Source organism: Miscanthus floridulus, chromosome 14 (assembly GCF_019320115.1).
Source record: "Miscanthus floridulus cultivar M001 chromosome 14, ASM1932011v1, whole genome shotgun sequence".
In the NCBI taxonomy this organism is placed as follows: Eukaryota; Viridiplantae; Streptophyta; class Magnoliopsida; order Poales; family Poaceae; genus Miscanthus; species Miscanthus floridulus.
In genome coordinates, this window is record NC_089593.1 from 66,772,599 (window position 1) to 66,844,687 (window position 72,089).

At 43.3% G+C, this 72,089-nt stretch overlaps 2 protein-coding genes, 2 non-coding genes and 1 pseudogene across 4 annotated transcripts; 3 read left to right on the plus strand and 2 right to left on the minus strand.

Moving 5' to 3' along the window:
• The first annotated feature begins 9,507 nt into the window (after window positions 1-9,507).
• LOC136503625 (uncharacterized) lies at window positions 9,508-10,164 on the plus strand. The gene has a single exon (XM_066498641.1). The coding sequence runs from the start codon at window positions 9,508-9,510 to the stop codon at window positions 10,162-10,164; it is 657 nt and encodes a 218-aa protein (XP_066354738.1).
• Window positions 10,165-13,322: 3,158 nt separating this feature from the next.
• LOC136506208 (small nucleolar RNA R71) lies at window positions 13,323-13,429 on the minus strand. Its single transcript, XR_010771433.1, has one exon. It is a non-coding gene; the product is annotated as a small nucleolar RNA R71 (small nucleolar RNA).
• Window positions 13,430-42,672: 29,243 nt separating this feature from the next.
• On the plus strand, window positions 42,673-42,781 carry LOC136506207 (small nucleolar RNA R71). The gene has a single exon (XR_010771432.1). It is a non-coding gene; the product is annotated as a small nucleolar RNA R71 (small nucleolar RNA).
• A 10,189-nt stretch (window positions 42,782-52,970) lies between these two features.
• LOC136505918 (anthocyanidin 5,3-O-glucosyltransferase-like) lies at window positions 52,971-55,577 on the plus strand (annotated as a pseudogene).
• Window positions 55,403-58,764, minus strand: LOC136503626 (uncharacterized). Its single transcript, XM_066498642.1, has 5 exons — window positions 58,393-58,764; window positions 57,436-58,282; window positions 55,669-57,347; window positions 55,538-55,583; window positions 55,403-55,429 (listed from the first exon to the last, which is right to left on the minus strand). The coding sequence occupies exons 1-5, from the start codon at window positions 58,461-58,463 to the stop codon at window positions 55,403-55,405; spliced, it is 2,670 nt and encodes an 889-aa protein (XP_066354739.1). The 5' UTR covers window positions 58,464-58,764.
• Window positions 58,765-72,089: the final 13,325 nt, after the last annotated feature.

Consider the following 72,089-nt stretch of genomic DNA (forward strand, 5'->3'; position numbering starts at 1 on the left):
GAGACCTCGTTCACCGAGGCACGAGATGAAGCGGTTGAGCGCGGCGAGGCACCCTGCAACTCATTGTATCCCCTTTACATTCTGAATCAGGCCCATCCTTGTGATGGCCGAGATCTTCTCTGGGTTGGCTTCGATGCCTCGGAGATGATGAAGCCCAGCAGCATACCCCTCGGGACCCCAAAAACGCACTTCTCGGGGTTAAGCTTAATGCTGTTTGCTCAAAGTTTTGCGAAGGTCTGCTCTAGGTTGGCTATGACCTGGTCAACCCATTTGGACTTGACCACGATGTCATCCATGTAGACCTCAACAGTTTGCCCGATGAGGTCCTCGAAATACTTGAGCATACAACGCTGGTATGTAGCCTCGACGTTCTTCAGACCAAACAACATTGTGATGGTACCCAGAGTACGCATCAAGGAAGCAAAAGGTATCGCACCCTGAGGTTGAGTTGACTACTTGGTCTATGCATGGCAAAGAAAACAGATCCTTTGGATACGCTTTGTTGAGACCCATGTAGTCAACACACATTCTCCATTTCCTACTCTTCTTTCGTACAAGAACGGGATTGGCTAACCACTCGGGGTGGTATACTTCTTTGACGAACCCGGCCGCCAAAAGCATCGTGATCTCCTCGCCGATGGTCCTACGCTTCCCCTTGTCGAAGCGATGTAGGCGCTGCTTCACTGGCTTGAAGCCCAGCCTGATCTTCAAGGCATGCTCAGTGACTTCTCTTAGAATGCATGGCATGTCCGAGGGTTTTCACGTAAAGATATCTCTGTTGGCGCAAAGGAAGTCGATGAGCGCACTTTCCTATTCGGAGGAAAGCGTGGTGCCAATGCGCTCCGCTTTGCCCTTGGAGCCACTGGGGTCTATGAGGACCTCCTTGGCGCCCTCCATAGGCTTGAAAGACCTGGCCGACCACTTAGGGTCGGGCGCTTCTTCGGTGACCTCCTTCATGATGGCCGCAAGCTCCTTGGAGGCGACGATTGCTGCAATGTGTTCGCAACACTCGATGTCTCACTCGTAGGCGCGCCGAAAGGAGGTGCCAATGGTGATGATCCCACACGGTCCCAGCATCTTTAGCTTCAGATAGGTGTAGTTGGGGACGGCCATGAACTTCACATAGCATGGACGTCCCAGGATGGCATGGTAGGTTTCGTGGAACCCGACCACCTTGAAGGTAAGGGTCTCCATTCTGTAATTGGTTATATCCCCAAAGGTGACGGGTAGATCGATCTACCCAGGTGGCACGACCTATTTTCCAGGCACGATGCCCATGGCGTCAAGTGTTTCGGTGTACATGATGTTGAGGCCGCTGCCTCCATCCATCAGTACCTTGGTGAGCCACTTCTTGCTAATGATCAGATTGACCACGAGTAGATATCTCCCCGGTTGTGGGATGCTCTCTGGGTGGTCGGTCCAATCAAAGGTTATGGCAGACTCTGACCATTGGAGGAAGGCAGGCATGGCCGGCTCGGCCGTATAGACCTCGCAGCACGCAAGCTTCTGACGGTGCTTGGAGTCGTAGGCTACCGACCCTCCGAAGATCATGAGACAGCCATCTAGCGTTAGAAAGCCATTGTCATTCCCCTCGGCGTCGTCTATGACTAACTTGGGGTCCCCTGTGTGCTCCCCCTTGTTGGAGCCTTCGAACAAGTACCACTTTATGAGGCCACAGTCCTTGTAGAGATGCTTGATGGAGAAGGCATGGTTCGGGCATGGCCCTTTGAGCAGCTTCTCAAAATGGTTCAGGGTACCCTCTGTGGGCTTCCGACCCCCCTTGTAGTCAACGGTGGCCATGAGCAAGCCCTTGTGCCATTGCTTGTTCTTCTTGCTGGGGCGGTTGGAGGCGCCTTCGCCAGTGTCCTTGTCCTACTTCACCTTGCCCTTGAGGTGGTCGAATATCGCTCTAACCGCCTCCTCGCCCAAGGCATGGCTAGTGGTGATGTCGAGGAGCTCCTTGGTGGTTCATAGGCCCTTACGTCCTAGCTTATGGACCAGAGACTCATAGGTGGTCCCAAATAGAAAAGCTCCTATGACGTCGGCGTCGGCGGCGTTAGGCAGCTCATTGTACTACCGTTAGAAGCACCGGATGTACCCACAAAGGGTTTCCCCAGCCTTTTGTCGATAGTTTTTGAGATCCCATGGGTTCCTAGGATGCTTGTATGTGCCCTAGAAGTTTCCCACGAAGATCTCTTTCAGGTCTGCCCAACTTTGGATTTTGTTGGGCGGAAGGTGTTCCAACCATGTTCGTGCTGAATCGGCCAGGAATAATGGAAGGTTGCGGATAATGAAATCATCATTATCTGCTCCACTGGCCTGGCAAGCAAGCCGATAATCCTTGAGCCACGGTCCAAGGTTTGTTTCCCTAGAGTATTTTGGAATGTTGGTTGGTGGTCGGTACCATGGTGGGAAGGCGGCGTTGAGGATGTTTTGGCCGAAGGCCTGAGGTCCTAGCAAGTCAGGGCTCGGGCTTTGGTCCTTGCCACAGTCGTAGCGTCCACCATGACGAAGGTGGTAGACGTAGCTAGCCCCCTCCTTCGCATCGCCATGGGCACGCCTGCGGGTATCAAGGGTGTCACGCATGTCATGGTGGCGGCCGAGACGCTCATGCATTGGGACCGCGGTGCGTGGCCTACCACCTTGTGGCTCCTGGTGGACTGACGCATCCTTATTAGGTCGCTCTAAGGGCGTGTGCTAGCTGGCGTTGAGCTCACATCATCAAGATAGCGAGCTCTCGGCCTGCTGCACTGCCATAAGCTCGAGTAGCGTGCGAATCTCGTGATGGGCCCGATGATACTCGGGCGTCGCGGGCCCCGGAAGCCCCCGAAGCAAGGCCACCGCAGCGATGATGTTCTGACTCACCCAGGTGAAGTGTGGGAGGGCTTCATCATCCTCGATGATCCTCTGGTTCATGTCGTGGGCCATGGCACGCGCACGCCCACCGTCTCCATGGCGCTCGATCTCTCGATCAAGCTCCACGCGTTCTTGCTCAAGCTGGAGTCACGCTTCCTTGAGCTCTTGGTGCTGGGCCTTCAGCTGCTCCATCCGTAGGTGAGGTGGGGCCCCTGTGTCCCCCTTGACCTCATCGTCGAGGTCATTCATTAGGGTAGCCTCTTCCTCGTGGATGCTTTCAACATGTCCCTTGGGGGTACCTGTCATGAAACATTCATGAGAGGGGTGATGGCTCCCCCTCTTGAGTCAGAGGTGGAGGCCGACTCCATTCCTTCGATGAGGAGGTAATGGAAAGACTCCGCAACATATTCAGTCATCCCCACAAACTCGTCGTTCGTGAGGGATGGAGGCGTGCGTTGTGCCACAAGGTGGCCAATGGTCTCTGCGATGTTTTTGAGATCGGACAGGAGCGCTGTTGGAGCGCTCCAGATGAGGTATTCTAGGGAGAGCGGTTCACCCTAGGCAAGCTATGCCATTGTCGTAGAACCGACCAATTTATAAGAATACAAGTACAATGGCAATCCGCAAGCGGTCGCACTATTATACTTGAACCCATATAAACCCGGTAGTCCGTCGAGTACCACGACGGGTCTCGATAAACGATTTACAACAACCAAGATCGTACAGGATTCAACATACATGCCACATATTACATAAAGTTTACAGATACTTTTCATCAGCAGAGTACGAATAAAAGTTATTACAAACTGAGTTTGATAAATAAAGCGGAAGCAGATAAGTTTGCAGATAAAGTTTCCAACATAGTTTGATATAGTGCCAAGCCAGATCACGGTCCACAAAAGCAAGGATAGGAATTAATAAAGAAGCCTGCCCAAGGCTTACTCCTCATCCACAGCGGGATAGAAGCAACTCTTGCAATAACCATGATACACAGTGCCATCTGCAACAATGGGAAAATAAACCCTGAGTACGAGAAGGTACTCAGCTAGACTTACCCGTCATGAACCAGAAATAAAATGACTCCAAGGATTTTGCAAGGCTATATAAGTGGACGTAACTTGACAACATTTTGCGTAAAAGGCAATTGATCCGTTGTACAATTATGATTCCTTTATCAAGTTAATTATAACTATCCATTTCTAGATTAGCAACTATCCTGTGCCAAACATGTGGTATATCATTTAGAAGCATACAATAGTAACCATAGCAGGTATTGTAATTCCATTTTCATCCGAACCATCATGTTCCATAACACAGTTACTACGATGTTGGAGCTAGCCAAGTTTCTCACTATCCGGGAGAGATGGCGATTCGAATCGATTTCAACCAGCTGGGAATTTATTCCTAACACAAACCCAGGTCTACTAGCCACGATAGCCTTAGGTCACCTTTGGTACAACTCCGGTACACATTTCGCGGGTCCGTACTGCGCCGCACAATCTAGAACACCAGATGCCAGGATGCTCAGGCCAAGCCTACCCTTGGGCTCAGTCTGATCGTTCCCCGGAAGGAGCGCGCAACAGAACGATTCCCGGCCTGAGTTGAATTACTCGGCTTTGTGGTCGGAACGAGTTATCCGGCCAGCTAAGTGAGAGGCATGCGTTCAATCTTGTCAGAAGTTCCAACAACGGTACGGTCCTTGATCGACACAGACGGGGATAGATCCACACCCAAGACCTCCATGTCTTGTTGCTTCTCTATCGACCTCCCGTCTGGTCTTGATTTACTTTTACCTCATGGTTCTGTTCCACGATGGCAGATATAGCCAACCGTGCTCCGGTATCCACCTGTATCTCGCAGGTGATAGGACATCACCCGACTTCTACCGGTCTAAGCATGGCTAAGCATTTATTCGATCCTGGACCTATACCGGTTAAAGGTGTAATATCTGGACAAGGAATGTACATGCATCAAGTGGTTTCATTCAACTCTTATAACCTAATGCATCAACCATAAATACGTAAGTAAACATTTGTAAATTACTGGGAGACTTATAATGCTCCGGGGCTTGCCTCGCAGAAAGGAAGTAGGGCGGTGGTCAGGGCACTCCGGAAGCTCTTCAGGTTCTACTCCACGCCTTCGGGAGCTGCGGCTTGCGGATCCTCCTGCTGGTTCCCTTCCTCTGCTTCTTTGAATTCCAGCAACGTGATCTCTTCCTCCGATCCTAGATGCATGAGTATGGCATAAGTATTACGAATGCATATATGTTAACAAGTGCATCATGTTTATTGAGTAGGTGCATATCTCTTCTCGATTATTACTTAACTACTTCTACAATGCATCGACTATGCCACAAACAGTAGCTACTTGTTTCACTCATAACTGGAGTTCTACTAATCCAAAAACAGTGATCTTGGACTTTCTGGAAAGCTTATCAAATTCTCTACAACTTTGTTATTAACCATTTTTATAGTACACATCAGTTTCAACATGCAACTCATCAAACTCTAGAATCAGTCCGGAAACTATTTAATATGCAATATAAAGTAATAATACTTCTACTTCATGTAATCATTCAAAATTTGACAACATAGAATCTACCAACAGTTTAAGCATACCAAATACATTTAAGATAATATAATGGTGAAGCCCAAACTATTTATTTAATTGCCTTTATTATTTTATTTAGATATCTAGGTTAAATAATAAACATATATCAGATACACTTCATAAATTCTCAAAAATTTACAGTGCCTTACTAATGCTATCAAAGGACTACTATAAAAATTTCATGTCATTTTACCACGTAGAACATCCTATACAAAAATGATAAGGCAGCAAGGCTTGAAATAGCATAAATGGAAAACCCTATTGAAAAGTGTCAAGCAACATATTTCCTATTTTTCTTAGCATCCATATGGTACTAGGATTACCTCCAACAAATTTCATGAATTTTGGACTCATAATTAATTTATAAAAATTCATGTAAGGATTGACTATTCATAAAAGAAAAATCTATAACTATAAATCTACCCATGCACTGGTCCTCAAATTTTTACCAGAGTTCATATATGACAAGAATAGCTTACCACAAAAATTTCATAATTTTTGGAGCACAGGAACTCTAGATATAAAATAAACAAATTTGAATGCATTCAAAAGCACATTTCAAATCCCTATTTAAATCTCCAAAACTTTCTACTGTAAATGTTAACAACATATTTTTCCTAAATACTACACTTCCTAAGGAACACTACAAAATTTATTTCACAAATTTAGGAGCTACCAAACTGAAGATACAAAAATCACAAATCACACTTGAATCTAGAATTTTTGAACTAGCCCTCAACACTGCTGTCGCTGACCGGTGGGACCTACGCGTCAGTTGGACCCACACGTCATCGAGACGGAAACAGAGCAGCGGCGCTGCTTGGCACTGCGCGGCTACGGCTCGTCGACGGCGAGCTTCGCCGGCGGTGAGGTCTTCACGACGTGTTCTACATGACCTAGCGAATCTACTGAGCCACTTGGCCGGCCCTATTGTCGACTCTAGAGATGACGGCGGCGGCCATGGCGGAGCGGCGGGGCTGGACTACGGTGGTACGCTGGTAGAGGCCACGGCGAAGCGAAAAAGGGTGCGGACGAGTATCCCGGGGCTCAGGCGAATCTAACGCGCATGGCTACACGGTCTACGGTGGAAGGACGCGCCCCAGCCACAGTGACGGGCGCAGCGGTGGGGCTCCGGCGAGCTTGCGCACGACGCTAGCGCTTACCGAATGCTGTCAGCGGGCAAGGGAGGAGGTCGGGGGTTGCTGGGGTGGCGATGGAGTGCTGCGGTGGTGATGGAGTGGCTAGGCACAAGCTTGTGCACGGCTATGGCGACGGCGGAGCTGCGGGAGCTCGGCGGCTGCTGCTGGCGCTGCGAGACGACGAAGGAGGAGCGGGGAAATGCAAAATGGAGCACGGGAGGGGTCGGGCGGTCGCTGGCGATGTTAATGGCTCGCGTCGGCCTGCCTTGGCCGCGCTGGGCAGAGCGCTGGTGACGCGCGGCCGTCGCGGCCACCACGCGGCGCGCGGGTTCTGCCGGTGTCGGCCACTGACGACTGAACGATCGACCGATTTAGTTCATTTAGTCGCGACATGCCGAGCCTGACGACGGGTTTTCACGTTGATGCAACGGCTAATCCATGACTCCAATTCGTAACTGACCTAAACAACTTTTGTAGACCTAAGTACCAGCTACAAATCTTGTTCAAAGAACTTGTTCTAATTCGCAATAGAAACAAAGAAAAATCACGCACAAGGTTGGCTTGTCAGGCTGTCGGTGTTCATGACTTAGCAAAATTTGCTAAGTGTTGAAATTGTTGATTTCTCTGATTTTTGTGGGACCTATTCAAGCATGCTAGGAGCTAAATCAGTCCATGACCTAAAAATAAAAGTTGTTCCTTATGTCAAACACTACAACTTTGCTTTAGTGAACTCCTCCATGCAAGGTCTCTAGCACCTAGTTCAACTTTAGTCAAACATGTCACATTTAAAAGATGAAACACATCAAAGCATGGCTTAATGACCTATTTACCCCTAACCATGAATATCAAAGTTGTTCATAATGATACTCTAAACATGTTTAAGCAATTTGCAAGGTCATTTAATCATTTCATGTAGTAGTCACTCATAGAGCTATTTAAAGTAATCACATGAAATATGCCTTAAAGACTTGACCATGGAAAATGACATTCATGATCCATGTTCCATTTGTGAACCTAAGCATTGCCAAAATATTTTGGTGACTCAAATCTACCAAGTACATGTTTACATTCATGATCATTTGCATATGTACAAAGAAACATGCAATAACAAGCAACGTTGCATCTGTTTCAATTCAATGTTTCAAGTGTAAATGCTTGTTTATGAATGCGTGATGATCATGCTCATGTTATGCAAGGCTAACACCCGAGGTGTTACAGCCATGATGTCGACGAACGAGAGGGCAAGGTAGCGCGGGTCCTTCTAGGATGGTCGGGGTCCTTGGAAGGCACTGAGCTGACGCTCTAACCTCCCACAGTTGAAGCCAAGGAGCTAGTCGCTCCTAGGGGCACGTGCCTCTAGTGTGTGCAGCTACAGCTCCTCAAGTGCCTCAGTGATCGAGTCGAGGCCAGCAGAGTGGAGATGTTGGACGATGACGGGAGCCCGCACTAGCTCTCCCTCCATCATGACGATGAAGTCTAGGTCCCCAAGGTGCACGTGCGTGCCTAGGACCCAGTTGACGTGGTGACTAGCCATCCGAGGCCTGGTTTGGATGTCGAGATGCACAAAAGACCCCTACCTGGCACGCCAACTGTCGGTGTTTTGAGTTACCACCAATGAGTAAATTTCTAGTATTGTGCGTCTGGCTCGGATGGTGTGCTTAGAGGATACGAGGTTTATACTGGTTTGGGCAGAATATATCTATGTCTAGTTCATCATTGCTGCTCATGTTTCTAGTACTGAAAGTTTGTAGTAGGGGTTACAAATGGGCGAGAGAGGGACAGGTCCCAAGTCTCTGGTGGAAAGAGTAACGGGTGCCAAGAGCTCGGTTGCTGCTCCGCCGTGTGCTTGTGTTGTGTTCTGATCAGTTCGAGGTTAGATGGGTTCATGATGGTTTGATCGGATCTGGCCTGAATCAATAGTTCGATGAGTCAATCCCCTTCATGGGGCGCCCTGCTTTCTCTTTTATAGGCCAAGGGAAAGCATGGGTTACAGCGGAGGAAAAGGAGAAGAACGAGAGAGAGAGAGAGGAAGTCCTTTAGGATCATTGGGTCCTTCTTATCCTTCATGCAGGTCCTACCGACCCTGTAGATGTCAACAGGGATGGCTTCACGTCATGGCCCTGTCTGTCACTGGCGCCATGCGCATGCGTCGTCTACCGGACATGGCGCTCCACTCCATCCTGGCAGACATCGTGGTGAACTGACATGCCTGTCAGTGTTCGTACGAGGGTTAGGCAGAACAACACCGGTACGCCCAATGCTGTTCCTGATGTGAACCCTTGGGTATGGCTCATCATGGCTGCAGGTTACATTGGTGCATGTCGGTCTCTTCCCTAGTGTCAGAGTTTTGACCTAGGCCCATACGCCTGGACTTGGAGTGGTTGGTGGTGGTATGGGACCCCGTCGGGCAAGACAGAGCCTATACCCGAGGGTTTAGGCAAGGCAGAGCGTAAACCCAAGGGTCAGGCAAGGCAGAGCCCATGACCTTGGGGCCAGGCGAGGCAGAGCGCAAACCCAAGGGTCAGACGAGGTGGAGCCTACGGCCTTGGGGTCGGGCGAGTGTCAAGCTCTTTAGTGTAGCTAGTTGTGATAGCTTGTTAGTTTGGTTAGTGAGGCTCTTTAGTTAGCCTTTGAGAGCTCACTAGCTTAGTAAGTAGCAACCTAGGCTTTTGTGTGAATTAGTGATCATAGCAACTAGACTTGTTGGATAGGTGGCTTGTAACCCTTGTAGAGCTAGAGCAAAATTGCTTTTTGCCATTTAGTGTACTAACAAATTGTTCTAGTGATTTTGTAGAGTTTTTATAGGCTATTCACCCCCCTCTAGCCATATTAGGACCTTTCAAGTGGTATTAGAGCCGTGGTCACCGTTTGATTGAAGGCTTAACAACCTCGGTGTCAAAAGATGGCTCAAATTGTGTTTAGCCATGTTGGGGGTAAACCACCATATTTTGATAGCACATGCTATGATTATTGGAAGAGAAAGATGAGAATGTATTTGGGTTCAATCAATGACAAGGTGTGGGATGTGACCGAAAATGATTATGTGATTCTTGATCCCACCAATCCTACCCCAAGAGAGTTAGAGAACAAGCAATGCAACACAATGGCAATCAACATTGTCTACAATGCCATTGATTCAAGGGTGTTTGAGCAAATCAAGGATCTTGATAGAGCTAGTGAAGTGTGGAAGAGGTTGGAAGAGACCTATGAGGGCACACTGGCGGTCAAGAGTGACAAGCTATATATTCTCAAGGACAAGTTGACAAGCTTCAAGATAAAGGATAATGAGAGTATCCCAGAGATGTTTTATAGGCTCCAAGTGATTGTGAATTACTTGAAGGCATTGGGAGAGAAGATTAATGATGATGATGTCTCTCATCGGTTCTTGATGTGCTTGCCTCCAAGATTTGAGACATTGAGATTGATCATCATTAGAGGAGGATTGAAGCAACTATCCCTCAACAAAGTACTAGGTGATGTCATGACACAAGAGACATACCCTATGGAAAGGGAGGGGTTGATCAAGATGAGAAGAAGGATGAATACAAGAAGAAGATGAGTGTAGTATTCAAGGCTAGCAAGTTTGGCAAGTTCATGAAGAAGAAGGGCTATGGTGCAAGGAAGAGAAGAGACAACAACAAGAGCAAAGATTATGTGAGAAGATGATACAATTGCAAGAGCAAGGATCATATTGTAGCAGATTGTCCCTACAATAGTGACAATGATGAGGATGAGAAGAAGGAGAAGAAAGAAGAAAAGAGAAGGAGAAGAAGATGACATTTCAAAAGAAAAAGAAGGGTGAAGGCTATGTGGTGACATGGGATAGTGATGGGTCATCAGAGGATAGTGACTCTAGTGATGATGACAAGAAGTCCAAGAAGAAGGCACTTGCAAGCATTGCTATCAACAACAAGACTTCTCTCTTCGACACTCCATTATGCTTCATGGCTAAGTCCACTAAGGTATAAAAGGATGAGAGTGATAGTGATAGTGATGAGGAGGTAGATCTCATGGACATGCTAGAACAAGCTCATGAATGTCTTGAGATGAAGAGGAAGGAGTGCAAAGAGTTGCGAAAAGATCTTAAAGCTCTCAAGCAATCCTTTTATGAGCTCAATGCTTCTCATGAGAGTCTAAAGGAAGACCATAAGGAGCTTGGAAAGGCTCACACAAAGCTTGAAAAAGCTCACTCATCCCTCCTTGATCAAGGCAAGAAGGAGGTTGTTCTAACATGTGATCTAATTAATGAATCTTTCTATGAACCTATCATTGTTGCTCCCACTAACCCTTCTTGTAGCACTTCCACTTCTACTTCACCTTTGAGTGATGGTTTCACTTGTGATGCCTCACTAATGGTGGAAAATGTGACCCTCAAGAAGGAGGTGAATGAGCTCACTCGCGCCTTAGACAATGCCTATGGTGGAGATGCCCGCTTGCTAAAGTGCTTGGGTGGCCAAAGGTTTTCTCTCAACAAAGAGGGATTAGGCTATACCCCTATTGGCGGTCTTTAACGATCAAATACGATAGCCAACTAAGGTACAAAAGAGGAGAAATTGGCAATCTTAAACATATATGTATTTACTATTAATCAAGTTCCACATGTATTTGGAGAATATTGTTTTGCAGGACATAAACACAAATACATGGAAAATTCACTGAAAGACGCTTTCTGACGCTGATTCGGGCAAAGGAACAATGGAGACGCCCATCAACTTGACTCAACCGGGCAAAGTATCCACCAAGGAGTGATCCAGGTTAAGCCCACAGCCCACCACGCGAAGGTGGTGAAGAGGCGGCTTGGTCAGGGGGCGGCTGACCCTCCACTAGCTCCTCTCGGCCACCCCTTCGACAGGCGGTGGCATGTGGACATGCTAAGGCAGCGCAGCCCGGGACTTCACGCAAAGAATAACTATAGCACCGCCCTTACTCCTTGTATAAATAGAGGGGTACCCCCTCTACAACACGCACTATTTGGCATACTCACACACCACTTGAGTTCCCTCACACCTCACTTAGTTGTAGCTTTACTTTTAGTAGTTTAGAGCAAGGCAAAGCTACCATAGAGAGCTTGGCTCCTTAGAAGAAGAGACCTTTAGGTATGAATAGAAATATGAGTTCTTCCAAAGTTGTGCTCTCATATTATAATTATAGTCATACTTATGAACTAGAGTATAGTTATTGTGTTATAATCTTGATATATGAACTAGTCTATAGTTTGTGTATCATGAGAATAGCACACATGACTTTATGCTTAACTACTCATATAACTTATATAATTAGGATTAGAGCTAAGTTGAGGTGGTGGCTCATCGTGCTTTCGGGTGTGTCCAAGTCCTTTACCTACTGATCCGTAGGGTCAGGGACCCAAGGGGATTTGGGTAGTTTCTGTATACGCAAACATGGTGCTTGGGTATGGAGAGTTAGGTGAATGCATTGTCCCTCTCCACGGTCGAGGTGGTAGGCGGCAGGTGGTGATAGCCCTATCCGTCCCTTATAATCCCTCATGTTCGTTTGGGATGTAGGAGTCTAAATTACCACATGAGGTTGCTAGCAGACCAGTACTCGGTGGCCTCCTGACTTGCTTCACACTTAGCCCTAAAACTAATTATTTAACTTGTATTATCATTAACTAATCTTTATATGACTATACTAGACCAATGCCTGCTCGACTTAGGATTATTCTTTTATTCTTTCTTTTTATTTTATCCTTTGAGGAATGCCAAGTGTGTGTCCTCTATCTTGAAATCACCATTTTTATCCCTCCTATATACATTGGTGTGCTTGCAAGCATTATTATTCACGATCATATCCATGCTAGACTCTTAATCAATAAATGCCTTCCTGAAAATATAAATAATGGTACCCTGAATACTTTTGGGTGAAATGCTACAATGATAGCTCCGTGCGCTTGCGGATAAATATCTAAAATTGTTAAGGAACTATCAAGGCTATTTCTTAGTAGCATTGCTATATGCTAGTGATGTTGCTAAGAAATACCAACAAGGCACTTCTGGCGCCGTTGCTAGGGATACAAACCTAGTAGCTACGCTAAGAAGTGCCAACAAGTATTTTTGGCGTCGTTCCTAGGGAAGGCATAATTGATTAAAGAATCTGGTAGGACATGTTCATGATAATATGTATGTAAGGTAGCCATTGTTTATGCAAGCTTACTTTGCTTGTTTTCTCCTGTTGTGGATGAAAACAGGATAGTGTATGACCGGTTTTGTTCTACCAAACAACTACACCGCAAATTCAGAAGCAGTCCTAAGGAAGAACGTGTCTCGTGCTCCTTCTTCTTCTACCACTCCACCGATAGACAAACTAGTCACCCCCACATCATTCGCTACTCCAATCATGGCCAAGACACATTGTGACTATTCCATCCCCGCTGTTGCCAACGTGCCCATTGGGTCGACTATCAACACTAGGAATGGGAACTTCGAGCTCCGCACCGACTTCATCACGATGGTGCAGGCAAACCAGTTCTCTGGTTTGTCAAGCGAGGACGTGAATGCACATGTCCAACACTTCCTCGAGTTGTGCGACACCATCATCATCAAGGATGTCACACCGAAGAGCATCCAGCTTTGCTTGTTTCCCTTCTCCCTCTCGGGGAGGGTGAAACAGTGGTTCTACAAGGAATGGGAAGTTGTCAACTCGTGGGATAAGTGTTCCATGACGCTCCTCGCCAAATTCTTCCCCATGTGAAAAACCAATGCCCTGAGGGGACGAATCTCTAAGTTCCAGCAGAACACCATGGAATCCATTCTCGAGGCGTGGGAAAGGCTACAGGACTACATCCAACCATGCCCGCACCACGGGATTGACAATTGGTTAGTGCTTCAATATTTTTATGATGGATGAACATTCATGTCTAGGAGGCACATCGATGCGGCGGCTGGAGGCGCTTTCCTTTCCCTCACCATTGATGAAGCCACGACTCTCATCAATAAAATGGTGTCTAATCAAAGCTGGAGGAAAGAAAGAAAATCATAAAAAGGTATGCATACCGTGAAGGAGACGGATATGCTTGCTGCAAAAATAGATCTTTTGATGAAAAAATTGGAGGAACAGGCCCGAGACAAAGAAGCAATGAAGGGCACCGTCTAGGCCTTGGAATCACACATGACGTGTGAGGTCTGTGGAAACGTTGGCCATTCAGGGAATGATTGTCCCGAAACCCGCGATGAAGCTACCTTATCAATAATGGGTTTCGTCAACCACAAGGTAATAATGGGTGGAATAACCAATCTCGCCCGCAAGGTAATTCGAATTTCAATTCCAATTATAATTCGAATCAATCTTCTTTTAAGGACTTGATTTTAGGCCAAGTTAAAATTAATGAAAATATCGTTAAGAAGTTGATGTACAATGATAAAATGCTAGAGAACATCAACTCTAAAATAGAAAGTTTATCCTCCTCAGTGAAAAATCAATTAAGTTTCAACAAAATGATAGAAACTCAAATTTCATAAATAGCTGTCGCTATTCCTATCGATCATTCAGGGAAAACCTCGGGGCAACCCGAGAATTCCCTCGAAAATGTTAATGTAGCTACAGATCAATGAAGGAGGAGAGGTCTTGTCCGACGGACAAAAAATATCGAACACTTGCCGAAGGTAAATCAATAGTTATCTTTAAATTCAAAATATTCAAAATAAATATTTCTAAGATTAAAAATTTGAATTTTTATGTCAAAATAAAAATCTCAGAAAAATTCTATAAAAATCATTTTCTAAATAAAAATAATTTATTAATACTATTTATCATTTTTGCAATAATTATAAAAAATTAAAAATTCAATAAAATTTTGTTGGAAAATTAAAATTGAGCAGACCATTGGGAATCTGGGCGAAGTCCCAATGGCCACAAGTTTGAAATGGCCGTTGGCCACTACCTACCAAAGGATAGGCCGAGTGGGCCCACCAGGGGGCGAGCAACCCTAGGGGTTGGCCAGCCCCTGTAGGTGGCCATTGGCATCACCCTTTGGACAGGAGACGCATGATCGTTGCCTCTCCCCTCCTCTCGGGTTTTTGCTCTATAAATACCTAAGTGGCCGGGAGAAGCCCCTCGCCCCTCTCACACTCTCACATTTTCACTCTCTTACTCACTCACTTGCTCCCAAGTTTCTTTCAAGCATTTTTCCAACAAAGCTTAGTGCAAGAAAGCTCTACAAAAATTCCAAGCTCAAGCTAGTCCTTGGGTTCATATTTTATATTTTGTGCTAACCCTAACCCACGGCCAAGTTTTTGCTTGTTGTTGTGTTGTTTTTCACCATGGGTAAGCTCGGGAAGAGGCTTGCCGGCGCCCTCAAGAAGATCACGGGATCGAGCTCAAGTCGCTCCCGTGGAAGCTCAAGCACGCGCTACACCGAGCATGAAGAGAGTCCGATGCATGAAGATGAAGAGACCGTGCCGATTATAACACCCAAAATTCTACTACAAATTAACTATTAAATTCTTGCCCTATTTATACATTTTCTAGGTATTTCTAACATAGACCAAATAATAAATATTTGAATAAATAAAATAAACTATAAGTTTAGAAACTTGTTTGTTGCATTCATGCCGAGTCATATGGATTTTGATTGAGTGTAGGGCTAGATGATTTGAAGTTTGCATTCAAAACTTATTTGAATTTGGCTTAAAAATGAAAATGGAGAAAATAGAATTTGATAAACATTTGATTTGAAAAAATATATATATAAGAAAGTCACCTTCTGGCCCAATCCAGCCAGCCTAGCCTTCTTCTCCCTCCTCCTCCCGCGGCCTGCCTTGCCTGGCGCGGCCCACCGGCGATTGCTCCACGCTGACGCGCTGGCCCGCACCCCGCGCGGCCCAGTTTGCCACCCGCGCACGCGCAGTCAACTTGGCCGGCCTTCACCGCTGAGCCAGCCCACCAGCGCAGCCGGCTCGGCCGCGGCCTGCCTTGGCTTCACCCGCAAGCGCCTTGCCCTTCTCTCTCGCTGTGCGTCTGGACCCACTCGTCAGCCGCGTCGTCCACCTTCCTTCCCCGGCGCTCCCCTTCCTTCTTTTGCCCGGCCATGGCGCGGCACCGATGGAAAGCCACCGGCGCCCGTTTGGAAGGTGCCGAACCCCTCCCTGCTTCCCTTCCTTTCTTGCCGCAGCCGCCCACCTATAAAGGCCGAGCCTCCCCTCAGCCCTTCTCCATCTTTGCCCGCTACCGTGAGCTACCGCCGCCGGTGAGAACCCCCCCCCCTCCCGAGCGCGAACGCCGACGCCAAGGCCACCCGAAGCACCGCCGGACCTCCCCGCGCCCGTAGGTACTCCCCATTTCGCGTTTTGGCATTGTTTTGCCCGGCTACACCCTCACCCGCGTGCCTTTTCTCTCTCCAGCTCGCGGCCGCCGTCGACGACCAGCCTCGGAGCCTTCCCGGACACCGCGTTCCCCTCCAGGCGACTCACGGTGAGCCCCTCCGTCTTCCCGTGCCCTCAGACCTTGCTTTGGCGCCCTGGGAAGCCGTAGCCCAAGGTCCAGTTGCACCGGCCATGGCATCGCCGGCCTCTCTTTCTTCCCCGGTGAGCCACCGCCCGGTTTTCACCCTGCGCTGTTGGATCTAGCGTGGATGGCTAGGATTAGGTACCGGTTGGGTTTAAGTGGCCGGTCCACCGTAGACTCGTGGACCTGGTGCACCGTGCCGCGTCAGCGCACCCACGCCCGCGTGGTGCACCGCGCCCAATGAACAGCCACTGCGTGTCGATGAGTCAGCAGCCCCGGTCAGTCGTCGGGTCAAACCCCAGTCAACCGAGCGCGTTTTGTAGAAAAGCCCCCGCTTTTTCTAGTAATCAACCCGCGGTCCAGTCCAGTTCAAACTAATTTTTATTTAGTCATGTTTTTATTCGTTCAAGTCCCTAAAGTTTCCAGAAATAGTATGCCCGGTCCAGATTTCATTTAAATTCAGATTTTTAATTATTTTAATTTGAAAATAGGTTAGTTCATTTATAGAATTGCCATTACATCTTATTTCATGCATAACTTTCACGTTTTAAGTCCGATTTGAGTGATTCTTTCGCTCATGTGTTCGTAGAAATGCGTAGAACAGATCTGTAAGCTTTTCAACATATGTTTTCACTGTTTGGTGTACTATTCTAATAGAGTTCTATCTTGTATGCATGTAATGATTGGAATGATGCTTGATTGATGATTGGATCACGATTAGAGGGTGAGCCATTCGAGGTGACTGAGGACCCCCAGCAGGATCAGCAGTACTCCTAGGACGACTTTGAGGAAGGCAAGTGTACCAAAGGCCCCTTGTTACCTATGAACTACTACCACTTACATTCATGCATGAGTTTAACTTGAATTGCCTTTAAGGACTTTACCTAGATGATTCATTGTACCACATATCCTTGATACCTGGGTTTATTGGGTAGGCATTTTGGATAGATGCTGCAGCGCTTAACATGAAGTAATTGTTAAACATATTTAAAGACTATATGCAATGTGATAAAATGGAACTTTTTAGCAACAGATAGGGGGCTGGAGTATGGGGTTGAGTACTCTAGTGCCTCTCCATAAGGACTTAATCCTGAAGCGGCAACCCAGGAGGGACCGTACAACCCCGAGTGTCAAATGGCTCTGACTTTAACCTATTATCTAGTTTGTACTAGCTCGTCTGTAGCTCCAGTAAGGGGTAAGAGGGTATCTTTCCTTTTTCTGTTAGGGTGTGCACCGTGCTGCGATGCCCACGTGTGCCATTCCTTTGTAGCTACGATTTGTTAGTGCAACTAGCTAAGGGTTTCATAGTGAAACTCTGCCACACTTCCTGGGAAGAGGTGTAGTGGGTCTCGCGAACCCTGGTATTGGGAATCACGGCTCGGTGGGTAAAGATGTACAATTTCTGCAGAAATAATTAACCTGTTATAACAGCCGTGCTCACGGATATGAGCGGTCTGGATCCTTCGAGATTAGTGGTTACTGTGGATGATGGATGATTGGGAATTGAGACAAAGCTTGATGATACTTTAACACCACTTGGGAATTGGGACTGTTCATTAAAGTAGTAATTCAGGTTGCTAAAAATTGATCAACTAAAATTGCGAACCGCAGTCAAACAGTGTCAAGCCTATTTGAGCCTCATAGATCCCTTTGATATACTTGCTAAGCATGGTGAGCTTACACTTGCTTTACATCCAATGAAAATCCCGGATGGGTAACAGATAATGGATATGAAGAGTTTCTGGAGGATTTCTAGGACTACTAGGAAGACGTTCACCAGTTGGAGTCCCTGTGACAGTTGGGCTAGCTTTTCCGCTGTGTTTGTAATAATATTGCCTTCGAGCAAACTTTGTATTTAACTTTATGATGAGATATGCGATGTAATAAGTACTTTACTTTGATACTATTGCAATTTGTGTTATATGTGTGTGTTTGGACATCCTGGGCGCACATATATGAGTACTTGGTTTTGCTTTGCAAAATTGGGTGCGACAAATTGGTATCAAAGCTATAACTGACTATAGGACGAACAACCTAGATAGAAATGGACGTTTTTAGGATTTCATTATCTTTATTTTACTACTTTTACTTTGCTATAAAATTTTTGCTTATATTCTGTTCTTTATCTGTTGCCAAAATTATTTTGTTCTAATACTCAACCTTTTCATTCTTGTAGATGGCCCGTACCAAGCAGACCCCGCGCAAGAGGACCATTCTGATGCCCACTAGGAGGACCAGGTTCACTTTGGGCAAGCGTGTCCCGGCACACCTTGTGGAGGCTTTAAGGAACCAAGAGGAGGAACCGCCTGTGGAGGTACCCATGGGGGAACCTCTAGAGGACTTGTTGGAAGATCCGATGCATGAAGAAACAGAGGAGGGACCCATGTTCGAGGGACCCATTGAGATAGAGGAGTCTGAGGAAGATCCCGAGGAAAGGCAGGAACAAGGTGGCCAGGAGGGAGCTGGTGACCCCGATGATGGAGATGGTTCTGATGATTCTGATGCTGACGGTGGAGATGGTGGAGACGATGGAGACGGTGGAGACGATGGGGATGATGACAATGATGATGATCACAATGCACCGTTGGCTCAGGGATGGACTGCGAAGATCCACTACGACTTGGAGGGTGATGGCTACTACCACCCTCGGCTTCTCGCACTTGTGCATCGCTACCACCCTGGAGGCACTATTCAGTACAGGACGGAGCATTGGACCCACCCCGACTACACCGGCTTCTGGGAGACAGAAGTGTACATCCGAGAGGGGACTCGGGTGCGCTACATCCACCGCGCCACCACTGCACGGCTCACATGTGCGGCCGTCATCAGGGATGCAGCTCGACAGGCGTTGATGGTCAACCGCGACCGTCACTTCGACGACATCGCCTGGGAGGATGACCGCTATCTTCCCCGCCGTCAGAGCGGACAGTCTACGTGCAACATCGCTACACCACTTGGAGAGGCGAACCTGAGGCTGAGGCCTACCCTATTGTGCTTGGCTAAGACCCACACTGACTTGGATCAGGCCTTGGATGAGCTCGATGTCATGGGGAGGGCCTACATGCAGCTGGCTCGTGAGAACGCTACACTGAAGCAGCAGCTGGGAGGTCTAGATGTGGAAGATTCAGGAGTACCCGCTTAGTCACCCCCGAGGACCAGAGGAGAGTCTGGAGACCCCAGCACCAGCACCACCATCGACCCATACCCATAGGAGAGTCTTAAAAATATGTAATAAGCACGCGTAGCTACGCGAGAGAGTATTTAGTTTCTTTCTTTTAATGGTTGGACCAGTGTTAGTTGCATGGTTGGATGTTTATCATTATGAATAATGTTTGATTTGGATCTTTGATATGATTGTGATGACTTGTGGGCATGTCCACGGTCATTTAGTTAAGGTTAAGGTTTAAGGATATTATGAATAAATAGTTGGGTTTCGTTTTATCATGCTGTCCATTCTGTATCTTCCGGAACAGTCTGTTTTTATCAGTTCATATCTCGTAATCTAGATACTCAAAGGTCATGAAATTTTTATGGAGATAAGTAGACTTCAACATCTTTCTTCTGGCTCTGGAATCACCTCAATAGCTATTATAAATTGTGAGATACAGCTGTTGTAAGTTGAGGTTTCTGTGCTGTCAGGATCCCAGAACAGTACTTCTTATCGTATGAATTTGACTAAGTAAACGTTGGAATCTGAAAAAGTGTTCTAAACGAAAGTTGTAGAGAATTTCATAAGCTTTCCAGAAAGGTATGCTACGCAATCATATGATAAACATAGAGTGAGATATGCTCGTTTTACAGCACTGCTGCTATCCAACTCCCTGGAAAAGTTCAGAACAAATATCTTCTTACATACCCTACATATATCTCTTGTCTACACCTACTCTTGTTACACCAGTATCTTGTAAGAGTTATATGCTTGGACATGTGAGACTTATATGATGCCTCTATAGATGGTGAACACCAGGAGGAACAACCAGGGAGGCGAGGAACTGCCACCACCACCCCCAGTCTCCATGGAGCAGCTGATGATGATGCAGACCTAGTTGCTTCAGCAGATGGCCCAGAACATGCAGAACATGGGGCAAGGGAATGGGAATGCACCCCCTCATGTCAGGGATAAGAGGGGAGAGTTTCTGAAAGGACACCCACCTGTATTCAAGCACTCTGCCGATCCACTCCAAGCTGATGATTGGCTACGTGCCATTGAGAGGCAACTGGAGATTGCCCAATGTGATGATAGGGAGAAAGTTTTATATGCTTCTGGATAGTTGCAGGGAGCTGCACAGGATTGGTGGGACTCATTCCGCTTCGGCCGCACCGAAGTTAATCCCATCACTTGGGCTGAGTTCCGTAGTGCCTTTCACACTCACCACGTGCCTGCAGGACTGATGAAGCTGAAGAAGAAGGAGTTCTTGGCTCTCAAGTAGGGGGGCATGACTGTTGCTGAATATCGTGACAAGTTTATACAATTGTCATGGTATGCACCTACTGAGGTAGACGAGGATGGAAAGAGGCAGAAACTATTTATGGAGGGCTTGAATGATGGTCTCCAGTACCAGCTGTTGTCCCATACCTTTGCTAACTTCCAACAGCTGGTGGACAAAGCTTTAGTGATTGAGAACAAGCGCCGCCAGATGGAGGACAAGAAGAGAAAATTTCAAGGACAGTAATCTGGGAGCAACTCTCGCTTCCGTACCAACTCTCAACAAACTCAACCTCAGCAGCGCTATCAAGGTCAGACAGGTCCCAACCGCAACCAGCAGCAGCAGCGTGCACAACAGCAGCAACAACAGTACAAGGCACCAGCTCAGCGCCAGCAGCAACCCAACAATGTACCAGTGAGAAATAATGCCCCCAATGCTCCGCAGAGGAATGGCGCACCAAAAGCGCCAAATGCAGTTAATGACAACAAGTGCTTCAATTGTGAAGAGCCGGGACATTACTCCAATAGATGCCCCAAGAAGACTAACTCACAGTAGAACTACGTTCGGGGAAAGGTGAACCATGTTACTGCTGAAACAGCTCAGGAGGCACTGGATGTGGTGATCGGTATGTTTCCGGTCAACTCAAACTCAGCTACAGTACTTTTTGATTCTGGTGCTTCGCATTCCTTCATAACATATACATTCATAAAGAAGCATGGTATTCCAGTAAGTGTTATGAAGAAACACATGTTAGTAAGCTCACCTGGTGGGGTAATGAAAGCAGAGTGGATATGCTTAGCTGCTAGTCTCAGCATAAGGGGGGTAGAATTTCAAGCAAATCTTGTAGTCATAAATTCCACCGGTATCGATGTCATCTTGGGTATGGATTGGCTAAGGTTGCAGAAAGCAGTTATTAATTGTGGTAATAGCTCGGTGAATCTTACCACTTCAACTGGAGAAGAAGTGGTGTTTGTGGCAACTCAGTCTGCTGCAGAAATCTATCGGGTTAATCAGTTGGAGGGCACAACCTTAGAAGATATAAGGATAGCAAATGAGTACCCAGATATCTTTCCTGGGGAATTGCCAGGTATGCCACCTGACCGAGACATCGAGTTTATAATTGAACTTTTACCTAGAACTGCACCCATAGCTAAGAGACCCTATAGAATGGGAGTGAATGAATTAGCAGAACTTAAGAAACAACTAAGGGAATTGTTAGATAAGGGTTATGTTCAACCTAGTTCATCACCTTGGGGTGCACCAGTACTATTTGTAGAAAAGAAGGATGGTACACAAAGGATGTGCATAGACTACAGGTCACTTAATGAGGTCACAATTAAGAACAAGTACCCATTACCTAGGATTGATGACCTATTTGACCAATTGAAAGGGGCTTGTGTGTTTTCCAAGATTGATCTTCGATCTGGATACCATCAGTTGAGGATAAGGCGTACTGACATCCCCAAGACCGCCTTTGTGACCCGCTATGGACTGTATGAGTTCATAGTCATGTCTTTTGGTTTGACTAATGCACCTGCCTACTTCATGTATCTGATGAACAAAGTATTCATGGAGTACCTTGATAAGTTTGTCGTCGTGTTCATTGATGACATACTAGTGTATTCTAAGAATGAAGAAGAACATGAAGGACATTTGAGATTGGTGTTGCAAAAGCTTAGAGAACATCAACTTTATGCCAAGTTCAGCAAATGTGAGTTCTGGCTAAAAGAAGTATCTTTCCTTGGTCACATAATCTCTAATGGAGGAGTAGCAATAGATCCCAAGAAGGTTAGAGATGTGTTGAGTTGGAAGCCACCTAAAGATGTTAGTGAGATTCGGAGTTTTCTAGGTATGGCTGGGTATTATAGGAGATTCATCGAGGGATTCTCTAAGTTAGCCAAGCCCATGACTGCGTTGTTAGAGAAGAATGCCAAATTTGTATGGACTAAACAATGCCAGGATAGTTTTGAGGAGTTGAAGAAGAGACTGACTTCTGCTCCAGTGCTCATCTTACCTGATCTCACCAAAAGTTTCTCTATCTATTGTGATGCCTCACGGCAAGGTCTAGGAGGTGTTCTTATGCAAGAAGGCAGAGTTGTTGCCTACGCATCTAGACAGCTGAGAAAACATGAGCTAAATTATCCGACTCATGATCTAGAATTGGCAGCTGTGGTGCATGCTCTTAAGATTTGGAGGCACTACTTGATTGGTCATAAGTGCGAGATTTACACGGACCATAAGAGTCTGAAGTATATATTCACGCAGTCATATCTGAATCTGAGGCAGCGTAGATGGCTCGAGTTAATCAAGGATTATGATTTGGATATCCACTATCACCCGGGAAAGGCTAATGTTGTAGCAGATGCCTTGAGTAGAAGGAGTTATGTGAACGTGGCCTATACAACTCAACTACCTGAAGAGTTGTGTGAGGAGTTCAAATACTTGAATTTAGGTATTGTGGCCAACACCATGGAGTTAGAGGTGGAATCTACACTGGAACAAGAGATTCGTAAAGGACAGTTGGGTGATGAGAGGATCAAGGATATTGCAGAGCGTATAGTGATTGGTAAAGCCCTAGGATTCCATATGGATGATCAAGGGACAGTATGGTTCGGTAAAAGGATTTGTGTGCCAGAAGTAAAATCTATTAGGGAGTTTATCTTGAGGGAAGCTCATGACTCAGCCTATTCCATACACCTAGGAAGTACTAAAATGTATCTCGATCTTAAAGAGAGGTACTGGTGGTATGGACTAAAAAAGAGACGTAGCAGAACATGTGGCTATATGTGACACGTGCCAAAGAGTGAAAGCAGAACATCAGAGGCCAGCAATTTACTACAGCCTATGAAGATACCCGAGTGGAAATGGGAAGAAGTTGGAATAGACTTTATAGTTGGATTACCCCGTACACAGAGAGGATTTGACTCTATCTGGGTGATTGTTGATCGACTGACAAAAGTGACCCATTTCATTCCGGTCAAGGTAACTTATTCAAGTGCAAAGTTAGCAGAGTTATATATGGAAAGGATTGTATGTTTACATGGTGTACCAAAGAAGATCATTTCGGATAGGGGTACATAGTTCACATCACATTTTTGGCAGAAATTGCATGAGTCAATGGATACGAAGTTGAACTTTAGCTCAGCTTACCATCCTCAAACAGATGGACAGACCGAAAGGACAAATCAGATCTTAGAGGATATGCTAAGAGCTTGTGCTCTGCAGTATGGGACAAGTTGGGATAAGAGTTTACCTTATGCCGAATTCTCCTACAATAATAGCTACCAAAAGAGTCTTAAAATGGCACCGTTTGAGGCATTGTATGGCAGGAAGTGCAGAACACCATTGTTTTGGAATCAAACGGGGGAAAGCCAAGTCTTTGGACCAGATGTTTTGCAACTGGCAGAAAAACAAGCGCAAACAATAAGGCAAAACCTAAAGGTTGCACAGTCCCGACAGAAAAGCTATGCGGACACAAGGAGAAGAGATTTGGCATTTGAAATTGGTGATTTTGTCTATCTCAAAGTTTCACCTATGAAAGGAGTAAAGAGATTCCATACCAAGGGAAAGTTGTCCCCCAGGTATGTGGGACCATTCAAGATCATCAACAGGAGAGAAGTTGCTTACCAGTTAGAGTTACCGGAGCAGCTCTCAGGTGTTCATGATGTTTTCCATGTGTCACAACTTAAGAAATGTTTGAGAGTACCTGAGGAACAACTACCTTTGGAAGAACTGGATATCCGAGGGGATCTATCATACAAAGAATATCCAGTAAGAATCCTAGAAACAGCGGAGAGAATCACAAGGAGCAAAATAATAAGAATGTGCAAGGTTCAGTGGAACAGACACTCAGTGGATGAGGCAACGTGGGAAAGAGAGGAAGATCTGAGAACTGACTATCCCAATCTCTTTGAACCATCCGAATCTCGAGGACGAGATTCATCCTAAGGGGGGTAGGTTTGTAACACCCAAAATTCTACTGCAAATTAACTATTAAATTCTTGCCCTATTTATACATTTTCTAGGTATTTCTAACATAGACCAAATAATAAATATTTGAATAAATAAAATAAACTATAAGTTTAGAAACTTGTTTGTTGCATTCATGCCGAGTCATATGGATTTTGATTGAGTGTAGGGCTAGATGATTTGAAGTTTGCATTCAAAACTTATTTGAATTTGGCTTAAAAATGAAAATGGAGAAAATAGAATTTGATAAACATTTGATTTGAAAAAAAAAATATATAAGAAAGTCACCTTCTGGCCTAATCCAGCCAGCCTGGCCTTCTTCTCCCTCCTCCTCCCACGGCCTGCCTTGCCTGGCGCGGCCCACCGGCAATTGCTCCACGCTGACGCGCTGGCCCGCACCCCGCGCGGCCCAGTTTGCCACCCGCGCGTGCGCAGTCAACTCGGCCGGCCTTCATCGCTGAGCCAGCCCACCAGCGCAGCCGGCTCGGCCGCGGCCTGCCTCGGCTTCACCCGCAAGCGCCTTGCCCTTCTCTCTCGCTGCGTGTCTGGACCCACTCGTCAGCCGCGTCGTCCACCTTCCTTCCTCGGCGCTCCCCTTCCTTCTTTTGCCCGGCCATGGCGCGGCACCGATGGAAAGCCACCGGCGCCCGTTTGGAAGGTGCCGAACCCCTCCCTGCTTCCCTTCCTTTCTTACCGCAGCCGCCCACCTATAAAGGCCGAGCCTCCCCTCAGCCCTTCTCCATCTTTGCCCGCTACTGTGAGCTACCGCCGCCGGTGAGAACCCCCCCCCTCCCGAGCGCGAACGCCGATGCCAAGGCCACCCGAAGCACGGCCGGACCTCCCCGCGCCCGTAGGTACTCCCCATTTCGCGTTTTGGTGTTGTTTTGCCCGGCTACACCCTCACCCGCGCGCCTTTTCTCTCTCCAGCTCGCGGCCGCCGTCGACGACCAGCCTCGGAGCCTTCCCGGACGCCGCGTTCCCCTCCAGGCGACTCACGGTGAGCCCCTCCATCTTCCCGTGCCCTCAGACCTTGCTTTGGCGCCCTGGGAAGCCGTAGCCCAAGGTCCAGTCGCACCGGCCATGGCGCCGCCGGCCTCTCTTTCTTCCCCGGCGAGCCACCGCCCGGTTTTCACCCTGCGCCGTTGGATCTAGCGTGGATGGCCAGGATTAGGTACCGGTTGGGTTTAAGTGGCCGGTCCACCGTAGACTCGTGGACCTGGCGCACCGTGCCGCGTCAGCGCGCCCACGCCCGCGTGGTGCACCGCGCCCAATGAACAGCCGCCGTGTGTCGATGAGTCAGCAGCCCCGGTCAGTCGTCGGGTCAAACCCTAGTCAACCGAGCGCGTTTTGCAGAAAAGCCCCCGCTTTTTCCAGTAATCAACCCGCGGTCCAGTCCAGTTCAAACTAATTTTTATTTAGTCCTATTTTTATTCGTTCAAGTCCCTGAAGTTTCCAGAAATAGTATGCCCGGTCCAGATTTCATTTAAATTCAGATTTTTAATTATTTTAATTCGAAAATAGGTTAGTTTATTTACAGAATTGCCATTACATCTTATTTCATGCATAACTTTCACGTTTTAAGTCCGATTTGAGTGATTCTTTCGCTCATGTGTTCGTAGAAATGCGTAGAACAGATCTGTAAGCTTTCCAACATATGTTTTCACTATTTGGTGTACTGTTCTAATAGAGTTCTATCTTGTATGCATGTAATGATTGGAATGATGCTTGATTGATGATTGGATCACGATTAGAGGGTGAGCCATTCGAGGTGACTGAGGACCCCCAGCAGGATCAGCAGTACTCCCAGGACGACTTTGAGGAAGGCAAGTGTACCAAAGGCCCCTTGTTACCTATGAACTACTACCACTTACATTCATGCATGAGTTTAACTTGAATTGCCTTTAAGGACTTTACCTAGATGATTCATTGTACCACATATCCTTGATACCTGGGTTTATTGGGTAGGCATTTTGGATAGATGCTACAACGCTTAACATGAAGTAATTGTTAAACATATTTAAAGACTATATGCAATGTGATAAAATGGAACTTTTTAGCAACAGATAGGGGGCTGGAGTACGAGGTTGAGTACTCTAGTGCCTCTCCATAAGGACTTAATCCTGAAGCGGCAACCCAGGAGGGACCGTACAACCCCGAGTGTCAAATGGCTCTGACTTTAACCTATTATCTAGTTTGTACTAGCTCATCTGTAGCTCCAGTAAGGGGTAAGAGGGTATCTTTCCTTTTTCTGTTAGGGTGTGCACCGTGCTGCGATGCCCACGTGTGCCATTCCTTTGTAGCTACGATTTGTTAGTGCAACTAGCTAAGGGTTTCATAGTGAAACTCTGCCACACTTCCTGGGAAGAGGTGTAGTGGGTCTCGCAAACCCTGGCATTGGGAATCACGGCTCGGTGGGTAAAGATGTACAATTTCTGCAGAAATAATTAACCTGTTATAACAGCCGTGCTCACAGATACGAGCGGTCTGGATCCTTCGAGATTAGTGGTTACTGTGGATGATGGATGATTGGGAATTGAGACAAAGCTTGATGATACTTTAACACCACTTGGGAATTGGGACTGTTCATTAAAGTAGTAATTCAGGTTGCTAAAAATTGATCAACTAAAATTGCGAACCGCAGTCAAACAGTGTCAAGCCTATTTGAGCCTCATAGATCCCTTTGATATACTTGCTAAGCATGGTGAGCTTACACTTGCTTTACATCCAATGAAAATCCCGGATGGGTAACAGATAATGGATATGAAGAGTTTCCGGAGGATGTCCAGGACTACTAGGAAGACGTTCACCAGTTGGAGTCCCTATGACAGTTGGGCTAGCTTTTCTGCTGTGTTTGTAATAATATTGCCTTCGAGCAAACTTTGTATTTAACTTTATGATGAGATATGCGATGTAATAAGTACTTTACTTTGATACTATTGCAATTTGTGTTATATGTGTGTGTTTGGACATCCTGGGCGCACATATATGAGTACTTGGTTTTGCTTTGCAAAATTGGGTGCGACACCGATGGAAGAGCAAGAAGAACAAGAACAACGACAAGGACAATCGATGAAAGAGGATGACACACCCCACCTTGACATGGAAAGAGGCTGGGAGATGGAAGCATACAACCTCACCAAGAATCACGAGTTCGACCACACGCCGTTGTATGACCCCACGCTTCTCTAGGCAATAGGTATGGATGTCAAATTCATCTCTATTTGGAAAGCCATTGGGTTGGAGGAAGTCGATCCCATTTGGGAACAAGGTTCTTGTCTCTTAACCATTCAATTTTTATGCTCACTAAAAGAAGTTGACAATGGGATCACCTTCCGCTTGTTTAAAATAGAATATTTTTGCACTTGGAAAGATCTTGCTCAACACATAGGTTTCCAATAAAGATGCTTAATTGACTTAGATAATGCTCTTAGAGGTTTTAATCGCCATAAATTTTGGAATGAAATTTTGGGTCAAAACGTAGTTGGAAAATTTCAACCTCGTAACATGGACATCCAACACCCCACTTTGAGGCTCATGCATCGTTGTATCACCATGACTTTGTTCTCTAGGCAAGATATTCAAGTTGTTCATAATACCAAAATGCAAGTACTCTATGCCATGATTAAAAAGATTAAAATTGCTCCTGTCAAAGAAATATTCAAGTACTGGTTAGAGTTGCTCAAATTGTTTTCTACTTCCACATCTTGTACATCTATTGTCACTCGTATTGCCACTAGTGTTGGTGCGATGGAAGATCGAGATGTAGATTATATTTTGACTCTACGTATTATTATCGATGAGCATTACTTGTTGCAAGGGCATCACTTGAAAGATAATGTAGCTGGACAACTTGTATTTTTCTTCTAGGGGTGTACAAATGAAATCCCGTCACCTAACCCAGATCTTCATTTGTATAATTCCCCTGCACTAACCTTCCCTCTTATTCCACAAGAGAAAGCTCATAGAAGTTCTATGTCTGGCAGGATGACTAGAAGTAGAGCTAGAAATGAAGCAAGTAGTTCACAGCAGCCGCAACCGCAACATTTTCTAACTATGCCCCAGGTGTTCCACATGGAGTCATTCTCGACTGGGCAAGTGCCGGGGTTCACACCTATGTAACATCCCGGTTGGGATCATACTCCGCAGACACACGAGGCTGGAGGATCTAGATGGGCAGAGGCTAACGCCACAACATGGACGATGCACTCATCCGACTCCATGGGACTACCCCCACCTGTGTATCCTCGACCGTCGGTCTTAGACCATCAAGGATGGGAGGATGTTAACACCCGTCTCGGAGGATTAGAATTCCACACTGGTGAGATCCAAAACACACTTCATGCTCACGTGCAGGATTTGGCCCAGTGGCATCAGCAGCAGCAGCAACAGAAGGCACAAATAAATTCGATGTTGAAGCAACAACACGACGCAGAGGTGGTCTATTGGCGGTTCATGGGATACAATCCTGGACCATAGGTGGCGAGTTAGCTTGGGGGAGGACCCCCGTAGAGGTAAGTAATATCTTTTATTTTATATATTTTTTATTTTCGCATTATTTATTTCCTGCATTTATACAATTATTAGCATTCAAAAAAATCAAAACAATATAAAATAAAAAAAAGAAATATGATAAAAAACAACAAAAATATTTATTCCACTCTCATGTGTGATTTAAGAATGTTTAGTTTATCCTTTGTTGAAATGATAAATAGTTGCTCTGTCTATAATTCATTTGTGCCTAGGCTGTAACTTAGTATTCCCCAAGATTTAAGTTTGTTGGCTAAAATGTCTCATCCTAAAACTTGAAACTTATGGTTTGCAAAAGTACAATCCTTTTCTAAGTTGTTGCAAGTTATGATATGATAAATAAAATATGCTATGACTTTATTCTAAAAGAAACTTGACATTCGGAGTTTTTTTATTTAAAAAAATGCTAAAATCAAAAGTTCCTCAATAATTATGAATTTCTACCACGGTCATATGACATGATTCAAATTCAAAACCTTAGTCATACGCTACTTGTATTCACATTGAGTTTTGTCAAATTATTGTGACCCTTGTATAGATTCTCGTCATGCACCCATGATCAAGATTCATGTACACCCACAAATATAATGCTAACTCTTACTCTGAGAGTTATGCAAAAATATGTTTTTTCTGTCCACTAAATAAAAACTCCATTCATTTATCAAGACTCTTTCTCTCCAAAGTTTTTGTGTGCCAAAAAGAAGTATGGGGCTATGCTAAAAAAAGAGAGTATCAAAAAGAGAGAAAGTCATGATCAAAGGAGTACAAAAAATGTTAGGATTAGGAAATATTCCACACACTTGCACATCTTGATCAAAGCGTATGACTTGCATCTCCTTGGATCCAGTTTTTGACTTAGCAATATATGTGATGCAAGTATGCCTCTCATTCATACCTCCCTAAAACTCCACCCAAAGCATTTTTAGAGATAGGATGAAAAGAAGGCAAAATAATCAAATGCCTTGGTGAGGATCATACACATTGAGCGATCGAGTGGATCATTTGAGGAACTTACATTTCATTTTGCAAAACTCATAAAACCTTTGGATAGAAGATTGATCAAAGAATGAATGACTGGTAATTCTGTTAAAACCGTTATATTTTGCAACCACCTAAGACTTGGAAAAGCAATAAGCCCCATGGGAGTTAAGTTAAAAGGGTGGATAGAATGCCAAACTTATTTAAGTTGAGAAAGAATACTTAGTTATAGGTAGGGATGAAAACGGATCGGATACGAACGGATATCACTCATATTATATTTGTTTTCATATTTCTGTTCGGATTCGGATTCGGACACAGATAGCGTTCGCATACATATACGAATATGGATTGACTCGGTTACGGATATGAATAATGAGTATTGAATACGGTATGAATCGGATTCGGAGAAGGTCGGATACAAATATCTATTCGGATATTGAGTAAAAGCAGCATATATATATATATCATACGTGCGCAAACCATTACACCACTCTATGAGTCCATAATCCATCTAGATTAAGCCAAAAGACTAAAGAGTAAAGCAACAAATAAGATAAAGATATAGATACATCATACATCAAACAAAATACAAGCACCAATCTTCGTGGCATGAGTAGAAATAGCCAAGCTCATGGCTTCATGGGTCTCATGGAGTCATGGTCATGGATTCAAGATCTACAATCCTTATATAGGCCATTTTTTCATTTAAGAAAGTTTGAACAAAATGTAGTTCAAATTTGTGACTAGTGTTTGATAAAACTTTCTCAAATGGGAAAATGAGCTATGTAACAATTGTAGATCTTGCTGAGATGATCAAACTTGGTATTCAGAGTTTTTTCATCTGAGGTCATTTAGTGTCTCATTTGAGCAAGTTTACCAAGTCAAATTTGGTCAAATGAAAAAACAACACTTTGACTCTAATATTATGATCTCTAAATGACTTCAAATTGAAAAGTTTTGAGTACCAAGTTTGTTCAACTCATCAAGATCTACAATTGTTGTTTTGGTCAACTTTCCATTTGAGATAGTTTGGATGGTTCAAATTTGTGATTTTTAAATTTCGATGCCTACAAACTAGTTTTCGGAACCCTAGATTGTCTCAAATTGAAAAGTTTTGAATACCAAGTTTGTTCATCTCATCAAGATATACAATCCTTATATAGGCCATTTTTTCATTTGAGAAAGTTTGTATAAAATGTAGTTCAAATTTCACAAGTGTGTGACATAGTTTTAGAAAGTCTATATGAGATTCAAGAATTTATGACTAGTGTTTGATAAAAATTTCTCAAATGGGAAAATGAGCTATGTAACAGTTGTAGATCTTGCTGAGATGATCAAACTTGGTATTCAGAGTTTTTTCATCTGAGGTCATTTAGTGTCTCATTTGAGCAAGTTTGACCAAGTTAAATTTGGTCAAACGAAAAAACAACACTTTGACTCTAGTATTATGAACTCTAAATGACTTCAAATTGAAAAGTTTTGAATACCAAGTTTGTTCAACTCATCAAGATCTACAATTGTTGTTTTGGTCAACTTTCCATTTGAGATAGTTTGGATGGTTCAAATTTGTGATTTTTAAATTTCGATGCCTACAAACTAGTTTTCGGAACCCTAGATTGTCTCAAATTGAAAAGTTTTGAATACCAAGTTTGTTCAGCTCATCAAGATATACAATCCTTATATAGACCATTTTTTCATTTGAGAAAGTTTGAACAAAATGTAGTTTAAATTTCACAAGTGTGTGACATAGTTTTAGAAAGTCTATATGAGATTCAAGAATTCGTGACTAGTGTTCGATAAAACTTTCTCAAATGGGAAAATGATCTATGTAACAATTGTAGATCTTGCTAAGATGATCAAACTTGGTATTCAGAGTTTTTTCATCTGAGGTCATTTAGTGTCTCATTTGAGCAAGTTTGACCAAGTCAAATTTGGTCAAATAAAAAAACAACACTTTGACTCTAGTATTATGAACTCTAAATGACTTCAAATTGAAAAGTTTTGAATACCAAGTTTGTTCAACTCATCAAGATCTACAATTGTTGTTTTGGTCAACTTTCCATTTGAGATAGTTTGGATGGTTCAAATTTGTGATTTTTAAATTTCGACGCCTACAAACTAGTTTTCGGAACCCTAGATTGTCTCAAATTGAAAAGTTTTGAATACCAAGTTTGTTCAGCTCATCAAGATCTACAATCCTTATATAGGCCATTTTTTCATTTGAGAAAGTTTGAATAAAATGTAGTTTAAATTTCACAAGTGTGTGACATAGTTTTAGAAAGTCTATATGAGATTCAAGAATTCGTGACTAGTGTTTGATAAAACTTTCTTAAATGGGAAAATGAGCTATGTAACAATTGTAGATCTTGCTGAGATGATCAAACTTGGTATTCAGAGTTTTTTCATCTGAGGTCATTTAGTGTCTCATTTGAGCAAGTTTGACCAAGTCAAATTTGGTCAAATGAAAAAACAACACTTTGACTCTAGTATTATGAACTCTAAATGACTTCAAATTGAAAAGTTTTGAATACCAAGTTTGTTCAACTCATCAAGATCTACAATTGTTGTTTTGGTCAACTTTCCATTTGAGATAGTTTGGACGGTTCAAATTTGTGATTTTTAAATTTCGACGCCTACAAACTAGTTTTCGGAACCCTAGATTGTCTCAAATTGAAAAGTTTTGAATACCAAGTTTGTTTAGCTCATCAAGATCTACAATCCTTATATAGGCCATTTTTTCATTTGAGAAAGTTTGAATAATATCCAGATAATATCCGTTTTAATATCCGGATATATCCGATACTTAACCGGATTATCCGATATCCGCCGGATATCGATGATATTACATCCGTATTTGATATCCGCCTAAGATATCCGTTTTATTATCCGTATCCGAAAAAAAATCTGGATATCCGAGTAACTATCCAGATAAGTGTTCATATTTGTTCGGTCGAACGGACGGTCGAATAAATATCTGTACCGTTTTCATCCATAGTTATAGGCATGGCACTTGTAAATTATATTCGGCATAGTAACAACTCTAGATCAACAACCAATAACTTAGCTATTTGCTCGGGACGAGCAAAGGTTAAGCTTGGGGGATCTTGTTGGCGGTCTTTAACGATCAAATTCGACCGCCAACTAAGGTACAAAAAGAGAAGAAATTGGCAATCTTAAACACATATGCATTTACTATTAAGTATTAACTAAGTTCCACATGTATTTGGAGAATATTGTTTTTTGCAGGACATAAACACAAATACATGGAAAAATTCACTGAAAGGCACTTTTCGACTTTGATTCATGCAAAGGAACAATGGAGACGCCCGTCAACTCGACTCAACCAGCCAAAGTACCCACCAAGGAGTGATCTAGGTCCAGCCCACAGCCCACCACGCAAAGGCGATGATGAGGCGGCCTGGTTAGGGGGCAGCCGACCCTCCATCAGCTCCTCTCGGTCACCCCTTCGCATGTGGACATGCTAAGGCGGTGTAGCTCGGGACTTCACGTAAAGAATAACTATAGCACCGCCCTTACTCCTTGTATAAATAGAGGGGTACCCCCCCTCTACAACACACACTATTTGGCATACTCACACACCACTTGAGTTCCCTCACACCTCACTTAGTTGTAGCTTTACTTTTAGTAGTTTAGAGCAAGGCAAAGCTATCTTGGAGAGCTTGGCTCCTTAGAAGAAGAGACCTTTAGGTATGAATAGAAACATGAGTTCTTCCAAAGTTATCCTCTCATATTATAATTATAGTCATACTTATGAACTAGAGTATAGTTATTGTGTTATAATCTTGATATATGAACTAGTCTATAGTTTGTGTATCATGAGAATAGCACACATGACTTTATGCTTAACTACTCATATAACTTATATAATTAGGATTAGAGCTAAGTTGAGGTGGTGGCTCATCGTGCTTTCGGGTGTGTCCAAGTCCTTTACCTGCTGATCCGTAGGGTCAGGGACCCAAGGGGATTTGGGTAGTTTCTGTATACGCAAGCATGGTGCTTGGGTATGGAGAGTTAGGTGAATGCATTGTCCCTCTCCACGGTCGAGGTGGTAGGCGGCAGGTGGTGATAGCCCTGTCCGTCCCTTATAATCCCTCATGTTCGTTTGGGATGTAGGAGTCTAAATTACCACATGAGGTTGCTAGCAGACTAGTACTCGGTGGCCTCCTGACTTGCTTCACATTTAGCCCTAAAACTAATTATGTAACTTGTATGATCATTAACTAATCTTTGTATGACTATACTAGATCAATGCCTACTTGAATTAGGATTATTCTTTTATTCTTTCTTTTTATTTTATCCTTTGAGGAATGCCAAGTGTGTGTCCACTATCTTGAAATCACCATTTTTATCCCTGATATATATATTGGTGTACTTGCAAGCATTATTATTCACGATCATATCCATACTAGACTCTTAATCAATAAATGCCTTCCTTTGGGAAAATATAAATAACGATGCCCTGAATATATTCTTGTGAAATGCTACAATGATAGCTCCGTGCACTTATGGATAAATATCTAAAATTATTAAGGAACTATCAAGGCTATTTCTTAGTAGCATTGCTACATACTAGTGATGTTGCTAAGAAATACCAACAAGGCACTTCTGACGCCGTTTCTAGGGATACAAACCTAGTAGCTATGCTAAGAAGTGCCAATAACCCCCAAGAAAGGCAAGGCGACCTTTGTCACTCACAATAATAATTTTGTGAAGGGAGCAATATTGCAAGAACAAGAGCAAGAATGCTAATGTATCCTCAATCAAATTTGATTCTTGTTATATGCTTACCAAGGGTGTGAATGGTGTGCATGCTAAGTTCATTAGTGCACCAATTGTGGGCTCAAAGAAGAAAGCCATTTGGGTGCCAAAGAGCTTAGTAACTAACCTTGAGGACCCAAGCAAGTTTGGGTACCTAAAAAGAATTGATCTTCTTTTATAGGTCAATTACAAAGCTGGAGGAAGGCATTAGGTGCTTGATAGTGGGTGCACACAACACCTGGCCGGTGATTCAAGAATGTTCAATTCAATCAACACAAGTGATAGCAATGGGGTTGATAGTATAACATTTGGTGATAATAGCAAAGACAAGGTCAAGGGGCTTGGTAAGATTGCAATATCCAATGACTTGTGCATTTCCAATGTGCTACTAGTAGAGAGCTTGAACTTCAACCTATTATTGGTAGCTCAAGTATGTGATCTTGGTTTCAAGTGCATATTTGGTGTGGATGATGTAGAGATCATAAGTGTAGATGGCTCTAACATGATATTCAAAGGATTTAGATATGAGAATCTATACTTGGTTGATTTTAATGCTAGAGAAGCTCAATTGTCAACATGTTTGCTCACTAAGTCTAGCATGGATTGGTTATGGCATAGAAGGCTTGGTCATGTTGGAATGAAATAATTGAACAAGTTGATTAAGCATGATCTAGTAAAGGGCTTGAAAGATGTCATATTTGAAAATGATAAGCTATGTAGTGCATGTCAAGCCGGAAAGCAAGTTGGTAACACACATCCTAAGAAGAGAATGATGAGCACATCTAAGGAATTTGAGTTGTTGGACATGGACTTATTTGGACCAACCACATACACTAACATTGGTGAAAATAAATATGGATTTATAGTAGTGGATGATTTCACTAGATATACATAGGTGTCCTTTCTTGTTGATAAGAGTGATGTGTTTGCAATCTTCAAGACATTCATCAAGAGAATACAAAATGAGTTTGAAATAACCATCAAGAGAGTGAGAAGTGACAATTGTAGTGAGTTTAAGAAGACAAGAGTTGATGAGCTTTATGATGAGTTTGGAATTAGACATTAATTCTTGGTCAAGTACACTCCATAATCAAATGGCCTAGTTGAGAGGAAAAATAGAACATGATTGACATGGCAAGATCAATGTTGAGTGAGTACGATGTGAGTCATTCATTTTGGGCCAGAGCAATCAACATGGCTTGCTACTATAGCAACCGCCTCTATTATCACCCAATAATGGAGAAGGCACCATATGAGCTCCTGATTGGAAGAAAGCCAAACATTGCATACTTTTGGGTTTTTAGTTGCAAATACTACATATTAAAGAAAGGCACTAGATTGAGAAAGTTTGAGAATAAGTGTGATGAATGCTTCTTGCTTGGTTACTCCACTACTAGCAAAGCTTATAGAGTTTGGAATTTAGCCAGTGGTACTCTTGAGAAGGTGCATGATGTTGAATTTGATGAAACCAATGGTTCCCAAGAGGAAGATGAGAATCTAGATGATGTGAGAGGCACTCAATTGGTCAATGCAATGAAGAACATGGACATTGGTGACATAAGGCCTAGAGAGGTGATTGGTGTTGAAGATGGCAAGAATCAAGTGCTCTCTAACTCAAATGTGCAAGCTAGTGGTTCTCATGATCAAAATCAAGCTAGTGCAAGTGATGACAAAGAGCAAGATCAACAACAATGATCAACAAAGTGCAAGCAATCAAGTTCAAGTGCTCCAACCAACCAATATTGCAAGAGATCATCCTTTGGACTCCATAATTGGTGATACATCAAGAGGTGTGAAAACTAGATCAAGATTGGCATCATTTTGTGAGCATTTCTCATTTGTGTCATCCATTGAACCTAAAAAGATAGATAAAGCTTTGAAAGATGTTGATTGGGTGAATGCTATGCATGAAGAGCTAAACAACTTCACAAGAAATCAAGTATGGAAATTAGTTGAGAGATCTAAGGATCATAATGTGATTGGAACAAAGTGGGTCTTTTGGAACAAGCAAGATCAAGATGAGATAGTAGTAAGGAACAAAGCAAGATTAGTGGCTTAAGGTTATACTCAAGTTAGGTCTTGACTTTTGAGAAACATATACCTCGGTTGCAAGATTAGAAGCAATTAGGATCTTGTTAGCCTATGCTTGTGCCCACAACATCAAGTTATACCAAATGGATGTTAAGAGTGCATTTCTCAAAGGGTACATTAATGACCTTGTGTATGTTAAGGAATCTCTCAGTTTTGAAGATGACAAGAAACCCAACCATATCTACAAGTTGAAGAAGTCATTGTATGGATTGAAGCACGCACCAAGAGCATGGTATGAGAGGTTGAGGGATTTCCTACTCTCTAAGGGATTCAAGATGGGTAAGGTTGACACCACTCTCTTCACTAAGAAGATAGGCAATGACATGTTTATGTTGCAAATCTTTGTTGATGACATTATCTTTGGATCAACCAATCAAGATTTTTGTGAGGAGTTTGAAAAGATAATGGCAAATGAGTTTGAGATGTCCATGATTGGAGAGCTTAGTTACTTCCTTGGTCTTTGTTGGTGTTTATTAACTTATCACTTGTTTAAGTAGCCACCTAATATTGTCAACATTTTTTAACAGAACTTTTACTAAGTTGTCATCCCTAGTGATGATGCTAGAAATGCTTGTTGGTACTATCTAGTACCACTACTAGAATGACACTGAGAAGTACTTCTAATATTTTATGTGACTAGAAAAATGTAAATATATATATGAAGGGATTTGCACGTGCACAAATAATTATACCATTGCAGCACTTCATCCAGGAGTATTCCAGGTATTGTTATTTATATTTTTACCACAGGGAAGGACGAGCAGTTGGAATATATTAATAACTTATACATATGATGGAGAAATAAACTATAACCAACTTCTACTCACAACAGGGGTAAGTCAAGAGATAAATATGATAAGAATGATAAATGATAAATAATCACTCAGAGTACTCCTTTCTATGGCATTAGCATTGCTAGATAGAATATTAGTGGAATGATTCCTAAGTCATTCTTAATTACAAGTCAAAGCATACGTTGATTAGTGCAATTACACTTAGTAGTCATGGCTAAGATCAACTTCATATCTACACATAAGGGATATTACTAAGGAAGATTAAGAACAAAGCTTGTCTTCCTTCGTTACTAAATCCTAGTTGTCCTAGATTCGGGGAGTGGACTATAAAGGACTCAACGTGAGTGTCACTTCCACGATCTACCACATGGCCTAGAATATAGGGTGCATTCGCAGGTAAACAATGTATAAGCACCACGCTTACACAATGTCAACCACTCACCCCTGATACCTTAGTGCGAGCGCTATACGAACTTATGCTTGAATATGATCATAATCTAACTATACTAAGCATATAATCAAAGTAGACGATGAACATGATAACTAGGAATATGAATAATATTAAGAACAACATCGAATCAATTGTAGCAAACATATAAATAATGAAAGATATAAAAGCGGATACAAGGGGCTATACCAAACCATGCTCTTAATAAGATCTAGAATCCAAGCGAAGCTTGCCTTCCTCTATACCTAGCCTAGCTAGCTATGCCCTAGAATATGGTGGAGCTCTAAGGATAACTAGGGTTTTTGTCTTCTCAAATGACTTGATTCATCAGGGAGGGGGTAAGGGCTGGTATATATAGGCCATGGCATCAATTATGAGTTCTCGGATCAAACCAACTTGAAAGGACGACATAGATGCAAACCTTAAGGCGGTGGAGAACCGACATTCGAAGAAGGAGGCTGACAGTGGGCCCCACAGGCCAGTCAGCCTGTAGGTGGGGGCAGCCTCTTGCCCTCTACCGTGGTGTCGTGTCCTCTAGAGTCTTCTAGATCCTTCTAGTGTCCATCTTGTTGTGGATAAGTGCGATTAACTCTGACATATAAGTCCACCTTGACGGTTTTCTAGATAAACCCTGCTGAAAACACAGATTTACCAAAACTTGTGGAATTTGTTAGTTTAAACACCTTGTTGGTTTATAATGTTTATTAACTACCATCAACAAACTCCCCCAAGCTTAAACTTTGCTCATCCTTGAGCAATGCTAAACTTAGCAAATGGATTAGGAGTTGCTTCAATGTTTTCACTCCTCAAAAGTACACATGCGTTCAAACAAGAATTCTTCTCCGGATTAGAATAAATCGATCTGACTTTCAAACTTACCCATATTACCATCAACCATGGGGCTTCTTAGCCTTCACTTAGGTCTTGAGCAATTAAAAGACAGAACGATCAAGTCAAGCACTATATCTCAAGTTCTTTGTTCAACCATTATTCTAGAGTTTTTATAGGTTTTCAAAATAAAACTCGGAGCTTCCATTGTATGACTCTCTCAAGTCTCTCAATATATGTGGTATTTGTGGATCCTCACCAAGGCAATAATGATGTTATGCCTTTTTCTTTCTACAACTAAGGCTTATGTAGAGCTCATAGGAGTGGAGAAAACATGAAAGCGCATACTTGTAATACACATATTATAAAGTCAAACCTCAGATCCAAAGAGAGTTAAGTCATACAATCAAATCAAGATGTGCATGTGTATGGATGTATGGTGCACATATATATGGTGGCTAACCAAATTCTACTATGCTCCTTGAAAACATCTCTCTTTTGAAACTTGAAAATATTTACAAGAAAACATGGGCTATCTTATTCATCTTTTTTTTTCAGGCGGGCATCTGAGTACCCATTGTTTTAGATATCTCGGACATTTGCCCATTTTTTCTCAACTCTTTTTTTTTCTTTTCTCTTTTTTTGAATAACTTTTGCATAGCCCCATGCTTCTTATTTTTTGCAGCAAAACTTTTGAGAGATAGCAACAAGAACTTTGGAGGATTTATTTGGGGGATGGAAAACCTATCAAGCATGTTTTTGTTGTTTACTCCTAGTGTAAGAGTAAAACATATGTGGTGGTGTGTACGTGATCTTGATTTTAAGAGCATGACAAACCTCTCATAAAGGTCAGCAAAGCTTGACTAAACTCAATGCAAAACAAGTAGCATATATGAGTGGAAGTTTTTCTACTCTAAATATCATATATGGCTCTGGTAGGAATTCAAGCTTTGCCATATAGGAGCTCATCATGTAGAATTTTTACGTTTTTCAAAAGATAAATCTCTGGAACTCTAGTGTCACGTAGAACAACATAAACAACAGCTCAGACCTTTTCATATCGTATCCGTCAATTACCTAGACTTAGATCAAGTATATGCTACCCATGAATTTCAAATTTAGAGTAAACTCTTATATCAAAATAGTCTTATCCAAAACTCGACAGAATTCAAGGCTAAAAACTAGGTACTTGAAAGGAATTATAACAGAGCAACTATTCATCATTTCCATTCAAGAGATTATCTTCAGAGTCCTTTTATTTTATTTAGCTCTAAACACACACTTTTTATTTTGTTTTTATTTTTAAGATCACACCCCTACTAATATATATAACTAACTAAGATAACTTTTTATTTTATTTTTAGCTATGCATCTCTTTTTTTAACTAGTATATAGCGAACTTAGGAATAAAAGGAAAAGAAATACTTATCTAGATACATAGGAGATTCTCTTCTCCCAAGCTGGATGTTGTCGTGGTCGAATGTTGATGTTGAGTGATCCTTCTTAGAGTGGTTTGGCCAATGGATGTCCTTCTCATTCATCGGGTGACATGAGGTGGATACAATTAGGTAATCTTACTCTTGATCTTGTGCATCATCCTGCAAAGTACTAACAAGAACACCAAAACTTGAGAAACGGATTAGGATAAGGGGTTAGCGGTCAGCCATCCAGAGACTAGTTGTTCTTGAGGTTTAGAAATATTTTCAAATTGACAAGTCTTTAGCAGGATGTCTGTCTAGTATTTTTGGATTTTCTAAATATAATGTATGCATGGTATTTCTATTTTTTGCCTCCACAGTGAATATTCTTGTAGGTTTCTAAACGCCGTAGAATTATTCACATCGGGCTTAGGATTTTATAATGCAATGATAAGATTTTTATTTTCTTTTCTAAGTGCAAAACAAATGTAGAAAAGTAAACATGCTAAAGTGGAAATGAATTATGCAATGCAAAAAAGTAAATATGGATAACTACCAATTTTATGTCCCGATGAGGGTTCAGATTTTGAAGTCCTTCGGACAGTACTTTTCTCCTGTTTTGTTCATTCTTTGGATGCATTTGTCGGTCCCAGAGATGGAGACCTTGATGATTACACCTCTTGCGATGGTGACTCTGATAATGTCACCTTTTCCTTCCACACCTACTTAGTCTGTGGATTTGATTTGGGTAGAGTAGGTTCATCTTTCACAGGTTCCTCATCTTCTTCATTCTTGGGGAGTTGATTCTTCCGGCGTTGGGATGCTCGGCGTCTCTTGGAGCGGGTCTTCTTTTGGCTGTTCATAAGTGGTATAACTATTGAAATAACAACGTACCTTTTCTCCTAGAAATTAGAAGTGGACTTATCCAGATCCAACATAAATGATCGCGTTGGTTGTGTTGAGGAATGGTCTTCCAAGGATGATAGGTACGTCTTTCTCTTCTCCTCCCATGTCTAGGACCATGAAGTTGGCAGAGACATAGTGATCTTATATTCTTACCATGATATCTTTTGCTATTCCCTCCGAAAATCAGATTGATTGGTCCGCCATCTATAATTGCATATATGTAGGGAACAAAGATTCATCATCAAATAAGTAGTCATATGTTACCTTGGACATTATGTTGACATCTGACCTAATGTCGCAGAAGGTGTTGTGGAAAATTTATCCAATGGTGCACTCGATCGTCGACACACCTGGGTCTTCCTTCTTGGTAAGGAATGGTGAAGCGAGGAGGTGGTCGTACTTGGATTGGAGTGTGTTGATCATATTGACTGGTTCTTCTTGTGGCTGCCTAGCCTTGTTCTTCCTTCTTCTTCTGCTGTTCTTCTTCTTGGTCACTGTTGTCTCTTTGGGCAAGTATGGCGTTTGTGGATGTCCAGAAGATTGCAAGATATGATTCTTGAAAGTAAATTTCTACTTTCTATCCTTGATTGTGAAACAGATCTTGGCACTATCCGTGTAGATGATGGATTTTGCGGTGCTCAGGAAAGGTTGGCCCAGAATAATGGGTGCCCTTACATCTCCACATGTTTCCAAAACCATAAAGTCTATGGGAACATATGATTATCCCACTCAAACAATGGTGTCTTCGAGATTTCCCTTAGGGTAGCAGAGAGACTGATCTCCAAGCTACAAACGCATGTTTGTGTACAACAAAGTATCTCCATTAATTATCTTAGGCATGATGTTGACACTTGCTCTGAAGTCACAGACAACTTCTTGGAATATGTGAGGTCTAATGGCGATGGGGATGATAGGTCTTCTTGAATCACCTTTCTTTTTAGGTAAGGAATAGTCTATCCATCTTCCTGTCGATGGTTGTATGCAGTAGTATGCTTAGTAGTTTGGCCTTTGTTGCTGATTCCATCCTTGATTTTGTTGAGGACGATAGTTGTTGTTGATGATGAAGTTTACATCCTCATGGGTTTTAGGACAGTTGTTCCTGAATGCCCAATATTGCCACACTCTTCACACGTCATGCGAGAGTCATGAATGTGCATGACTTCTTGCTTCTCATTGGCTCGGTCTTCGAGCTTTTTCATCAGCAGGTCCATCTTGGCAGATAGCATGTCTACCTCCTTGAGTTGATGCATACCTCCACTTCTCTTGTGAGTCTAGAGACGTTCTTCATTATAACCTTGGTTGGGGACCACCTTCTCCATAAGAGCTGTTGCTTGTGCAATTATGAGTGATAAGAAAGCACCTCTAGTAGCGGCATCCATATTCTCATGGGTGTTGTTTGTCAACCCGTGGTAGAAAGTCTGCATGAGTAGCCAATCCTCCATCCCATGATAAGGACATTATGATATGTAATCTTGGAAGCGTTCCTATGTCTCAGGGATAGATTCATTATGTTGCTGCTAAAAACTTGAGATTCTCCCATGCAGAGCATTGGTCTTGCCTGTGGCAAAGAACTTTGCTAGGAAGGCAGTGAAGTAGTTATCCCATGTAGTATTTCTATCTTTGTTGGCATAGAACCATTGCTTCGCCTTCCCCAAAAGTGAAAATGGGAAGAGGCGAAGTAATATGGCGTCTCTAGTAACTCCTTTGATGGTGAAAGTGTTATAGATCTCCAAGAAGTGTTGAAGATGAGCACTCGCATCTTCATGTGCCTTTTTGCAAAACTGGTTAGCTTGCACCATGTTGATGAGAGCTAGCTTGAGTTCAAAAGCATTGTCTCCAATGTTGATCGCTGGACCAGTACGGATGTTGGCAGTAGTTGGAGCATAGAATTTATGGAGAGTCTTGTTGGCCATGGCTTCAAAAACTAGTGTTAAGCTCCACCTTGTCTGGTTGTCTTCTGATTCTAAAGCTAGAACCTTCTTGAGTTTAGCTCTAGTCCTTCTGATTAATGCTTTTGGATCTTCAACATAATTTGTTGGAAGGTCAAAACCGGTCGTACAATACCCTGAATAAGATATAAAAGTAGACAGAACAAGGGTAAGCCTGATTGAGCAGAGGTCAATGGTTTTCCTCGATCACATCAATAAGTATAAGTTTATCAATATTCCTTCATGCCTAGCTACCTTCCCCAACAATGGCGCTAGAAATGCTTCTTGGTATTTATTAACTTATCACTTGTTTAAGTAGCCACCTAATGTTGTTGACATTTTTTAACATCACTTTTACTAAGTTGTCATCCCTAGCAATGATGCCATAAATGCTTGCTGGCACTACCTAGTATCACTACTAGAATGACACTGAGAAATACTTCTAATATTATATGAGACTAGAAAGAACATAAATATATATATATATGAAGGGATCTGCAAGTGCACAGATAATTATACCATTGTAGCACTTCACCCGGGAGTATTCTAGGTATCGTTATTTATATTTTTACCACAGGGAAGGACGGGTAGTTGGAATATATTGATAACTTATACATATGATGGAGAAATAAACTATAACCAACTTCTACTCACAACAGGGGTAAGTTAAGAGATAAATATGATAAGAACGATAAATGATAAATAATCACTCAGAGTACTCCTTTCTATGGCATTAGCATGGCTAGATAGAATATTAGAGAAATAATTCCTAAGTCATTCTTAATTACAAGTCAAAGCATATGTTGATTAGTATAATTACACTTAGTAGTCATGGCTAAGATCAATTTCATATCTACACATAAGGGATATTACTAAGGAAGATTAAGAACAGAGCTTGTTTTCCTTCGTAACTAAATCCTACTTGTCCTATATTCGGGGAGTGGACTACAAAGGACTCAACGGGAGCGACACATCCACGATCTACCACATGGCCCAGAATATAGGGTGCATCCATAGGTAAACAACGTATTAGCACCACGCTTACACAATGTCGACCACTCACCCCTGGTACCTTAGAGCGAGCGCTATACGTACTTATGCTTGAACATGATGATAATCTAACTATACTAAGCATATAATCAAAGTAGACGATGAACATGATAACTAGGAACATGAATAATATTAAGAATAATGTCGAATCAATTGTAGCAAACATATAAATAATGAAAGGTACAAAAGAGGATACAAAGGGCTATACCAAGCCACGCTCTTGACAAGATCTAGAATCCAAGCGAAGCTTGCCTTCCTCTAGACCTAGCCTAGCTAGCTATGCCCTAGAATACGGTGGAGCTTTGGGGATGATTAGGGTTTCTGTCTTCTCAAATGACTTGATTCATTAGGGAGGAGGTAAGGGTTGGTATATAGGCATTAGCATCAATTATGAGCCCTCGGATCAAATCGACTTGAAAGGACGGTGTAGATGCAAACCCTAAGGCAGTAGAATACCAACATTCAAAGGAGGCTGACAGTGGGCGCCACAGGCCAGATGGCCTGTAGGTGGGGCCGGCCGGCCCCACCTGGCGTCCTCTCGCCCTCCGCCATAGTGTGGTGTCCTCTAGAGTCTTCTAGATCATTTTGGTGTTCGTCTCATTACGGATAAGCGTGATTAACTCTGACATATAGGTCCACCTTGATGGTTTTCTAGATAAACCCTGCTGAAAACATAGATTCACCAAAACTTATGAAATTTGTTTGTTTAAACCCCTAAGTCTATGTTGGTGATTACTTGCATGCCCTTATTCAAGTTATATTGATGGTTTATAATGTTTGTTAACTACCGTCAACAGTCTTCAAATCAAGCAAATGAAGAATGACACATTTGTGAGTCAAGGCAAGTACATCAAAGACATTCTCAAGAAGTTTGGAATGGATGATGCTAAAGCTATTAGTACACCAATGGAGACAAATAAAACTTGGATAGTGATGCTAGTGGCAACATGGTGGATCAAAAGATGTATCTGTCTATGATTGGAAGCCTACTCTATGTGACCGTATCATGGCTAGATATGATATTTAGTGTATGCATGTGTGCTAGATTTCAAGCCTCACCAAGAGAAAGTCATTTGAAGGCAACAAACAGAATATTGAGATATTTGAAGCATACACAAAATATTGGATTGTGGTATCCCAAATGAGTAAGTTTTGAGTTGATTGGATATTCGGACTCCGATTATGCGGGATGCAAAGTTGAGAAAAAAAACACATCGGGCACATGCCAATTATCGGGAAGATCACTTGTGTTTTGGTAATCAAAGAAGCAAAATAGTGTAGCACTTTCAATCGCCGAAGCAAAGTATATTTTGGCCGATAGTTGTTGTGCTCAATTATTTTAGATGAAGGCTACTTTGAGTGACTTTGGAATCAAATTCAAACAAGTGCCATTGCTATGTGACAATGAGAGTGCCATGAAGCTCACCAACAACCCGGTTCAACATTCAAGAACAAAGCACATAGATGTCCGCCATCATTTCATTAGAGATCACCAACAAAAGGGGACATTTGCATTGAGAGTGTGGGCACCGATGATCAACTTGCCAACATTTTCACCAAGCCACTTGATGAGAAGAGGTTTTGCAAGCTAAGGAATGAATTGAACATACTTGACTTCTCAAATATGTGTTGATGCATCCACCTTTATATGACATGCCTCTCCTTTGAGCAAAGCAAGGTAAAATTGATTGACATGTCATTCATTCCTTGCTAAGGACTTGTTTAGTGCATCTAGTCATTCCTATCATGTCTTAGGCTCATTCATGAAAATCAAATGGATTTGATGCTTGTGTGGTACCACTATTTCTTCTATGTTTGAAATGATCTAGTGGTAGCATATGACATATTTGTGGGCTTGTGAACCTGGTGTTTAATCTAGAAAATGACTATAAGTGTTTAACTCAACATGGCCAAGATAACCCTTGAAATGAGGTGTGAAGAAGCTTGCCCTTGAATCAAACCGAGTTAAATATCTTTTGTAAGTGATCTAGATTGAACCAAATATGGGAAAATGATCCTCACCTAACATGGTTTCACCCTAACCTATCTAAAATTTGAGCTCACCTTTTGTGGTATTTGATGCCAAAGGGGGAGAAGTAATTCACAAAGATAGTAAGATAGGGGGAGCAAATAAATAAAATGACATTGTAAGGGGATCAATTAAAATTTGAAGCACACAAGTAGAGGGAGCAAGCTCATAAACTCGTTTGATGCATTTGTACGTGCATTACATATGTTTTCTTGTATAATACTTTTTAAATTCTATATCCATACTTGTGTGGTGTATGCTAGTTGTAAGAATTGATTGATCAAATGCAAAACTAGCATGCATAAGATAATAGTTAGATGTGTCTTGCTGTTGACGGTAGTTACCATCTATCATAAACTATCAAAATCACGCATGAAAATGATCACCAACATAGACTTAGGGGTTTAAACTGACAATTTCCATGAGTTTTGATGAATATGTGTTTTCAGCAGGGTTAATCCAGAAAACCGTCAAGGTGGATCAAATCGTCAAAGTAAATCACACTTATCCACAGCGAAAACAACCCTAGAAGGTTCCAGAAGACACCACACTGAAGCGGAGAGCGAGGCACCGCTAGGTGGGGCCGTCCGGTACCACCTGCAGGCCAGCCGGCCCCTGGGCCCACCAGTCAGCCACCAGCTTTGTATGTTGGTTCTCCACCGTCTTAAGGATTGCATCTATGCCGTTTATTCAAGTCAGTTTGATCCGAGGGTCTAGAATTAATGCTCTGGCCTATATATACCAGCTCCTATCCCCCTCCCTTGACATCTGCCATAAGTCAAGATCAGATCAGAAATTATGGTTTCTAGAGAGAAGAGAATAGAGCTCCAATTCTTTAAAGTTCTAGTATAGGCTAGCTAGCAAGATTTAAGTAGAGTTGGACATTTGCTTAGGATTCCGGATTCACCGTCTGGAGGCTAGTAAAGCCATTGTATCCCTCTATATTTATGACTTTGTGCTACTTCAATACTATATTTTTATTTATTATGTTCCTAGTTTGTTCTAGTTGTATGTTTGATATAGTCATGATTGGTGATGAATTTATGCATATGTTTGCAAAGCACTTAGTTCAATACTCGAGTGAGTTAAGTGGTCGACATTATGTAAGCGTGGTGCTTAAATACTGTTTACCTACGGATGCACTCTACACTCCAGGTCATGTGGTAGATCGCGAGTGTGACACTCTCGTTGAGTCCTTTGTAGTCCACTCTCCGTTTGTAGAACAAGTAGAACTCGGTTGCGAAGGGAGACAAGCTCTGTTCTTGAACTTCCTTAATAATGTTCCTTATGCATAGATACAGAGTTAATTATGTTATAGATGAAAGTGTATATACTTAGGTGTACAAAAGACTTAGTAAATAAGGAATGACCTAGAAATCTTTTGCTCTTAACTAATCTCCTGCCTAGCCATACTATATTTATGAGTATCTATTTCTATCTCTGGATTACTATCAATGCCTTACACTTATTATTTATTTATTATTTGACTTACCCCAGCTATAGTATGAGAGTTAATGATCTTGTCATAAGTATGCATATTTGTCAATATCTCTGGCCACCCCTTCGCTCCTCCCTGTGGATACAATGTTAAAAGGAGTCGATGGCCGAGAAATTATGAGATTTATTGAAAAAAAGTATGCATTGTTCAATTTTTTATGATCTAACTATGTAGGTTTAACCAAAGAATCTATACTCAAAACCATAGTATATAGCTAGATTCAGAATTAAAAATTTAAAAACTACTAATTTGAAAGGTATATGTATTGAGAAACAAAATAAGTAAATAAAGAGTTAATGCACGGTACAATTAATATGCAACCAAATCTGAAACAAAATGACAAAATGGTTTCTATTCTATTTTGGTTAGAAAGCAAAACAACTAAATAAAAAACCATGAAAATACTTTTTAATTGATGTTTAAAAAGGCTACGTGCTATTGGTTGTGCACCCAAATTCTAATGGTTTAGATATGATACGAGATTGAACGAAACTAAATGGGATACATACTATGAAACGGACGTTCAAGATTAAAGAATCAAGAAATTCGATCATGATTTGAAGAGGTTGAAAGAGCATAAAAATTATGAGATTAATTAAGAAAAGAAAAGAGTATCCACCATTGGCCGGATCTCATGATGATCTAACCTTCAAGATCTATCAAGAAAAATTATGCCACATACAATGTATGTTTAAATATTTTTCTCCATGTCTGCCATGTTCTAATTTAATAAAGTGTGGCTAGCGTCTAGACGTTCGAACGCTAGCCCTTGTCCGGACGCTCGCGCCTGCCTGCCTAATGCACATGCTATTGCTGTTTGCTCCCCGTCTGCTGCACGCACCTACATGCGCCTGCTGCTACGCGTCTATGCATGCTGCTGCTGCCTACCCCCGCCTACTTCACGCGCCCGCATGCTCCTACTAGATCCTACTACACGCGCCCACACTGTGCATGCACGCCATGCTGCTGGGCATGCACACGGGACCGTCTCTGCGCGCTCGCTTCTCGTGCCTGCTAATGAAAACACTTTAACATGAAGCACTTACTGCAACATACGTATAAAATAGATAAAATATTTAAAACACATACGCTTGCAACATATGTGTATAGCCACAGCAACATATGCAACATCCAGATAAAACATTTTTAACATACTTCTGAAAACAACCAAAACATTTGAAACATACACTTGCAACATACATGTATAGCCATTGCAACATATACAACTTCCAGATAAACACTTACATCTTGCAATATGAAAACACTTGCTGCAACATAAGACTGAAACATTTGGAACATACTCTTGCAACATATGTGTAAAACATATGCAACATCTAGATCAAAACGTTTGCAAACATACGTCTGAAACAGATGAAACATTTTAAACAAACGCTTACAATATTCATCTAAAACACTTGCAATATATGCAACATGATGTACAACATCCCGATCGATTTTTGCAATATCCATAAAAAACACTTGTAATATACCTTTGAAACACTTGAAACATACGCTTGCAACATGCACTTTTAGCACAGCGCAACATCTCCATGCTGCTTGGGAGAATGGAGGCTCATCGACGTGTGGAGTTCACCGGAGGCAGCGACCCCGGTGGCGGTAGCTGCGCGACGCGGTAAGGAGGCAGCGCCCGCACAACTGGGAGAGGGAGCCAGATCCGTCGGGGAGCCACTCGTACAGGCCCTGCTGCGCTGGTTCGCCCGTGACCGGGGCCGCCAGCGCCATTGTGCCGCCGTGCGAGGGCCGCTCGGGCCTCCTCGTCATGGCTCGCTCACGGCGAGGCCAATGTGTCGTCGTGCTGAGACGCTCGCCCGCACCGCAGAGAAAGAGGGAGGGAGTAGCGTTGGAGGCATGAGAGAGAGGAGCGGTAGCTGATAAGGCACGCATGTGGGCGAAGGCGTGTCAGGGTCGGGGTAAAGGCGCGGCCGAGGTATAGGTACAGGCGCGGCGTGGGTCGGGATGCGTCCGGATGTCTGGACGTGCTCATCCTATCATTATCGAAGTTAATAGGATTCTCTCTCAGTCCTATCCTATGAGGCTCAACAAATAACCAAATATAGCAAGGCGAGACTGATTCTATCACGTCTAACATGTTACAAATTTAAATAAGTTCTAGTTTGGTCAATGAGGCAACAATGACTTGCATATAATAGCTCCCGCTTCTCGACTAAACACAAACGCGTTTGTAGGCGACGGAGGAGCAGTAGCTAGACAAAAAGACAGCAACAGGCGAGCATGAAGCAGCTTGTTATGGGCGTGCAAGGAGCATGAGCGACCGTGGAGCATGGCTAAGAGAGGCCGCAGGCGAGCGATGACGACTCTGGGCAAGCAACTATTGCAAACAAACGGCAGATGCAGACAAGCACAATGACGAGCTAATGGTGGCCTGTGCTGTGCATTAACCAGAGGTATTATGTGCCTATGTGTCGTGACCTAGGTCAAGTATGCAAAGCCACTATGGGCAAAAGACACATTTTGAAGTCTGGATTAGATATGGGATGATCAACATTGCTTGGCATAAAAGAAAATGAATGAAGTAAAAAAAATGAGTTTAACAATCTGGAATCGACGATAGAGATTTTGGAAGGAAACGAGACATGAGATACGATGGTAAAAAAGAAAAATCAAAACACACCCCACTGTATGTGACAATTGCATTGGCCTAGCATGTGAGATTGAACAAAGAATAGGCTAGACTGAAGCTAAGTTCTAACTAAAATGTAGTATTTAAAAAAAAACAAAAGTACTATTCACTAAAAATTTAATAATAAAAAAGATTAAGTCTTGAAAATAAGAAATTATAACTACTCATAAATAAGCACATAAAATGTATAAAAGAATATGCATCATTTTGGAACATTTACGAGTGACAACTAATATAACTAAAAATACAACAAGCTAAATAAATATAAATTTTAAATTAAGAGAGTAAAGAAGATAAAAAATTTGTGATAACCTTGACATTAGTTGAAGCTCATTGAAGAAAAAAATGAAGGTTAAACTTGAATTCGCAAGGAAGAGAATATAAAGATGATAATAGATTTAAGCTAAGAAATATATCGATGATATATAGGTACATAACGTTCGTGTAACAAGACGTAGAGAGAAAGACAAACACAATAAGAAAATGGAAAATGATTATTTCAGAGGCAAAAATATCTAAATATATAATGAAAAGATACCCGCGCTATTTACACAGACCATCTTGCTAGTTTCATAACACAAAAGCTTTGCTCATAGTATATAGAATAAAAATGGATATATTAGTAGAAAAGAAGACGGGGAAAAGAAAGAAAAAGGTAAAAAAAAAATAAAGTGAGAAATGAAATCTGGTAGAGAAAACAAAGGAAAAAAAGAGTACATCAAAGACCAAATCGATCGTCTTCTTCCTTTGATCATCCACTGTCTGCCTGAGTTTGAAGATCGCACTGTGAAGACAGAAAAAAGGGACACCTATAAACACCCTCACCAAAGGCTTTGAAGACCGAAAAAGCCACTCGTCGCTGACAACGAGATCTAGTACACACTGAAAGAACATCGCTTAGAGAGAACCTCCAAAGGACATAGGCTTATAATCCTTCACCATCAGAACATCATGTTGAAGATGTCGGACCTTGCTATAGAGTCAACCAATTGCTTCCTCTGATAAGCACACCAAAAGCCAAGATTTGAAGAAAAACAACAGATTTGACAGACCAAACTCTCACTTGGCCCTTCGCCAGTGCCAGATCGAATATCGTTGAGGTAGGGAGAGGCCGGAGAGACGTTATTCCAAAGTATCATCACTGCCACAACCTCGACAATAACACCAAAAACTAAAACCTAGATCAATAAGGATCCGCATACCTAACCAAGAACTACGAAGGGGAAAGGGATCGGATCCATACTCCTCTATCCCCCAACGAGATCGCTGGTTAGGAGAGAAGGGGGGACCGAGTGGTGGCCTAGAGGAGGAAGGCTGTGTGGCTGAACTGGTCAACTGGAAGGCGAGAGAAGGCGATGGTATTCATTCAGAGGTTGTTTTATGTCTTATTGTCCATCTTTTATACCGGCCTTTGTTTTTCTTCAGATATATAAGACGTGACACTCGCTTTGATTGTCTTTATCAAAAGAAAAAAAAAGAAAACAAAGGAAAAAAATGAAGTGCCGGAAAGAGAAAGAGGCCGAGAAAAAGAACAAGAACCACGTCGCCTACGCCAACTTCACGTGTGGGTCCACCATGTGTCACACTGTTACCGGGCGAATTTTTTATTTGTTGTCCTTTTTTAAAGATATTCATAAATACACGCGGAATATATGTTTTCAAAATATTGACCTGGGCTTGACACCATAGCGATGGGCGCTGGGTTACATGTCTCGGCGCTAATTGCTCTGGCGTTGAGGTCCATGGTCATTTTCTACGTGTCGTTGACGTGGCATGAGCTCGGCGCCATGGATCTTGACGCCAAGTTTGACACTGTAGATCTTGGCGCCGGGCGTAGGGCCTATATTTTGAAAGGATACCTCCTGTGTATTTATGAATATATTTCAAAAAAAAGAGCCAAAAAAGCAAAAAAAAAAAATTTACCCTGTTACCAGCATCAGACAGCAGAAACGTTCACTCTGAGGGAATGCTCGCCAAACTGAAATTGGACCATCCACCGGATGATTAGGCGTGAAGCGTGTCGTAAATTGACGATAGTGCCCACTGCTGATAGACCGACTGAAATATTTTCTTAGACACTACCAGCCTACCAGCTCTCAGCACTTCCCTACGGAATAACCGAATTAGAGCTAGCAGAATACTCCCTCGCTCCTAGAAAGATTGTCGCTGTGAGTTTATGCTGATCAAATTTTTTAAATTTAATAAGATTTCTGAAAATTGTTAGAAACATTTATATTTCTAAATAGGTTTATTATAAAAAATAGTCATAGATTCATTTAATGATAACAATTATACATTATAAATATTATTTTTTTAATTTTATTTGATAAAAATTGAAATGTTTGACTTGAGGTGAGAATGATGCTCTATACGAGACAACGAAGGTAAAATTCTCTCGGAAAAGAGACAAGCTAAGCACATGCTGGAGCTTGTTCGCTGATTGATTTTTAGATCAATAAATTTGACCGTTGTTGATTTATTACGAGAGAAAAATATTATTGAGCGGCTGATAAACGAGCGAACAGATGGGATGTCGTAGTGTTTTTTTTTTCTGAGGCCACTGTCGTAGAGTTGTTGTGTCAGAACAGATGACGCGTACACTAGCGTTCAGAAGCATAATGATCACTTGGAGGACTCTATCGGCTAGCGCACTAGCTCGCCACTCGCCAGGACTTGCAATCGTCGTCGCCTCGTCCAGCAATGGAGAAGACGACGACGCTGGTCCTGTACCCGGGCTTCGGCGTCGGCCACCTCTCGCCGATGCTCGAGCTATCCAAGCTGCTCCTCCGCCACGGCGGTGGCGCCGCGCTCGACGTCGTCGTCGTGCTCGTCCAGTCGCCGTTCGGGGACCCCAGCTTCGACGACACGGTGGCGCGCGCCAAGGCCGCCAACACGTCCGTGGACTTCCACGTCCTCCCCTCCCCAAAGCTACCACCAGCCCCCGACGGCGAGCAGGAGCAGGCCCACGACCACATCGCCCGGATGTTCGGCTTCCTCCGCGCCACCAACGCGCCGCTCCGCGGCTTCCTCCTCCGCTCGCTCTCGGCATCGTCGTCCTCGTCCCGCTCCCGCTCCGTCCGCTGCGCGCTCGTGCTCGACACGTTCTGCGCCCACGCGCTCGACGTCGCGGCGGAGCTCGCCGTGCCGGCCTACTTCTTCTCCTCCACGGGCGCGTCCAGCCTCGCCATCTTCCTCGCACTCCCCGGCATGCGGGGAACCCTGGGCGCGGCGGGATTCGGGGAGCTCGGCGACGCCGTCCTGACGTTCGCGGGCGTACCTCCGCTCAAGGCCTCGGAGCTGCCCCAGCTGATCCGCGACGACGGCGCCGCGTGCAAGGCCAGCCTCGGCCTGGCTTCCCGGATGCCGGAGGCTCGCGGGATCTTGCTGAATTCCTTCGAGTCGCTGGAGCCGCGGGCCGTGCGCGCGCTCAGGGACGGCTTGTGCGTCCCCGGACGCGACATGCCTCCGGTCTACTGCGTCGGGCCGCTGGTCTCGCCCGGCGGAGACATGGACCACGGATGCCTCCGGTGGATGGACGCGCAGCCGGACCGCAGCGTCGTGTTCCTCTGCTTCGGGAGCATGGGTGCGTTCCCAAAGAGCCAGCTTAAGGAGATGGCCGTCGGGCTGGAGAGCTCTGGGCAGAGGTTTCTCTGGGTCGTGCGGAGCCCACGCGGCCCCGGAGAGCCAGCCGACGACCTCGACGTCGATCTCAACGTGCTCCTCCCGGACGGGTTCCTGGAGTGGACCAGGGACAGAGGTCTCGTCGTCAAGTCCTGGGCGCCGCAGCCCGCAGGTGGACGTGTTGCAGCACCGCGCGGCCGGCGCGTTCGTGACGCACTGCGGGTGGAACTCGACGCTGGAAGGCGTCACGGCGGGCCTGCCGCTGCTGTGCTGGCCACTGTACGCGGAGCAGGGGCTCAACAAGGTGTTCGCCGTGGAGGAGATGCGGCTCGGGGTGGAGGTGAGGAAGAGCCGCATCGGGGATGAGGACGTGGTGAAGGCCGAGGAGGTGGAAGCCAAGGTGAGGTGGGTGATGGAGGAGTCCGACGGCGCGCGGGCGCTCAGGGAGCGCGCGGCGGCGGCGAGGGACCGAGCGGACGAGGCGCTGGCGGAAGGAGGGCCGTCGCATGCGGCTTTCCTGGGGTTCCTCGAGGATTTGGAGGTCCGGTAAAGGCAAAGATTTCTTTGAATTTTATTTTACACGATACTTTGTTGGGTATTCTACTTTGTTTGTACATATGGGTGCTTTACTTTGGCTTTATACTAAAAAAAGTCGTCAGCTTGTAGTATCTAAAACATCAAATTACTTTTATTAAAGGGAAAATTAGCTCATGGACATCCTTCAACCGTGGCTTTTGCTACAAGCCATTAAAAAAGTGTGGCTGTGCTATAACACACTCTTCAACCATAGCAATATGATGCTAGACATTATAGCTCTTATAATAATGTTTCTCAATCAAACAGGTATCCAAACATGATTTCTGGACAAGAATACCCTTACCCCTTCAGATCAACATTACAGCAACAATACATGAGCATGACAAGAAACATTTCAGCATCATAACAGATTGATTTTCATCAATATTTCACCATAGTAGAACAGCAGGTTCAAACTAAAGTAGCAGGTCCAGCAAAACAACATGTCCCGACCACATTAGGCTATCTAGTACAGTACCAGATCCATACATCACAAGATCATGGTTTGAACAGCAACATTAGAAGAACATGGTACTAAATGGTCTAAGCTTTCTTGGATCTGACAACCTTCAACTTCTTTGGCTTTCCCTTCTCATGGGCAGGATCTGGAGATAGAGCAAGACATTGAACAGGTTCTATATTGCCTTCAAGTTCTAGCATCCTCTTACGGCTATAAATGGATATAGAGTTGTGTCAAATAAATGGAGATGACCAACATTAAGGCATAAAAATTGAAGCTGTAGTACCTTCTTGTGAGAGGGCTTGGTGTCAAAATAGAGGCAATGGCTGTAGTCGGTGTAGATGCTTCATATTCCAACAACCTCCTTGACGTACTGCAAAGATGTAGAAGCATGCAAAATTGACATAGAAAGAAACATTCACATGTGCAGTTTTTTTAAAAAAGGAAGATTTAAAGTTGTCATAATGTACCTCCTTGTCACAGGGCTTGTTGTAGGAACAGAAGTGATGGCTCTAGTTGGTGTAGCACTGCAAGTCGTTTAAATACGTAAGTTATGGGTGGAAACATTTGTAAGTTAGGTCAAAAAATTTCATAAAGCAGTTGAAAGCTTACAATGGGTCAACATGTGATGGTTGTTCCTGTGGTGGCTCAGAAATACTAGATGGCACTATTGTGGCATTTTTCTTGCCTCTCTTTCTTTTTGGCTTCGGAGGGGCAGGAGGTGGTGCATCAGAATCATAAACATATTCATTACATGTTTTCGCCATGTGTCCAAGCTGCTTGCACCTTTTGCATCTTGTGGTTCTCTTTCTAGATCCTCCTTCTGCAGCTGGTTTTAACCTTCTCACCCTTGGCCTCCCAGCCGACCTTTTTAGAACTGGAGGCCATAGCTTGAACCCTTGATTCACTTGAGGCCACTGTTTTTTGTCAGTCATTGGCTTTATAGACTTTTCATAGGCTTTCTTGAACTTTGGCACGGAGTAGTATTCATGAACATAATCTTCAATCTTGCAACCCCGAATTGATGTGATAATACACAAAGCATGTGTACATGGCAGACCAGTAACTTGCCATCGCCTGCAGGTGCACTTCCTCTCCTCAAGATCAACACTGTGCCTCCAATGAACTAGATCCCTTGTAACACCTTCGACTTCACCTAACATATCAGTATCTTTGCCACCATCTTTGTGTGAATACCTCCACATATATTTCAGCCCCCTGCTCCTTGCATTGAGGTCCTTCATAACATTTGGCAATATCTTCTCTTCAAGCTTCCGAGCAATTTTTCTTCTCAAGAACATTTTTTCCATGCATAGTTGTCTTACCCTATCCATAAGATCAATTACATTGAGGGATTTTTCATGCCTAACCCAGCTATTGAATGTTTCAGCTATGTTATTTGTCACATAGTCACATTTGCTTGCTTCAGAGAACAAGTGCCTTGTCCAGAGATGCTTATGGTTGTCATGTATCCACTTCATAGCTTCAGGGCATGCTTCATACATCAGATTGTAGTGCTCTTCAAACCTATGTCTTTGAAAAGCTCTACATGCTGGCCACAAGTGCTTCTCAAAGACCTCGCCTCGAAATCGCTTTTGGAAGTTTGCAACTAAGTGCCTCATGCACTCTCTATGCTCAACCCCACTTTTGAAGACTTTAGTAACAGCAGAATCAATCCCTTTGCCTGCATCAGTTGATATCACTAGGCCTGGAGGTGATCCAATAGCTTGATGAAGTCTACTAAAAAACCAAGCCCAATTTTCAGTTGTCTCTGATCCAAACACACCATAACATACTGGAAACATCCAATTGTTCCCATCAATAGCAGTCGCAGATGCAAGTTGACCCTTCCATTTCCCAGTCAAATGGGTGGAGTCCACACCAAGAAAAGGCCTGCAACCATTCAAAAAACCATCCACACTAGCTTTGAAGGCAACAAACATTCTGGTAAATTTCATCTTCTTCCTATCTTGCTCATATTCAATGTCAACCAAACTGCCAGGATTGGTCCTCTCTACCTCAGCCTTGAATCTGAAAGCATGTGCAAAGCTGTCATCCCACCTCCCTTTGAGTTGTTCCAAAGCCATATTTCTTCCATCCCACACCACCCAATATGATAATTGTAGATGGTACTGTTCTTGTAGCCTTTTCTGCAATGCTTTAGCCCCAATTGTAGCGTCCTTTGCAAGCCAATCAAGAACCCTGTCCCTGACCCAATGATTTGTCGCCATGCAGTTCTTCTCAACTTTTCCTGTGCTTTGACAAGTGTGATCAACAGGAATCTTCTTTATCTACATCAAGGAAAATATCAGGACAAAAGATCAACCAAAAGTATATGTAAAAAACAATCAGAATAAAAATTAGCACAAAAATCAGTACCTGCCAAGTCCTTCCATCCTGCAATTGTGAAGCATGTATCCGCCACTTGCACCCATCAGCTTTGCAATAGCCTCTATATCTTTTTGCCTCAGAATAGGGAGCTGCAATTTCATATTCGCCTTTTATTGCATATTGCCTAATAGCCTTCTTAAAAGTAGTACTATCCGCGAAAGTTACACCGACTTTTATTGTTGGGTTCTCTAGGTCAGTTGCATGGATAATTGTCTCACAACCCTGTGCATCCTCCACAACTAATTCATCCTCTAAACCAACACAATCTACATCACCGTACACTTCACAATCAGATGAATCAGATACTGAATCCTCATCATCCAGCCCAACATACTCTATATCATCATCCACCCATGCCACTTCAGCATTGTTCTGAACTGAAGGCTCTACAAGTGATGATGCAATGTCAAGTGGAGGTTGTGCAATAATTTGGTTGGCTGGGGCATCGGTGCTTCCCTGCAGCACACAAGGCATGCTCTGCATCCGTCCAATATCATGCAAGCAATCTGAATCATCATTCTTCATAACACACACTTGTACTGAGAGCCTTCTTATCTCCCAATACATATCAATTGCATGAAGCAATTTTTGGTCAGAAGTGATCTCTTCATAAGTGCGACTCATATTATCCCAATAGGTGACACGCAACTTGTGTTTAGAGCTTAGATTAATTTCTGTACCAATGTCAATCAGCAAGTCATTCCAATTTGTCATATCCCGGTCTAAAATCCTAGGAATGTTACATGCCTGACAGTACTCACGACCACCATCATCAGTAAATTTCACATAAGCACCCACACGCACAGCAAGCCTGTAGGACGAATTAGGATCCATCCTACACAGACATTGGCACAAATCGAAGCGGAATCAAAACATATTACGCTTTACTTTGCAAATATGAGCCCATGCTAGCACTAACCCTAGAGAAATTGGGAGAAAACTTACCCCTCAGGAGCCCATGAAAGATCTGCCTGATCTTGGGGGAAAATCTCGTTGAGGAATCGTGGGGCCTCCATCTTCTATCAATCGCTGAGACACGGTGTGCCGCTGGAGGGAGTGCTTGGGCCCAGCACAAGCTACTCCCTAGCCATCGCGCCACGCGCCGAGGGGGCCTTGCCCCGGGCGTCGCCGTGCGCAGGCGGAGCCGTGCGCTGCGGGTGGGCTCCGGGCGCGGGCTGCACGGGGAGGGGCCGCTGCTTCCTTGTGATTGCGCCGCCGCCTGGAAGTTGAGAGAGAGAGAGAGCAGTTTGGATAGGAGAGAAGCGAACGGGAAGAACGGATGAATGCTTCTGGATGAATGCTTCTGTGCGTGCGTGAGTCCACCTGAAGAGATAAGAGGCAAAATCGTCATTCGGTTGTCTTTCCAATTTAATTGAATAAAATAAGATGTGTAGTGTGCAACAGCTTAGTGATACGATTGAAGAGTGTGTTTCGACGAAGTTCCTTTTTTTCGGTGGTATGTGGCAAAAGGCACGGTTGAACGGTGTCCGGGAGCCAATTTTACCTTTATTAAATTTCTCATAAAATATGTTTTGGTTGTGCATTTATTTGAACAACTATAAGTATATGTTTTTTTGAAACTTACAACCTGTCTTTTTTTTTGAAATGGTAAATTTCATTCAAAGCTTAAATACAAGATACAGATATGGGGCAAAAATTGTCTCATTGAAAGTTTTCCAAAGCTATCTGGATAGTACAATTTCTAGAATGAGTCCAAGACTCGCAAGAGAATAAGCAAGAACTAGGAACTGCTATCCGCCTTCCTTTCTTTGCGAGATTGTCAGCCACAGAATTTGCATCTCTACCAATTTTACTGATAGAATGTGTCATATTTGCTGTAGAAGCTATAAAGTCCGCTAGTATTAGCCGCAGTGACCAATGACCCGGACTACGGACGAGATCCCTCTTGTTTGCCGCCGTCGCCAAAACTTTATTCAGGCTGTTCGTTTAATGGTTTCAGCCAGGGCTAATCAGCTAGCTAACAATATTTTTCTCTCACAACAAACCTGCATCAGCCGGATTTATCAGTCCAGAAACCAACCAGCGAACATGCCGATTATCAGTAATAAAGACGGGTCTTTGGACATTATTACAGCAGCAAGTTTAGCTGCCAGCAACAATGCATAAGCTTCAGCCTCTATGAGTTGCAGGATACGTCGTATAGCCACCTGAAAAAAGATACCACTTCGAATAGAATACTATGTGATGGAGAATTGAGGATGAATATTCCAATCCCAGTTTGGTTGGCATTTGACTCCGCACAAACAGAAGCATCACAAAAGTTTTTTGGGCCATTAGGAACCTGCGTGTTTTGATTTCTGTATTGCTTACCTTGGGGCCTGTTATTGTTGGTCATGCAATGGAAGATGGACAGGCGGGTCACAAGGATCAATCTCTGTTGACAAATTGTAAGCCAATTCAATGTCTTTTGCTTCATGCAGCACTTTCATATGTGACCCATTCAATCCTTTAAACCTATGATCATTTCGAGATTTCCAAATACACCACATGATTGAGAAAATTTGGTTTACCGTTGCCTGGTTTGGAGCTTGCTGCATTAAAGTAGTAACCTGCAAATGTACTCCCCGACCTGAGGTAGGAAGTGCATGTGTTCTTAGGCCTACTGGGGAGGCAAACCAAACGGCTCTTACAGAGCTACACTCAAAAAACAAGTGAGCATCATTTTCTGTTAATCCACAACGTGAGCAAGTTTGTTCTATGCTCGGAATTATCCTGTGAATTCGGCTAGCAGTGCCTAGAGCGAGACGCAACAACCGCCAAGCAAAAGTCTTAACTCTAGGTTGCATTGTTTTATCAGCCCACACCTTTCTAAGAATTTGTATAACCTGAGATGGAATATTTGTTGGTGGTGCAGACGTAGCCTCCTCTGTCGCCAATTTTGTAAGCGCTCTTGGATGTGCAGCGACCATCAGGAGTTAATTTCCTGCAAAGGGTGTCTGGTTGATCACCTGCAATTGCTGTAACCTGCAGAAGAGTCTCCATAGATTGTGGACCAAATAGAGTTGTAATTTTTTCTGTATCATAAAGTTTTGTGTTAGGTCGCCATAAATCAGAAACCGTGCATGGGATTTGGTAAGCAGTTTGTTCCAAATTTAAGAGATTGTGCAGATCCTTCAAAAAAGTACACCAAGGTTGATTCCAAATACAAGTGTCCCTATTTATAAACTGAATTGTGACATTTTCCTCTAAATGGTCTCTGATAGCAAGAATTGAGGCCCAAAAGGTAGATTTAGGAGTAGAAGTTGCAGCAGTCCAAGACGAGGCAGATGGGTAGTACTTCGCTTTGATAATTTTAGCTACCACCAAATCAGGTTTATGAACAAAACGCCAAGCTGTGCTGATGAGCATACCTTTGTTAACCAGCTCGAGGTTTCTAATGCCCAGCCCTCCTCCTTTTTTGGGCTTGCAAATGGCATCCCAAGATCTGTAGTTGATAGGCTTTTTGTGTTGGTCATCCTGCATTCGCCCTTCCTTATTGAATTACCAGGGCTAATACTGCACTCCATACCACCAGACGGTCCTAATAATAGTTGTGATCTTTGCAAGGAATTGCTTTGTAAAAAGCATATTAGACATGTAATAAATGGGAATGGAAGCAAAGACCGATTCAATCAAGGTTAGCCTGCCAGCATGACTGAGAGTGTTTGCTTTGGTGAGTGTTAATTTAGTCTTAAACTTGTTATAAATAAAATCATAGGCTTTACTTTTGTCTCGATGCGAAATGAGTAAAGGGTGACCAAGATGCATAGTATTAGCCTTAAAATCTTGGACAGGAAAAATACCTTTGATCTGTGCACGTTGACTTTGTGTTACCTTTATACCAAAAAGAATAGAAGACTTGCTCCAATTGGGTGTCTGACCTGACATAGCACAGAAACTTTGGAGAATATGATTTATAGTGTTTACCTATTGTATATCCGCCTATCCACAAATGATAAGATCATATTCAAAAAGAATAGAGTGGATAGTAGGACATCCTGGGCCTAATGTAATACCTGTTAGTTCAGCCTCATCCATAGCACACTGAAGTCGTACAGATAATTCATTAATAGCAATAACGAAAAGGTATGGCGTTAAAGGGCATCCCTGTCTAATCCCCCTAGGAGCACTGAAGGGACCCAAAACTTTGTCCATTCACATTGATTGACAAAGCAGCAGTGGAGATGCATGAATGTATCATATGAATGAAATGGCCATGATACCCTTTGTTTCGTAAAGCCTCATAAACAAAGGACCATTCAATTCTATTGAACGCCTTGGCTAAATCAATTTTCAACATGAAGGCTTGCTGATTAAAAGAACGTATATTGAAGGAATGAATAATTTCTTGGGCAATAATGGTGTTATCAGTAATTCTCCTGCCTTGAAGGGAAGCATGCTGGGAGTGGTGAATATAATCAGGTAAATCCTCTTTCAAACGATTTGCTAAAGATTTAGCAATTATCCGATATATGACATTAGGGAGACTAATTGGCCTATAATCTATGACATTCGCCCTGTTTGCTTGGCTTATAAGCCGTACTTTTTCCAGCCAACGAACAATATTTTTCTCTTACAACAAATCAGTCAACAGTACTTTCAGCCATAGCTTATCAGCCAAGCGAACAGTGCAATGGTTTGCATGTGCTTTCTTAGGAATGAGGACTATTTCCGTTCGGTTCAGAGGTGCGTGAAACTCACCTGAAGTATAGAAGTCCTTAATTAGCTCATGTACATCATTCTTGATCCACGGCCAGGCCGCACGGTAAAAAGCAACATTGAGTCCATCCGGCCCCGGAGATGCATTTAGCTTCATGCCCTTAATAATCTGCAAGCACTTATCAACAGTTGGGATAGAATTGATAAATTCATTGTCAATAGTACCCTCATTAGAAAAATTTGTCTTGTTAATGCTTTGTTAGTGTAGTTATAACTTAGCTACATGCTCTATCAAAAAATTAGATCCTATGTTACTATTAGATCGGGCTTGATGAATCGTGCTTATGATCTTCAACTACGAAACACACCCCTGCATCGGTTGACGGGCGGCTCCGGTCGCAACCCCTCCGGTGCCACCGAGCGTCTTCCACATGCTGTCGTCTGAGCCAACCACGGGATGCCCAGATGGAGGCAAGGATGGTGCTGGCAGGGCTCCAGCTCTTGGGCTTGCGCAGGCCGAGGACGTCGGCTCCTACGTCCGATTGTTGGATTCAGGTCCATGATTGGTCCAATCCGAAAAATTCCAAAGCATGCACGACCTTTAATCTCATATTGCTAATTCAAGGAGAGATTGCCTACTTAAATATATGAGTCTCTTCTCTATGCAAAATAGGTGCAAATGAGAGAGGAGACTATTGCTACACGCACATGCAGCTCGTGTACATTTTTCGCGTGAAAAATCACGTGACTTGTGACTTGGGACGAGCGCGATGCGTACGTGTAACGCAGGCTATTATTTGTGTAGTTTCTATTTTTTATGCTGAGCATAATGACACTTCAATGTGATTGAAACTGCCGTTTTAAACCGTAATAAGTTTTAAACCGTAATAAGGTATGTCAGTTTTCTGCTATTTGATTGCAGCATTTTCTGTCATTCAAATGGGCAGTTTCTGCTGCTTGATGAGGGGAATTGATGCACTATGAAGGCCTATAAAACCAGGAGACATCCTGGTGAAGGGTACGTAATGAAAACGGGGATCCCGATCTTTCGTCAGGTAGTAGTAACTATCGTTGTGGCGGAGAATGACACACCGATCCGGCTTCAGATCGAAAGATCGAACCCTGCAATCTTAGCACCACAACTCCTCTGGTTATCAACCGAGACACGGATCCGGTTGACCTCGCCAAGAAGGCTAATCCCTATCTGCGCAATGAAGAACACAAGCAAGAACAAAAAAGAAAGCAACCAAATTGCAGATTAATGATTAATCTCACGAAGTTGGGGTCTCACAAACCGATGAACGGCGAAACTGTTCTTGACAGATTAATCTAAGCAAAACTAAAAACCTAATGACGGTGGCGACATATGATTATAAAGGTCGTAGGGTCGTCGCCTACCCTGGACGCGCCCCCTAATGGGCCCAAACACGATACACGGTCCAACGGACCAAAAGACGGTGTCGCAGCACCCTGGCAGATTCTGGACGCTGACTTGTTTCGATGATTCTCATTGATTTTAAAGAGCTTTTGATGTGAGACTACTTTGATTAGCTTCCTTATCAAATTAGCTTTCCAACCATATATGGACCGTCGAAAATGGAGTCCGGATACGTCCTGGGTGACTAGTTTAAGGCAGACTGGTTCTGGAGGTCGAGGCAGACTCGAACTTGAGTTGCTTTGGGCCTCCACATCGGGGACTCGAACCGAATTAGCCTCGGGCCTCCTTCTTGACTTGGACACCATTGCTGGCCTCCTATACCTCCATACCATGCGCCAAACATGGTCATGTGCATGTGTGTCATGTCCTCATCATTCTCCCCTTTTTGACGAAAAGCCGTCCTCGGCGTCGATTGTGCTTGAAACTGATCCTGCACAACATAAAGAAGAACAGGGTTGCAAAGACAAAGGGAACTGAAATAATTGTGAGAAGGAACGTGACCATGTTTCCAATTTTCTAGCATGTCATCTCGTATAAAAATTTTAGCAAGCATGTAGACTCCATGATCCGAATACACACTATGTATGTCAACACTATCATGCAAAATATTAGAACTAACTAAAGACAATGTTGGAGTAGATGGTCTAGCAGACATAGGTAGCAACCAACAATGCCCCCCTTCTTGGAAGTAAACTTGTTTATTTAAGGAACAAAAGAAAATATTTGTATTATTATGGCTGCCCTCTAAACGATCATAATCTTGTACAACAAAAGGAGAATTTATATTACTACAAATGTATACTCGATGTATCATATATTGTCCCTTGTTGTTATATTTGCCAATAACATAATATGTGTGTTTAGAAAACCAAGGCAAATTAGCATATTTAAAAAGGCTCTCCTCCAAACAATCTAGGTTACACAAAATATCAGATTCAATATAACCCAAAGTATGTAAAGAAGACAACAATTTAAACTCATCAGTTTTAGTAGCAATATGAATAACATGTTTATTTTCAGCACAAGTGACTGGTTCCAAAACATGTAAAACTAAAGCATTATCAACCAATTCATCTTTATCACAAGGAACTTCAAGCAAATTATCATGGGACAGAGATAAATCAAGAGAGGATTCCACTAACAATTGCTCTATGATAGCGTGTACAATTTGAGCAGAGGTCAAAGGTACCAAAGTAATTTTCTTTCCTTTATGCACAAAGGTGTATTTATTACTTCTACCATGGTGTGTAGCATCATTATCATGTTCCCAAGGACGACCCAATAAGAGTGAATAAGCTTGTATAGGTACCACATCACAATCAACAGAATTAGCATAAGAACCAATAGAAAATGAAACTCTGCAAGTTTGTGTTACCTTTGCTTTTCTAGAATCATTTAGCCACTGAATATGGTATGGACATGGGTGCGGGCGTGTGGTCAAGCCAAGCTTCTTGACCAAATCAGAACTCACTAAATTATTGCAGCTACCTCCATCAATAATGACACGTGCTCGACGATTACTGATGATGAAGAAAATCTGGAACAAGCTATAGAGTTGTAGCTTCTCAGGTTGCTGTACTTGTGAGCTGGGCACCTGTTGTACAATGATGCTCCTATAGGATGCCGTGGCCTCGTCATCAAAGACTTCACCGTCCTCCTTATCTGTATCTTGGTCTTCTCCATCCTCAATGTTAGAGGTGCTGATGTAACCATCTTTTGTAGCAATGTATGCCCGCTGACTTGGGCAGTCCTTCTGCACATGGCCAATGCCATGGCAGCGGTGGCACTAAATACCCGAAGTGCGTTCCGTCGATACAACGGATGAGGCACTCTTGGTAGGCACCTGCAAAGAATTTTTATCTGAATCTAAAGATCGTGCGGGAGATGCCTTAGGTCTGGCGGTAACTCCAGAGGCTGCTGGTCGCTTGCTCACTGGTGGAGGTGCCCGAAAAGAGGTTGGCTTGGTCAGCCCCGAAGATGGTGCCGAGCGTGGCATGTATGTGGTGCTGACCTTGCTCTTGCTCTACTGTTCACACCCCTGCAATTCTTTTTCTGCAAGCATAGCAAACTGAAACAACTGGTTGACAGTGTTAAATTCTTTATAATCAACAATGTCCTGAATCTCACACTTCAAACCCGAATAAAAACGACAAATGGAATCTTCGTTCCCCTCCACAACACTACAACGCATCAATCCCTTTTGGAGCTCACCATAATAATCATGTACATATTTCTCTCCTTGTTCTAAATGCAACAATTTCTTACGCGAGTCTCTATGATAAGAAGGAGGAACAAAATGATCACGCATAGCTATCTTAAGTTCTTCCCACGTACCCAGTAAAACATCTTGGGCAGCTAGCCCATTCCACCAAATAATGGCAAAGTCCTTAAACTCACTAGTAGCTTGTCGAACTCTATGATGCTCAGGCACAAGGTGGGCACTAAACTTTTGTTCTACCATCATCTCCCAATCAAGATATCCCTCAGCATCATAATGATCCGAAAAAGATGGTATTGTGAACTTAATCTTAGCATAAGGATCATTGGGCACATGGTGATTATTACCTTGATAGTGGTGGACACCACCCATACCTGTCGTGTTGCGGCGAAGACATCGTCATAATCTTACTTGTCAAAAGGCTGCTCGATCTATGTTTCCAGTGGCATCATGCACCGTGTCTTCTGGCAAGAGACCATCGGTGTTGCTGCCAGAGACATCGTTGTTGACCGCAACCAAGGTTTCCAACTCAGTAACCTTATCGGTTAGCGTAGAAATTCGTTTGTCCAACCTCTCCATGTTGTTGCCAATGTTGAGTTCAATGAGTGCGTCCGTGACGACCTTCCTGATGGCCTCATTCATCCTTTTTTGGGCATTATCTACAACAGCTTGCAGTTGCTCTTGGCTAACACACTCATTGAAATCCTTGGGGCTGTTATCTCCAGTCTGATCACCTCCTGCCATTGTAAACACAAAAACAGAAACAAACAGTGAAGGTTATCCCTACCAAATGACTACATGGTTGTTGTAGTGTCACTTTTCACAGCAAGTGGAAGCATCTTACCAAGCTCTTACAAAGTTCTTACCAACACAAGTAGTGGGCGACACAACCGGTGGCTGGTTCGTGATACCTATGAGGCAGTGGTACCGAGATTGGAAGACCCTTTTTCTATACTGATCTGAAGAGTTTGTGGAGATTGGAAGACACATAAAGAATAATATGTATATTTGGCACACAAGTCAGTAACAAAAAGTAATGCTGAATTATAGTCCAAAGTACTTGTTCTCGTTGCTGGTCTAAAATGTTCCAAGTACCAGTTGTGTAACAAACAAGTATGGTGGATAGCAAGGTGACAGATGTGTGAAAAACAAGTATGGTGGATGGCAATAGCAACACAAATAAGAAACCAGACAGCACACGCTAACACAACTCACTTTGGCCTTCTCTATGTGCTCCTCTAGATATTGTTCCTCTTTTGCCCCTCTTTTTTTCTATTTTTTTGGGTTGTCGTTTTTTTGGAAAATTTCAACTTTTTCTTTTTATATTTTTATTCACTTAGGAGCACAAAAGAAGTAACCATAGAAAATATGAGCTTAAACAAGTGAAAGGTATGGCCTATGGAAATTTCAGAAGACGTGCTCAAAATTGACAAAAAGCTTGTGACCACAAAAAGAGGATCTTGTGACTAGTTTTTTACCAAATTAAAATTTTCTAACCCCGGCGCTGTCGGCGATGGATGGATCCAAAAAAAAAATTTGATCAATTTTGATATATGGAACATCGAAATCTGAGTTCGTATGCGAAAACTAGACCAGTTTTAAGAACAGACTCCGAATTAGAGAACAAAACAGGAACAATGCGCGCAAAATTAGTCACGGCAGCAAGGATTTGATGAAAACAATGGGGAAAAACACACGAACTGGACTCTAACACAACCTAACCAGCAATAAGATCTTGACTAGGACACAAACTCAACACGACGGACTCTGAAACTAAAATATGCAAAGGCTATGACGCGAAAAGTTCTAGGATAGGAAAAAATATGGCACTGGACTATGGGACGAATGCGAAACACTCAAAACTAGGGGATAAATATGAACCTGATGGTATACCTTAGCTCTGATTACCACTTAATGGAAACAGGGATCCCGATCTTCCATCAGGTAGTGGTAACTATCGTTGTGGCGTAGAATGACACACCGATCCGGCTTCAGATCGAAAGATTGAACCCTGCATTCTAGCACCACAACTTCTCTGGTTATTAACCAAGACACGGATCCGGTTGACCTCGCCAAGAAGGCTAATCCCTACCTGCGCAATGAAGAACACAAGCAAGAACAAAAAAGAAAGCAACCAAATTACAGATGAATGATTAATCTCATGAAGTTGGGGTCTCACAAACCGATGAACGACAAAACTGTTATTGACAGATTAATCTAAGCAAAACCCAAAACCTAATGACGGTGGCGGCGTATGATTATAAAGGTCTTAGGGTCGTCGCCTACCCTAGACGTGCCCCCTAATGGGCCCAAACACGATACACGGTCCAACGGACCAAAAGACGGTATCGCAGCACCCTGATAGATTCTGGACGCTAACTTGTTTTGATGATTCCCATTGATTCTGAAGGGCTTTTGACGTGAGACCACTTTGATTGGCTTCCTTATCAAATTAGCTTTGTTCACCTAGGTATAATTTAGCAACATAGCCCTTGTGTGACATACTAGAGACCATTGACCACTTTGCTATTTAGAAACAAAGGTAAGATTACGAGGTTGGGTTGGACCTCTCAAAGCATATGCCTTCTTAGGTCTCTAATTTCAAGTGCATATTCTTCAATTGGTTTTGCGATTTCCAGGATCACCAACTACATCGGTTGACTAAACTCTACTGTATGGATCTTTGGTTGATTACTTGTGCTGTCATTAGTGCCAAGAGTTGTTGATGTACCACTTGAACTACAAAAATATGTGTGCAATGTTCTTTTGGACATTTTGAACAATCTGCAATTTATCCTTAATCAAATTTTGAACAATTAATTATGTGTAAAAAATCAAATATAAAGAATGGAAAATGAAAAAAAAACATACGTTCTAGGCTACTGCCTTTTGCTGCCTCGTGCTTGCCTACGCCCTGTGGGCTGTGGTTATGGCCTCTAGTCTGCTTGCTGGCTATTGGCTATGACCGACGTGGCGCAGTAGCTAGACTGCTGCTCGGCCGCAGCTACCGCCCAGCAGGCTCCCTGTGCGTGCAGTTGTGCCCGTGCAGCCGAGCTCCGTGCTGCTGGTAACCACCGCCGACCCCCAGTCGCTCGATGGTCAGTGCTGCTCACCAGCCTACCACCGCCACTGTCATCGCAAACCCTAGCAAAGAGAAGGTTGCCCACCTTCTGCCCCACTTGCTCCATCCTGCATACCGCACGCCATGCACCACACATTAGTGAAAGGTCCTAATATGGCTAGAGGGGGGTGAATAGCCTATTTAAATTCTCTACGAGGCACTATAGTAATTGATTAGTACAACAAACGACGTAATATAATTTTGCTCTAGCTCTACAAGGGTTGCAAGCCACCTATCCCGACAATTCTAGTTGCTATGATCACTGGCACACACGACAAGCTAGGTCACTACTCACTAAGCTAGTGTTCTCTCAAAGACTAACTAAAGAGCCACACTAACCCAACTAACAAGCTCTCAAAAGACTAACTATACTAAAGAGCTTGATAACTAGTTTGCAAGAAATGTAAAGGAGTGAGTAGGGTGATTATACTGCCACGTCGTGGAATGAACCAATCACAATGTGGCGACAACCAATCACCAAGAGAAATCCAATCAAACAAGAGACATAAATTTTTTCTCCTGAGGTTCATGTGATTGCCGGCATGCTAGTCCCCATTGTGTCGACCAACACTTGGTGGATCGATGACTAAGAGGTGTTGCAAGAACCTCATCAATAAATAGCACCGCAAGAACCTACCCACAAATAAGGTAGCTCAATGACATGAGCAATTTAGTAGAGTTGCCTTTGGCGCTCTACCGGGGAAGACACAAGACCCCTTGCAAGCAACCGATCGAGGCCAGAGACAATCACCAACTCTGCTCAATGATTCTTTAATCACCGGGAGAAAGGTCCTAATGGCTAGAGGGGGGTGAATAGCCTATTAAAAATTTCTACAACAATACTAAGACAACTAATTAGTCAATATGATGGCGAAGCGAATTTTGCGCTAGCACTACACTTGGGGTTGTAAGCCACCTACCCAATTCAAATTTCTATGATCTCTAGTATGTCACACAAGGGCTATGTTGCTAAATTATACCTAGGTGAACAAAGCTAGCTAGATAACTACAACTAAAAAGCTACACAAGCTAGAAGCACTACACAAGATGAATACGAAGTAATGAGGGAGAAGGGTAGAAGTAATATGCCACCGTGACAAGTGATCGATCAATGAATATCAATGAATACCGAAGAGATAATCAAGACACAATGATTTTTTCTTCGAGGTTCACTTGCTTGCCGGCAAGCTAGTCCCCATTGTGGTGATTCACTCACTTGGAGGTTCATGTGCTAATAGGCTTCACACGCCTAACCCACAATCAGAAGTCACACAACCAACACAAGATGAGGATCCACAAGCCACGTGCAATCCACTAGAGTTGCCTTTGGTGCTCCACCGGGGAAGGCACAAAGAACCTCTCACAATCACAATGATCGGAGCTGAAGGCAATCACCTTCGTCCGCTTGACGATCCACCAATCACTAGGCCATCTAGGTGTCGACAAACACCAAGGGTAACAAGATATCCACCAACCCAAATCACCCAACTAGTGCCACAAGATGCTAGAACACTAAGCAATGCACTAGAGGCACTCTAATCTCACTCAAGATGATGAAATCAAGTGTGTAAATGAGTGGAGTGGTGTGCTCGGCTCTCAAAGGGTGTATGTAGCTGTTAGAAGTGCCAAGAGAGTGGCCAAGGCTGGCCACTAGTTCTATTTATAAGCCCACAAGCAAATAGAGCCGGTACCCGTTTGGAGCAGCTTTCTGCGAGGGCACCAGACACGGCGGTGCCTAGCATCGGATATGGCGGTGCCTGTCGATGAAATATGGTCGGCAGTCCACTGGGGGGGGGGTGCCCGTGGTGGTAGATTATCGGTAGACGGTGCGTGTAATCAGGAACCAGATGGTGACACAAGGCGCAGAGACAGCGATTTAGACAGGTTCGGGCCATCTGGTCGACGTAATACCCTACGTCCTGTGTCTTTGGTGTATTGTACTGAGATGTATACAGATTAACCTGTCCTCTAGGGGACCCTTGTCTCTCCTTATATACTCCGAAGAGACAAGGTTACAAGTAAAGTATCCAATTTGGTACTATTATAATATCTAGTACAACTTGTAATCTTGATGTGCATGTCTTGATCTTACGGGCCGAGCCACCTCGGATGGTGCAGCCCATGTAACATCTTGTGGTACCTGGGGGTATATCCCCCATAGCTAGTCCCTAAGCGCCATGTATTCTGATGCGACACGTCGTTTCAACCTTCTCCGAACAGTGAGGCTTGAGTTCTTGACATCTCCGACCACCGTTGTTGCCGGAGAAGTAGGTTCTCCGAAGAATGTATGGTGCTCTTAAGAAGAAAGAAAAAGATTTCCGTCCCGGGAAGTGTGCCCACTTGTATTTCTGAAAAGAAATGTAAGTGCGTCTTGAATCGTAGCGTCCTTGATCATCAGAGGCTTAGGGGTCGAAAAACAAACACATTCACCGCAAGGTGAAGTGTGCCCACTTAGTCCCCGAGCCTGGTAGTAGGTGATGTAGGCACGTGGTGCCAGGGTCTAAAAAGAATTCCCAGTTAAGTTGAGAACCCAATCGTCGTACAGGCGATACGAGATGCACCGGTAGGTGCATCGTACCGATGTAGTCCCCGAGCTTGCTAGAAGGCGAGGTATGAGCCTTGTAGCAAGGTCTAAGTGAGAAAAAATATCCCAACTATATGCGAGTTGCCAGTCATATGTAGTCGAGACGCAAAGTCCCCGAGCCATGGTCGGAGAGTGGTCGAGGCAGTCCCCGAGCATAGGTCGAGGAGCGAGCGACGAAGTCCCCGAGCCATGGTCGGAGAGGGATCGAGGTAGTCCCCGAGCACAGGTCGAGGAGCGAGCGACGAAGTCCCCGAGCCGTGGTCGGAGAGTGATCGGAGAGTGGTCGAGGCAGTCCCCGAGCACAGGTCGAGGAGCGAGCGACGAAGTCCCCGAGCCGTGGTCAGAGAGTGATCGAGGCAGTCCCCGAGCACAGGTCGAGGAGCGAGCGACGAAGTCCCCGAGCCGTGGTTGGAGAGTGGTCGGGCGAGTCCCCGAGCACAAGCGTGGTCTGGCCAGAGTCCCCGAGCACGAACGTGGTCTGGCCAGAGTCCTCGAGCACCGTAGTAGTCTTGGAGAACCCTAAAGCATGAGCTCACTGACCGAACTGTGTTCCTAAAAAATAAACACGGAGAGCGGTAGTACATGATGATGTACGAAATATATTGACCTCTCTGTAGGAGGT

Bases quoted from the DNA above. Each gene is read 5' to 3' on its own strand.
- LOC136503625 (XM_066498641.1), top strand. From the start codon at position 9,508: ATGGCTCAAATTGTGTTTAGCCATGTTGGGGGTAAACCACCATATTTT.
- LOC136503626 (XM_066498642.1), bottom strand. From the start codon at position 58,463: ATGGAGGCCCCACGATTCCTCAACGAGATTTTCCCCCAAGATCAGGCA. The intron at 57,348-57,435 runs GTACTGATTTTT...TCCTTGATGTAG, and splicing joins AGGATGGAAGGACTTGGCAG to ATAAAGAAGATTCCTGTTGA. The intron at 55,430-55,537 runs GTGACAAGGAGG...ACATCTTTGCAG, and splicing joins CTGTTCCTACAACAAGCCCT to TACGTCAAGGAGGTTGTTGG.